Here is a 72,089-nt window from a genome sequence, read left to right as displayed (position 1 = left end):
CACAGAATTGATCCAGTAAAATATGGAATTGTAGTATCCCAATCATTGAGATAGTGAATGTACACTTGAAACACACACACAAAGTTATCAATAAAGAAATCAGAACAAATTTTGAGTATGGCAGCTACGCTATGCTTTGAGTATAATGGCTCCTTTCCTCTGTGTGTGTACATCAGATACTTCCATTGTTATTGTCAGTTTTTGTGTAAGGATGCGGATCCACAAAAATATGCACACAGCAAATGTGGTCATTAGCTATCTACTTTTGAAAAAATGACACAATAATTTAGTGACCTAGCAAGGAATTTCCTGATACCCACATTTGATTACCTATAACCCTCCGTGTCTATAATATACATAAAACTCTGCTAGCTACATTATTATTAATAGTATTATGCAACAGCTTTATAAGTTTTAAGTCAGTATTAGTATTAATTCATGGATATACAAGAAACAATAAAATAAATTATAGTGTTAGGCTAAAAGCCTTTGTTCATATCCATATCCTGTTTCCCAGTACTTATCTAATTTGACTTAGAGCATTCCAACAGTGTTTGACGAAAGTATCTCTTCTGGTAAGCTGTTCAAACTATTGATAAACTTACTGTGTAAAGAAATTAGAACAAACATTTAATCTAGCATATGGTTTAAACAGCTTCTGGCCTCTAGTGTTTGTAGTAGCAGCTGGTGTTAAAAAAGCTGTAGGATTAATATCATAGTAGCTATTAATTTTAAAATCTTAACAACCTCTATGAGATCACCATGTTGACTCACTAAGTTGCTAATTTAGTCACACAGTAAGTTATGATTTGTCGAATCTTGCTAATTGGGAAGGCTGGTTTTGTTAGACCGGGTCACATGTATAAGAAATTAAATACATACAACATTAACTTACCATAGTACAAACATGCACATCAAGTGACCAAGAGGATAGTTTATGCTAAAGCAGCGATCAAACCGGTCCATCAAAATAAAGCACCTTCAGTAAACAAAACAAAACATTACAAGGCTTCTATGCTAGCACTTTTGAAATCAAACAATCAAGGCATATTTTTGTCAATCAGTAATCTTGATCCGGTTCTATTGGAGTTATGATACTGTATGTGACTTCCTTCAGTGTGATACTGACAATTAAAATTAACTAGCAACAGCTATGTGCGTACAACTGCATTTTTAATTATATACAAAACTACTTCATATGAATCCTAATGTTAGCCTATATACACATACACAAGTGGTGCACTAGCTAGATGAGTCACTCTGAGCTGTACAAACATGTAGCTTCCAAGGACTATACAACCTCACGCAGGTATTGTATGTATCCAAACAATTGATTGTGGGTTAGATAGTAGTAAACTAAAGCTACACAGTCACTTGTCTCAAAACCATCTCACCCACTATTAGACATTACCGTGCAGGGCGCCAATTTATAATCTTATAATCCACCGCGGTGATGATGATGGCTATATTATGCAATAGCATAATCACACAGTAGCAAAATCAATGTGCTATACAGCACATTCATGGTGGGTCACATGACCAGGCCAGCAGGGGCGGATACAGGGGGGAGGGGGTCAAAGGGGGAGGGGGTCAAAGGGGGCTCTTGACCCCCCTCCAAAAATTTTTAGTATATATATACACCAAGATCGAGATACTCTAATAGAGCGGTCACTCTAATAAAGCATTCACAGTATTAAAGCAATGTGTAGCAAGCTATGTAAGGTCATCAGCAATAAATGCGTAGTTGGTGAGGTGGGCAGCTATTTTCGGCTGGCTGTGACATTTTTTTTTTTGGTCTCATCTTAATACCAAACCAGACAATGTAGTGTCTCAGAGTTCATTTTGACCCCCCCCCCTTTCCATAAGTCTGGATCTGCCCCTGCAGGCCAGTCTGATTAGCAGATGCATGCATAACCAATGAGCTATGTAATGTTGTGATTTCGCTATACTGCTTTAGGCTGTTTTATATGTTTAACAATCTACTACATTGATGTCATGCATGCACATCTAGATCTTGCAGAGAATGTACATTGTAGTGCAACGCACAATTCTGTGAAGTAGCGTAATAGTTAGTAGCTGCATGTTACAGGCTTGTAGTGTGTGTATCTGCTGCAGTACTTGGAATTTTGCTGTGTTCAGATACCATGGGATCATATTAAAATTACAATACATTGTTTTTATAGCATGAAATTGATGGATTTTGGAGCTCAAGTTCAGTATGTGGTGCAGCTTTCAATGACAGTCTCTCTCTTTTTGTTTTGAATCAAATTAATGCCAAGTCAAAAATTTATAACAATTGATATGTATATCAGCTATTAACTGCAGCCATTCGTTGTAATAATAGTACTGCAGGGTCCTCATAACCATCAGTTAACATGTGTATTGCGCACAGTAGAGACGCATGCAATACATTGCTTTAATTAGGATGTTGTATAATTATTATGTCATGAACGTACTTTGTCATCCAGTATCAAGACACAATTAAATCTAACTGTCTTATGTATTGTACTACGACTCTACTTCAATAGGTAGACTTTCTTTGGGGACTTTGACTTAAGAGATGTGATCCTGCCTGCACCTGTGACACCCACCCCAATACCCTTTCTTCAAAGGGCCAGAGATTTTTAATGTATCTGGACAATGAACACCCAGTGGGAGTTTTGTAACACCCTGATGAAGTGTAATGAAACACCCCCAAGGGAGCCCCACAAACATAGTGTCATGCATAAAGGTGTTTTTTTTTACAGTGCTTTCAGTTAACTTTCGAGTTAAAGCATGTAAAAAGTCAGTATCAATATTATATTGCAGCCAAGGCCATCTTCTTTATCCTAACTCAGTTGATAATATGTATATAGCTAATGTTGATGTGGTAACTCCATCATTACTTCAGGAAATTGATTTCTGTTTAGCCTATAGCTACTTGTAGCAACAGATGTGACTCGTGACCAATACAATTGCATGTCACACTACAGTGATTGTATATCACATTGAATGTATAGTTGTTACTACATTCAGGCATCATGCATTGACCATAAATAGTGAGTTAAATGTTCCAGTGATTGTAGTTTGTAGTGTAATTATAACGAAAGTGTGACTAATATAAGCTGCATGAAGCTTATTACACAGGCACGGTCATGCAGCCATGTTTGTACATGCCACTACATGCACACACTACATACCCACATGTATCATATTGAATGCAAACTGTAACTATAGATTATCTATGCTGTAACATGAGCTCAAGTGATTTTTGCCTGCTATGTTATATGCATGATGCTAGCTCATGATCAACAGCTGTGCATGAGCATACAAAATTTAATCATGCATCATTCAAAATTTATTTCTAAAATCCAGTAGATTAGATGAATATGGTATAAACTGCTTTAATCGTTGCCGAGTACAATGAAATATCTAATGTGTATGCAATTAAAGTTGTACAACGGAATGTACTTTTGTAGAACATATAGTAAACAGAAACTGAATAAATTTTTGAAATTGAAATACAATTATATTTATGTAATTATTGTAGACAAAAGTTGCACAATAGTTAATATATAATAATATAACTATTACAGAATGTATAGCTGTATGACAATTCTTGTAGTGATCAATATTAATGGACTCATAACCAGTGGGTCCATATGTTAGTGCATGAAGATTACCTTGTAATATACTGCAGTTATGATTGTGGATGGATGAAAAATTCAACCCAACCTCAGCTACCACATAATATGTACAGTGTATATGCATGTAATGCTAGTCTAATAATTTAATAATAAGTTCAGTAGTTTTGTGTTTGCCATCTCAGCTACATACGTAGGACAAGGCGTGTGTAGTATCCTAAAATGTACTAGTTGATATATCATTGTGTAGTTGCACATCATTACAATACCCGTCTTTGTCATCACTATGTCATCACCTGCGAAGTTAACTATAGGTCAATATTTGTAGCAGCTGTAATTTATTTGCATAACTGGTTGTCTATATACAAAATTTGTAATGTGATATAACTGATTCACTTTACATATTGTCCAATATAGTCTTCAGTGAATTTCACTGAAGACTATATTGGACAAGACGTTACATGTAGCTGTAATAGTATGTTGTTGAACACACTAATAAGTAATTACATGTATATATTGCAATGATTTTTTTTCTTTGTGTACACTATAAAGACTGGACTGTATTATAAACCTTGTACCAAGTGTAACTACATGATGTGACTTGATGCATAACAGCAACACTGAACAAACAAACAATGTGCAATTTGATATAAATCAGAAATTTCACATTGCACATACGAAGGTGTGACATAGCTAAAAATTTCAGATTGGCAAATAATTCTTTGCAAAACTTCTTTTAATGAACTAATATGGTTTTCCAAAAATAAAAAAATATTGGCAATAAGCCACATAAACATACTCATCCCTGTCCACATCACCGTATTCAGTACTACATCAATAATATTTGGGACTAGTAGTGGCTGAATGCAAGGTAGTAGCTATAGCTAGAGTAGACTAAGAAGGTTGCATTCTCAATCATGTATGCTATTTAGTGAATAAAAATAATCTGCCCTCCCGCACTACTATTTTCAGTATGAAATTAAGTAACAAAGAATACTCACAGCAAAATGTAATAATTATATTTTTCCCAATCAGCATCTCTTGTAATGAAGTAACCTGTTTAAATACAATTCTAAGTGTAAATATCACTGCTGTTTATGTACGCATACAAACTTAATCATAATATAGATTTGTGCCAAATACACATGCATCCATGGATAAATTTGTTTAACATTCAACAGATGTTGTGGTTTAAGTGGCTCCCATTGAGATCATTACAAGTAACTTATACATGTACTGCATATGAGGGAGAACAGGTCATATCTCAATGTCTACATCAATCTACAACTTGATTTACAAAGCCGAAACATTTCATAATGGCTGAATATTGCTTATACATACATACATACGTAGCCTAATGGCATAAGACATTATGAGTCACAAAATAGCCCAGGATGGTGACCTATAAACCTTTTGTTATAGTTGAATGTAGGCACTGATCATGAGTAAGACACTTGCCTGTGTAGTACATGAATGTTACAAGCGTGTTGTAAGGTTAGCTGCTTTAGTCAATTGCAAGAAATGTGTGTTGAATGTTGCAGTATAGTTTCTCATGAAATTCTTGATGTGATTACCATGGCTGATATGAATATAATGCCTTATTTGATCATTGTTTCAAAAACACCTGTTTGATGTATTTATAGTGTTTAAGCAGCTTGATAGATAGGAAAATGGATCATGGCCTAGCCTGTATGCAACTCATGACTAGGCATATGCACTGTATAAGGAATACAACTGTAACAGAACATTGGTCACTCGGTGTAGTTACTAAGGAAGGCCTTAGGAACACTCAGACATCATTTAAGTGTGTAGTGTAGAGTAAGTTAATTGCATAGTCTACTAACTATTATGGTATAGTCACTCCACCAATGCTCTTAACCAATCATTTACATAAACTGAGTTGATCACGTCGTACACTGACAGTGAATGTATGCATCCAATGAAAAGTTACGCTTTCCCTATCCCAATGAGTGTCAGATTATAGAGGTTTCACTCTATGTTTATGGTACACAAGTATGTTTAGTTGATGAGAATGTTACTTTTGAACAACGTTCTTGTGAACTGAATTATTCAACTTATTGATGCAACATGTTGAAGTTCCTGAATTTGAGTCAGATGTTTTGTTGACCTACATAACCAATCGTATGTGTAATACATAATAGACATCTGTTGTGAACTAGTGTATAGCTATCCTGTTTCACTACTATACACTCTGCCAATGGTTAATGGATGGCTATTCAGTATTCATATGTCAATATCCTGAAGCTGTTGCCGGTCCTTTGCAGTGTAACAGACAACCAATACAGAGTGAGGTAAAATACACAGTGTGAAGATTTATATAAGGAAATTGCATCAGATTAGCAAGGATGTCAAATTATCAAGGTAGTATTACATAGAAAAGTCTTTGTGGTATACAAAACTATGTCATATTTTAGAGGTATTCTGGATTGCAGAAGTGTCAGATTAGAGAGGTTTCAATGTATTAAACAAACACATGCTGCCATGTTTATTCATAAAAGTATCAACCCTTAGGCTAGCTATCCATTTAGTCTTAATACGTACATAATAACAGCACTTATGTACATACAAGCAGCACCAACAAAGCATATTGATCTTCCATAATTGTGATGCACATTTCAAAACTAGGCAGATGGACAGGGTACATAATTTAGTATAGCTACCTATTATGTGCGTTAAAAAGTATGCACTGCATGGGTTTAGCAATGTGGACTACAGCTGACACCAGCCTGTTTTGTGTTTACATCATAAGTATGGTTAATGATCCAACTTCTGAGCACAGGCTTCACTATAATGAAGTTCATTATAGTTAAATAATTAATTAAGTAATTAATTATACACATCCAAGCTACCTCTGGATCAGCCATTCACCTACTGTATAAGCTACTCATCACATACAGTAAAACCGTGCATGTAATTAACCCCTGCTATTTCAATGGACTCCTTCCATATGGTGGTGTACAATGTAACCTCACAATTATGCTGTAAAAGATTATTGGCCTGCACGATGTGAATAAGTCACACTTATATACCACACATTTGTGTATGGAATCATTTATTATGCATGCATGCAAAATGTTTTAGAATGGAGAAATTCACTGTAACCTTATCATCATCCATATTTTGCTGTTAAAGAAACACAGCATCTATGGTATGGAACAAAATTGTCAGCATGTATCATTTTCAGATGTTGCTTATTGCTGCTATACATGTATGTATGTATGTCACAATTCATGACCAAATCTGCAAGAATGGTCTTATATATTATAGCCTTTACTAATTTCCACATTTTACTAAATCATGGCTCCTCATGTTCTTAACCCGTCACCTTAAAGTTACTGATAGTGGACAGACAGGTACATATTAGGGTTATAATGTGACCATTCCACTGACTGATTTCAAGCTGGTATCTTATTTAGAAGTTACATTATGGGTTGCCAGGTACATGCAACTGGAGAGGTTACAAGACCCCTTTCCACAGAATGGATCCAGAAACATTTTTATATGAGATATTCATTGTACACACATGCAAGATTTATTTATTATTTATTAATGCTTTACAGCACAAGTGCTGAAGGTCTGTAGGACACCTGGTCCTACAGCCTGCTCAAAGACTTTAGCTACATAAGGTGTGTTTGAAAAGTTGGAGAAAAAATCCGTGATATTGGTTGTCAAAGTTTCCTCTGGCTTCACCATACTCATCACTGATTATTAATTTACTATCACACTTGGGACCAAGAAGAGAAGGCTGGAAAAAAAAAGAACTAGCTAGTGATCCCTAAAAGGCAATATGTAAATAACCTATGAGAATTCAAAGCCATTTTAGTCTCTATCGGATTTTAAAGACCTCATTATCTCCCAAAGATCAAAGGGTTTTATGCATACCATTTTATAAGTCATATTATTTTGGTTGAGAATATACTAAATCCCAGGGTCTGTTGCTCCTTAGGAACTTGCCTAAGATGCTTGGGGATTATGTTCAGTGCTTTCTGGTACGTATGGGATTTTTCTCAGTGACATTGCTTAGTGTATGGTCATTGATGAAGTAGGTATAATATGCATAATGAAAGATATATGGGGCATATTCAATTTACATTTAATAGTGTACATAGGTTAGCCACTTTTTAATGGAAATACATACATGAATATAATCTATACATTTTAAACCTTCTAGGAAAACAATTAGCCACTTTTAGGGGAAAGTATATTAGAGTTCTTTTATGACTAATTGAAACATATTACACACTACACTGTTTACATTCCAAACTTAATAGCCATGAAACAGGTTAGTGCACAGAAATTATTGATTAGTATTATACAAGAGATTAACACCACTTTTCAAAGTTAACCATTTGTGGAATTTTCACTGTAAACTGGAGAGTGATGTTTACTTATTGGAAACCAAACTACTTGCTTGAACTTGTAAAGATAATTAGAAATAAGAATAGCTCCTGTATGTTCACTGTGTTTACATCAGTGATGAGGTCACCTGTCTGAAGTATCAGCGTAGCCAACTTGAAAATCTAATATTATTATCATTTGTTTGTTTTCATTTATTATGACTTTACAGCACAAGTGCTGAGGACACCTGGTCCTACAGCCTGTTTAAAGATGTTATGTTTGAAAAGGTGTAGAAAGGAGAAAAACTCCATGACTGGACCTGGGCAGCCTCAAACCTGCATGCAGCCATCCGATTTACACTCAGATACTTACAGGAGTCTGCCAGGCAGTCAGGATATTGTCAATGATTCAATACGCTTCTTGTAGATTACTATTCACAGGTAACACCAAGCTACGTAGTATGCACAGCACTCCTAATTTTACCAGCCATGTACAGACACATCCTTTCAGCAGTTAGACCCTGGAGGTGAGCACAGACAACAAAACCTTCAGCAGGTGCTTACCATGAACTTAAATAAGTGCATGTCCTAAAGTAAGAGGGAGAAGAGCTGCATACGTATGTTCACACATACATACAGCAGAAAATCCAATGTATTATTATTATATCAACAATCAAAACAGAATTAACTCGAGGATGTATGCATATAGGCTGAAAGTCACTTAGCAAATGTTGAGGTTATAACAAACTAAGGAATTTAGTCAAAAGTTAAAGATAATTATAACTAATCACATAGCCAATTGTAACACAAATAAATGATTTAATGTTTTGTGTATCTTATACGGTATTACTATTGAGTAACATTAACTACACACATCCCAGTTTGAGACAGACAAGCTTTGTATTCTCATACATACACCTGTAGCGATGAATTGATCACATGAAATGAAGCCTAGTGGACTGTGGCCAATTGCGCACTGTATACAAACAGTATGAAATATTTTTGAATTCATTCAACGTTAACAATCCCATTTCTGAATTTTAACTAATGAACGTGAACACCATAGTATAACTAGCTATTAACTCTTGGTGGTTTATACAGCATCGGTGGTACTAGGTAAGCACTTTGCAGGTTGCTACAAGTTGACACTTCTCTGGTTTATGGTTTACACACACACACACACACACACACACACACACACACACACACACACACACACACACACACACACACACACGCACATGCACGCACGCACACACACACACGCACGCACACACACACGCACGCACACACACACACACACACACACTACATGTTCTGTAATGACCACTATCATTATAACAAACTGACACAATATTTTGTGCTGCAAAATTATCCTTTGTAGCATGTGTAAATATTAGAGTAGAAAAAGGTGATCAGCAACTTCATTCATGATAATAAAATAATTAGCCTCAACTCCTTGTGCTATAAGATGTAACCATGTAACCACCATGTCACTAAGTTACTTGGAACGATACAGCAACTATCAGTGGTTACTACACTACAAATTATTCTAAATCAATTACCATGTAATAAATGTACTTCTTGCATATTAACAGAAAAGTAAACAATAGATAAATGTGATGACCAATTCAAAAAACGCTAAGAGCAATTTCCTTCTGATGTGTTTAATTGGAGTAATGAAATGGGACAAAAGTGAAGACAAACAGCCAATAATTAAATGATTACTGGTCCATGTAGCACACAGCTAGGATAGTGGTAGACTTGTTACTGATAGCTTGTGGTATGCATAAACTGCAAATTTGCAGCAGCTGTGTTATAAGTGCACTTAGGCATTCTAAGGGAGTGGGTGATGGTAGGGGTGGGGTGTAGCAGTGTTTATACAATTGGATATTGTATTTATTAAGTAGCTAGTTGTTATGTAACAATAATTGAAACCTTTGATATTGAACATGTTACCATGGTGTTGCCATGTTACGTGTTACCAACATTTTGTGTATAATTGTACATATGTTATTATTTGTTTTGAAGACACACACATACTCCAGACACTTAGGTAAAGGTCCCAAAGTATCTGTTAGACTAAAGTATTTACTAATAATCTGGATATACATCTAATCAGGACACCTTGACTATATAATATATATATATATATCTGCCACTGACAGAAAGTGTCCTGATTATCAAGTTAGCAGTGAAGTGCTTACAGTGAGGTGAAATTTGTTGAATTTTATCCCCTAGAAGCAGTCAGGCTTTTGCAATATTAAAGTCTTCAAATGGCTTAAAAATAATGATATAAAAAATTCTAAAACTGATTAATAGTGATGTCATAATGTTTCAATGAAAGTACAACATTGTCCTTAGCAAATTTACAGCCTAGAATGTTACTTTATATATGTTGTCTTAAATATACGATATACGTATCTTGGCAACTTTAATTTTATCCTGTTAAAATGAATGTAATACTAACCAGAAAAGTCTACGTTTTTTTTGTCTGCAACCATGTGATTTGTGTTTCTCAAGAATTCACATCATCACAATAATGTAATAAAGTCAGGAAATGATGATAATTTTCCAGTGAACTTTGGTAACAAGCTTCCTTGCTGAAAAAGATCAGGTTTTAAAAGCTCTTGGGAAACATTGTGTGTAGTGTCATATGTTAATATGTGATCCAAGAAATCTGAAATGTAACCTCAGTTTGATTGAATGTAAATGTGTTGTAAGGGTCAGCATCAAAACTTCAAATAATAAAATACACTGTTAGTACGTAGGCTATTGCTAGACTTAAAGCTACGTACATAAAAATATGAACCAGACAAGTGTTAGTGTAACATCCTTTACGCTATGAAACATTTCTTATCCTCGTACAATTCATGCATAGCTCTTGTGTCATGGTTCATAGCATAATATTTATACAGTATGTTACTTGAACACTAAGTTATGATCTTCCAAGTTCATAGAATTGGATGTGTGTGGAGGACCTGGCCCTTTTCGCAAATCGGTCACATTTTTTTCATGACTCATAACTTCTTAAGTCACTGCTTGATCTGCTAAAAATATTTCAAAATCTTTTCGTCCAAATGTCTGACATAATTTAAGGCCAATCAAAATTTTCACCATACATTTCTTATGGGGAAGCAGTATCTATCACAACCCTTTCCTCAACTTGTAATGGAGACAAACTGTATAATATTATGTCTGTTGTTCAATCATCTGGTTGGCTGAAATGTTTACTCTTTTGAGAAAAAATCAACTTTTAATTTTTAGCTGTTTTTCAGGATCCAGCTCAACTTGTACATACTAATAGCAGTTACACTGAAACACACAGTCACTTGTCTCCCAACCACTATTAGACATTACCATACAGAGCGCCAGTTACTACACTTGAAGACTGAGTGTGCTTAATAAAATATTCTGGACAATTCAAGGATAAGTGTGTCTAAAGGGCTATTCTTGTGCACTCTAATAATAAAATACTCAACTATATTATACTGAAAGATTATGAATTATAACATGCAGTATACTCTGTATGTTGCAAATTGGTAGAATCACATGATGATCGCACAATATAATATATTAATTACGATAGTCAAATCTCCACGCTATACTTTCCCTCTATAGAACTATATTGTTGTCTTGTACTGACTGTACTTACTTATAGTCATTTTAAAGCTACCTAGGGTGTTAATTATTATAACATGAAGTGTGTGCACTCCATTTAGACTAGCTATATCAGGAGAATAGGTGCAATAATTATTTGTTTATTTATAATAACAGAAATAACAAGAATCTATTCAACTCAATAATAATCATTTTTGTTGACATCTAATTTCTTATAATCCTATAATCTACTGGTGATGATGATCAGATGGCTATATTATGCAACAAGACCAATAGCATAATCACACAATAACAAACTCAATGTGCTATACAATACATTCAGTGTGGGTCACATGGCCAGGCCAGTCTGATTAACTGGCCATTGAGCCATGTGATGCAGTGATGTAGCTTCATTATGTGCTATATTGCTTTAGGCTGTTTTATATACATGTTATTATTATAAGTACAGTGATGTCATTGTTGGCCATACACATCTTTCAGTGAATGTACATTGTAGTGTAAGACACAATTCTGTGTAGTAACTTAATAGTTAGTAGTTGCATGTTACAGGCTTGTAGTGTGTACATCTGCTGCAGTTACTGTACTTGGAATTTTGCAGTATTCTGAATGTTGCAGATACGTACCATGAGATCATGTTAGACTATACATTGTTTAGTTATAACATAAAATCGATGGATTTTGGAGCTTGAGATCAGTATAGGGGTACAGCTTTCAACTGCTTGCTTTGAGTGCTAAAACATTTGAGTCCAAAAGTTATGATGGCTAGCTACATATGCATTCATTACATAGTCCTGTAGGGACTTCTCCTTATAACAATTAGTTCATAACATGAACATTGTGCTCAATAGGGACACACACAATAATTAGGATGTTGTATAATTATTATGTCATGAATGTACTTTGTCATTCAGTTGTAATGCACATGGTGAGATTATGAGATTGTCATGTCCACCATCTTGCAGTGTTACATTGTAAGTGTAGGTACATAGATCCCTCTACGACCTACATATGAGAAGGATAAACCCTGTTAATCGATCAAGATAGTCAGAATTTTAAACACAAAACTCTGTGAATTATAGTGTACTAAGTGTATAAGACACTAGTCTGTGTAGTAAATTGATAGTATAACATGTTACAGGTTTCACAACATGCTTCAGACATGTATTGTGTGTACTATTGTACTAAGTACAAACACTTCCCGTGATTAAGAGCTTGGTTTGACCACCATATATGGTCAGTGAACAATTTTACAGAGTTGAGATGTATACCAAGGTTATAGCAAAATCATAGATTTGAGTATGGCTTTACGTATAGATCCTTTATGGTGTGCATGGCCTTCATTTATTTTGCTTGGTTTGAATTGATGCTAACTTTTGAGCCGAAACCTGCAAAAAACGTTTACACCTCCAATGGTTATAATCTAGCTGCACATATAACAGCCAAAGCTATTTTCTTTTAATCCTCAGTTGACAATATGATGTTGGTGTGGTAACTCCATCAGAACTATAATTCTGTTTGGACTAATATAAGCTTATTACACAGGTACGGTCATGCAGCCATGTTTGTACATGCCACTACACACACTACATACCCACATGTATCATATTGAATACAAACTGTGACCATATATAGATTATTAATGTAACTTTTATGGTGTAACATGTTACTATATGCATGATGTTAGCCCAACGGCCATGCATCAGAATGCAAAATAATACCGGTAATTAGGCACCAGCCTATTATGCTTTTAATTTTGCCTATTACGCTATGCTGCAGTGCTCAAAATTGTTACTTATTATGCTCATAATTACGCTCAAATTTTTCTGCATTTCCTGTTTGGTTACTTTCTAATGAGTAATGATAAACTTTTACTTATGAACAACTGGTTAAGTGTAAAAGTTAACGCTCATTGTGCATTAAGAATTTGGCTGCATTGTAACTATAATAATAGTCATGTCAAATAGCTATACTCCACTGCGGCATCAACTGTTCTGTCCACCTTTTTCAGTGGCATGCATTGTTGCTTACAGTATGACGTAACTATTCTGCCTATTATGCTAGCATTATGCTTGATGCTTTCAAGCACCTACTGTATTATGCTCAAAATTATGCCAGCATAATAGGTTGGTGCCTACCGGTAATAAATCAAAAATGTATTTTTTAAATTCTGTAAATTAGACATATAGTATTGTCCAATACAATGAAATAATCATCTAATGTAATTTTACATTTTAATTTAAAACAAGCTATAGCAACAGAATATGAATGATTTATTAACAAATAAAGTTTCTGCAATGGAATTTTTGAAAATAAAATGCAATTAGTTAAAAAAGCTAAGTAACTATTGCAGCCAAAATTGCATGTTAGCTTTTTGGTTGTCGCTTAGCACTTATGTTGCAAACATTCCGCAAACCTCTATATCAGCTATGGCAAGACAGTTACCTGTCACCAATTAATTTAGCTGACATGATGACTATATATAACTTGTATGCATGGTTACTACAACACTATATACACATGTACTGTATGGTTTGTACTTCATGATAAGATGAATGGTAGTCATACAATGGAGTTTATGCCAAGAGAGAGTTGTTAAGCAAATTGCCAAAATCTTATTAAGATGAACAGGCACAAGACAGGTACATTCAATGTAGCAATAGTTATGTACAACTAGTTACCTGCTAAAAAGAAAAAAAAAAGACACGAGTCCACTAATTGTATACAACCATCAAAATAAATGTTTTAAAGTAATCACAGTTTTTCACATCAAACAGGTGTTCTACAGCTATGTAGACATTCACTTTTAGATCCCATTGAGGAAGTGTATTACATGCAGTTTTATGTGGTAGTGCCTGCATGTATATTATAACAACTGCATGTTGCAATTATTATTTTTTTTTGGGGGGGGGGACTTTGCTTATTTGGTGGATAAAAGTAAAAGTGGTCCCAAAAAATTCGTGGTAGAGCGGGTCATACAATCATATGTCAATAACAATGTATAAATTATACTGTATTATCTGCATCATTCTGCAACTCGAATTAGAGCTGAGACATTTAAGAGGGGCTGAAAATTGCTTCTACATATGGCCTAATGTGATTGTCATAAGATGTTAGGGGACAAAAATTAGCAGGTAGCTGTATTGTATGTGCCCATGACTGGTCATGATAACCTGTACCTTTATCACTGTCATGAATGCTGTTATAGTTACATCAAGAGTAAATAATGGAAGAGAGAGTATCCAACTGCCATATACTGCATCAAAAATGAGCCTGTCAAGTAGAGAAGCCATCCTGTAGTGCTTTCAAAGGCAGTGTTGAATGAAGTAATAAACACCTGCTAGCTCAGACTGTTTGACTTCAAATCATGCCTGGACACTTCAAACAGTCGGAGTTAGCAGGTGTTTATTACTTCATTCAACACTGCCTTTGAAAGCACTACAGGATGACTTCTCTACTTGATGGGCTCATTTTTGATGCAGTATATGGCAGTTGGATACTCTCTCTTCCATTATTTACTCTTGGTTACATGTATGTCAGTAGATCATAAACAAGACACCTAACTGTGTAGCTAGTATGTACATGTTACAGGCTTTGTAGTGCGTTGTAAGGTTAGCTGCTTTAAATGTGTGTAGAATGTTGCAGTAATTACAAATGTTTTTCATGAAATTCTTTGATGTGGTTACCATGGCTGCATGATGTGATGCGTTATTTAATCATTGTTTGAGCATTGGTGTACAACACCTGTTTGATGCATTTTTGGTGTTTAAGCAGCTTGATAGATAGGAAAATGGATCATGGTCTATAGCTTGTGTATATAACTCATGATTAGGCATAGTAGTGCTACCATTCTGTATAAGGAATACAACAATAATAGAACATTAATCACACGGTGTAGTTACTAAGGAAGGTCTTAGGAACATTCAGACATCATTAAGCATATAAATAGTGACTAGAAGTGTAGTGTGGAGTGAGTCAATCGCATAGTCTACTAACCATTATGGTATAGTCACTCCACCAATGTTCTTAACCAATCATTACCTACATGTATATATGTACAATGACAGTGCTATAATTATATGAATCTAATAAAAGGTTACGCTTTTCCTATAAATCTAGTTCATTGTGTGTTTTACTTCAATCTGTATTAGTTGTCTATTACACTGTAAAAGACTGGCAACAGATTCAGGATGTTGACATATAAACACTGAATGGCCATCCATTAACCATTGGCAGTGTGAAACAGGATAGCTATACACTAGCTTATACAATTAATGTACTGTATTACATAAAAATAGATTGGCTATGTGGGTAAACTAACATTTGACTCAATTCCAGGAATTTCAACATGTTGTATCAACAAATTGAATAATTCAGTTCACAGGAAAGTCATTCAAAAGTAAGAATGTCATCAACTAAACACACTTGTGCACCATATATTCATTGTTTACTCATATTACGTCAACGCTACCCAGTAGCTATCAGTATAGAAACAGGCAATACACATGTAGCACACAGCACCAACAAAGCATAATAACTGTATAATATAATTGTGTAGATATAATTGTAAAATGCTAAACAAACACACAAATAATTACAACTGGGAATAGACTAATTATAGCTAAATTTTCCAAATCAATATGCGTAATTACTCCACGCCATACAGATATTTCAGTGGCTTCTTTTATTATCTGTGCGGTGGCATCAATTATAATTATGCAATCACTTGTTTGAGTCAACTAATGTAAGTGTAACGTTTATGGAAGTAAATCCTGTTGACTTGCACAACGTGAATTAACCACCTTTATTATACATAATTTTTCTATGGAATCATTGCCACAATTTGCATACATACTCACATCCATGTTTTATTGAGTAGTTCACACTTGATCATCATAATAGAGGAAACACAGCATGATAGGGTTTTGACTATAATCATAACTCCTCTTACTTGTGACCCATCACCTTAAAATTACACAAGCAATAGTGTTATGTTAGAGGTATAATGTTACCAAATTTCAGGATGGTACCTCATTCACAAGTCAAGTTATGGGTTGCCCAGGTACATGCAATTGGGAAGGCCATAAGATCCTTTTCACAGATTCAGTTTTTTTGTATGGAATTGTAGTATCCCAGTTATTGTGCTGTTGAATGCACACTTGATACAAAGTCTTCATAAAGTATCAACATAGAAACCAAAAAACAAAACAAAACAAAAAAAAACACAACAAAATAGAGTATGGCATCTATTAGCAACACTATACACTACGTACATAATTATGCTTTGAGTGTATATGGCCCCTTTCCTCTGTGTGTACGTATATACTTCCACCCTTATTGTAAGCATATGTAGTAGTTGTGTAAGTATATGCAGGTCTACATACAGCAACCATGGCCATTATACTTTTGAAAAAAAATATAACTCTTGCTATTATCAATTACAACATTACAGTTTCACATACAATACAGACACATTGGTTGCTAGCTCTATCATAGTTTCCTCTGGCTTCACCATACTCGGGCAGTTTTATCATCATTCGGATTGATTATTAATGTATTGTCCCATTTGGGACCAATGCTGACTAAATCCAGGGAGTCAGAAATTCAAAACTCTGCTAAAGACAATGCGAAAACTCCCATACCAGGAGGTTAATATCCACAGCATCTTAGGAAAGTGTCTAAAAGAGCCAAATATCCTGGACTTCCAACTAAAACACTGGTTGCTTATTACCCTCTAGGGATCCACAGACACATCTCACTGCACTACACACCATATCAAGAGGTCATACAGTGGAATAGAATCTCTCTTGTAACAAACTCTCCACATTAAGGACACAATAGGAAAGACCTCCATAACAAGGACAAAGATTTTGAGGAAAACCTCTATATTGCATCAAAGTCCCAAACTGTCCATAATAATTATTCTACCGCATTTTAATACTACGTGACAATGTGGTTGGGGGTGGTTTTAAAGGTCAAATTAGATCAAATATCCTAGTATTCAGTAGGACTATCAGTGTATTACAAGCTCATCTTGATTATACCACATGTATACGTAAAGAATTAGTATAAATTATAACTTACTGTGTGACTTAACTTATATAATTTTTCTGGCAGCTAGCTATACACAAACTGTCTAAACATTGTTGCATGACATTACATAGATATGAGCACTGCAGCCAGATGGGGGCATATGCAATCAATACACTTGTTTACAGTGTACACGCAGCTGGCCACCTTGTAATGGTGATGCATGCACACATAATTAAACTTCTGGGAAAAAAGCTAGCTATGTATCAGACATGCAGAGTCAGCTTTTGACCAATTGGAACATATTACATGCCACATTGTTTGCATTGCAACTTAATAGCCATGAAACAGGTAAGTTATAGAAAATTAATTATTGTAATATTATACACAACACTACTTTTCAAAGTTAACCATTTACGGAAATTCAACTGTAAACTTGAGAGTGATGTTTACTTATTGGATGCCAAACTATACTTGCTTGGAGTTGTGATGGCAATTTGAAATAATAGCTGCTATGTTCATCGTGTTTACATGAGTGATAAGATTAGTAACAAACTGCACGGAAGTATATTTGTTAACTTACATGTCCAAAGTAGCCAACTTGAAAATGCACAAGTGAAGAAATACTATTGCAGGTTGTGTTGCCTTGTGTAATTACTACATATTTAATATATATTAATGTGAAGTTTTGAAATTACAGCTAAATAGCAGGTAACACCAAGCTAGTACTTCTGATAAACACACGCATGTAATTTAATTTAGACGATTCACCAGCCATGCAGATACATCTATTCCCTATACCAACTGTACTAGGTAGATACTGGAGGGTGAATACAGATAGGAGAACCTGTATGAAGTGTTTACCCTGAAAATTGTCCTTTATTAAAAAGAGGCCTTACACAAGGGGCTGCAATATGTGCACACATACAAGCTAGAGTAGCGGCAAGCAGAATGTGATATATCAACAGTCAATATAGAAGTAACTTGAGGATGTTGCATATGACAGGCTGAAACACACAGGTTGTCAAATGTTGAGGTTACAACAAAGGCATAGTCAAAAGGTAACGACAATATTTTCAAACCCTACAGCCAATTACAAAACAAATACATAATTTAATATTATCTTATATGGTATCACTATTGAGTAACATTAACTACTTACATCCCAGTTAGGGCTGACTGGAGAGAGACAAGCTTTGTCTTCTCATAATATTATACATACATACATACATACATACACCTGTATAGTGATGAATCAATCACATGAAATGAAGCCTATATACTGTACCTGATTGTGCATGGCCACATGCTGTTGTCTCAGCTTAAGCTAGCTAGTTGTGCTAACATCAATAGTCATCACAAGATAGCTAGGAAGCTGTACAAGTAGTATATTCACTTCTAGGAACTGTTTTGAATTCACTCTATTCAACACTAACAATCCCATTTCTGAATTTTAACTTATGTCCATCATAGTGTATTAACTAGCTATTAACTCCTGGTGGCTTATACAGCATCAGGTAAGCACTTTACAGGTTGCTACAAGTTGACACTACTCTGGTTTATGGTTTATACACACACACTACATGTCATAACAAATTGATATTTTTGCTGCAAAATTATTCTTTGTACCATGTAGCTAATGGTCTGCCTGTAACTGTTTACAGATGTGTTCGGTTACAAAACTTGTCATCTCAATTAGAGTTTAAAAGGTGGTCAGCAACTTCTTGCACGATAAAAACAATCAGCCTCAACTCTTTGTACTCTTCTAACATCATGAATTCCTCCCAGATGTATATAAACACTGTGCCACTAAGTAACTTGGCACTGATATGGCAACAGTAATATCAGTAGTTGTTACACTGCAGTACCAATTATTGAAAATTAAATCATAGACCATCTGATAAATGTGTTTCTTGCATATTAACAGTGAAGCAAACAATAGATAAACGTGCCTAATTAGAGTAACAGAATGGACCAAAGTGAAATCAAACAGCCAACGATTAAATGATCACTGGAACATCACATGTAGTATTACAACACAACTGGGATAGTGGTAGACTCAATACTGATAGCTTGTGGTATACAGTAAAATTGCACCAGGTGTGGGATGATAGACATACATGTAGGAGATTCTGAGGAATGGAAGGAAGGGGGTGGGGGTGGGGGCACTGGACCTTCTATTGAAAAGATAAGTCAGGTTGTGAAAACTCTAGGGGGAAAGTTACACCATAGAGTGGCATTGTTAGTTTCATGTCATAAACCCAACAGCTTCTGAGGCCAGGTTGCACCTCCCTGAAGTTCAACTTATTATTGCAACATTCATGCTGTTTCACTCTCCCACTGTATCTCAACACTGAAATCACCACTAACATGATAAACAGGACACTACCCATACAGCGGCAGTATCCTAATTAGTTTATAAACGTACTTACAGATAGCTACTTTGGGAAATTTCTGTGTTTCACAAAGCGTGCAATTACCATACAATACAAACAACTGAAACAGAGAACAGGTTAAACAGGTTATTATCCAGTTAAACTGCATGGGCAATACCTTGATCATTGTTACGTAACAACCACTTAATAAACACAATATCCAATTGTTGCTACAAGGACTGCTGGACAATCACATTATTGTTAACAGTGTGTAACTGCTACAAGTGCAGTTTATCACACATCAACAAGTTCATGACATACAAATTAGTATACAAACTAACAGGGTGTTCACTATTGTGCTAATTTCTGAGTAGCCATTTGTGAGTGATGTTTATGAGAAACCGATAGTTACTGAAACAAATTACTGGACATCAGGGGTAAAGGTGTTGCCCCAGCATGTATGCATGGATACACAAGGCCTGAGGCTAAAGTACCCAGATTAGTTGGTCTCTCTAACTTGTTTAGGCTTTGTAACAAATGGCCACACACTGAAATAATCGTATCTACATAATTATTCTTGTCAAGAAATGGATTACATTTCATTCTGTCCTAGAATGTACTTTCTACTGGGTCATATAGCTAGTGGAAGAAGGGAGCTAGTAAGTTTCTTGTAATAATATTTTCCATACAAAAACAGCCTAACTGTGAAAAAAGATGCGGCCTTAAAAAGCCTGGGTGAAAAAAGTTGTGAAATCAAAGATGGCAGCCAACAAATGGCTGCAATGATGTTAATGCTAATAAATTTTAACAATGGCTTTCTGGCTTTTTAAGGCCGCACCTTTATAATAAACAGACTGCTTCACTAAACAATACAGAGTGTACTATTATATCAAAGAGGTTTTGTTCTCTCTGATACACATGGGACCATAGACAAATCGTTCTGTTTATCAATGCATTAACGACCAATGTAACATTTTGATGAAATAGGATGATGAAAAGTCACATATCAGGACATTATTAGGAGGTTCTGCTACATGATGAAATATTTCAACGTACACGTTAATGTGAAAGTTCATGCAGAATTATCGTTGTTGTCAGACTTTATTATATTGTTGTGACGAAGTAAATCCTACAAATCACATGGTTGTAGACAAAAATAAATACATAAGCTTTATGCTTTAACACCTGTTCATTTAAAAATTCCAATGTATGTAAACATTGATGTTAACAGGTTCAAAAGAAACAAAATTAAGTTGCCAAGGCACTTTAAATTTATAGATACTAGGCAGTGAATGTACTATCTCAAGCCTTCATTGAAATGTGATGACATACCACTTCCTGTTCCACTTCCTGTATTCTTTTCATTGATCCTACAAAACTTTGGAAAGACATTGATATGTGGTCCGAGCATTTCAAAATGTAATCTCAGAGTGCAAACATGTTACAAGGGGTCAGTATCAATACTTTATAAAAATAAAATACACTTTAATTAGGCCCCTATTTGATAATTAAACCAATGTTAATTTGTGGGAGGAAAGATGGAGAATTTGGACTGTACATCAGTGTATTAATATTATAATGGCCTAATGGTAATGCCCTCCCACCTGTATCGTAATAATTAGAAAGACCGGATGAGAAACTAATAATCACCAAAAAGGGGCCTTAGTATATTGCTGGGCTTGTAGTTACATGTGTGACTAACCACAAAATATGCTATGACTTAAACAAGAAATATTAATACCCTTTATGTCATGGAACATGGTAGTCATGAACATGTTACCATGATGTTCCTGCCAAACCTGTACAGATGTCCAATACCAAAAATTTTCAATAAACACACCTACACTACCAAGTATTATGTTGGTTTAGGTTGTCCCAGAAAAAAAATTAAAGACTAGCTCATCAAGCCATTGATAAATGAATGAATAATATTACCTAATTTAACATGAACTGTATACATGTCAATGACCAGACAAATGAAACAACATAATTTGCATAATTTTCAAACTTTCATGACTAATAATGTCTAATAACTTCATCTCAAGCCGTTATTATAATAAGCTATGGCCACCCATGTTAGTAAAGATTTATAATACATGTTACATAACGCAGATTTCCATTGCAGCACTCAGATATGATCTGTTATATAGTATGTGCCCACAAGCAGACCAGGTCACAATCTGTAAGATACAGAACAAGGCATATACAGACATTTGCATCACATCCATTTGAGCCAAATTTATCACCTAATATGGTAGTGTTGTTAAAAGTAATTTTAAGACCTATACCTGACATGGCTCCACAAGGAGATACAAGTGATAACCACAAATATTTTGGAATTAGTAGTTATACAGAGATGAGATACATGTAAGTTTATGCAAATGGAAAATGCAACATCACTGGTTGGCAAATGCAACATCACTGGTTGGCAAATGCAACATCACTGGTTGGCAAATGCAACATCACTGGTTGGCAAATGCAACATCACTGGTTGGCAAATGCAACATCACTGGTTGGCAAATGCAACATCACTGGTTGGCAAACTGTACTTGAAATTGTTGAGTGACAATTATTTTTACCCTATAGAAAACTACAAGGAAAAATTATAAGAACTACGCAAATCAAATCATGAAAAAACTTCTATACTAATGACTTTCCAGCCTTGCAATCAAGTGCTGCTTTGCACTACTAGCAGCTTTTACTGCTGTCGCATACCCATATGGTTGTCTTGGGTCAGTTATCTATAGCAAATTATAGCACACATTACTGCTAAGAGTCTTAACAAGACCATATCATGGTATGCTGGCATAATTTTTGGTGTGTGACTTATTTGTACTAATACACACCATTAACCGTGTGTACATCTGCAGTCACACCAATTTGTTCATTCTCATAGCCAGTATGGAAGTGTTAACCGATTCGTATTAAGTACAGTTGCCTCAAAATAAGTACATGGCTCTGCAAACATGCCAGTATAGCTTTTGGAGGGACCAATCCTACCACAGTTTAAACCTTGTCCCAGCCATATTAACAAACATCCATTGAAAATGTATGGTGGTTTCAAATATAAACATTATCTTTGGTCTAGTTTTGCTTGTGGTGATTAAATCATGATCATTATTGAAGTAGAGTACCTTGGCAGGAAAATTAATGAGAATGACTCCTTGGCTTAAAGGTTATTAAAAATTACTGTATGTCATTCTGCATAGTGTGATAATACGTGAACACGCTACTCTGTAAACACAGTGATGGTTCACACTGTTAAAACAAAACAAAAGTGTTATGGTAACACCTAGAAGTGTTAATTTTTGACTGGAGCAGTCAAAATTTAGCACTGTAAGGTGCTACCATAGCACACCAGTTTTAACAGTGCAATTCTGGTGTTAATAGCAAAATCACACAATAGTCCAACTGAACCGACTCTGCAGTGTAGTGAATTCCCCCATACATCGTGTTCTGGAGCATTTAATAACTCATAATTATGTGACAGAGGCATTTCTTTGTAAGGACCAAACCACTTTAAGCTTGAGATGTGTCATGAACATTACAAGTGCAAACTCTGTAATGACATGCCTACCTCTCAACACTTGTAAGCCCTCGCTCAGGGGTGGTCACTACCAATAGACCTGTAGAACTATTTGTAACCTGACCTCACAAAAATGGGCAATCAAGCATCTTAGAAGCCAACTTGTAAGCAAAATGAAAATTTATGGAACTTCTATGCTAAACTATCATCTGATCAAAGCACCTTTTTAGTGATCAAGGTGTATTTTTGTTGATCAAAAATCTTGATCTCGGTTGCAAATGGTTCTACAGGAGTTATTAGTTGTAAGATGTGGCTTCCTTAGCATTGTGTGGCCAGACCACTTTTTTTCTCTTTGTGATTAGGTAGGGAGAAAAAAGGATATGGTCCTGTATAAATGACACATCTACAATTGTATTTTTTAGTATGACATTTCTTAATGCAAATCCTAACATGTTGTTAGCTACCCTACACAAGTGATGCAGCTGGAGAAACTTCAGGAATAGAACGTTTCAATGTGGCTGATCAATGAGTCTATCATATAGCGTACTTTTTACACTCACTTTTTGCTCTTGCACAGTATTTAAGTTATAACATGAGATTAAGCGCTCAGACTAAAGTATTCTGAGGATAAGCGCGTCTAAATTGGAATTATTGGATTAGAAGATTTGTCAATTTTAATGTACATCAATCAACCAAGATGATGCAAATTTCAGGTACAATAAATCGTTCAATATTACATGTAATATAACATTGTTTATACAGAATTACCTCCTCGCTGGGAAATGAAAATGGATCCGTGTACTGGGTGGCCCTTTTTCGTGGACCACGGTACGCGCAGAACGACATGGGAAGATCCAAGATACTCCGAACGCCATGAGTCAAGGCCTGGCTTAACGCTGGGGCAAGGCTTCAATGACAGCGGTTACCCAGGAGGCGTGTTTACACCAGCCCGGTATCCGGAAATGTACAATAATCCGTTACACCGACCAAACAAACATTTAGATCTTAACGACAATGTTTATCCTGGATACTTGCATCCCAGAAGTGCAGGACAAATTTCTAAACAAAAAAATGTTGTAAACACTGCCAAAGTTGCTATGGAGAAAGACTCACCAATTACACACACTGTACAAATGGACTACAATACTACTAGTTCAGGGCAGCTGGAAAGTTTGACTAAAAATAGCAATGTTGTTATACATCCTGAGATCACATTGAGACAAAATAATGGAACTCTTCAAGGTGCTATTGGGTATAAGATGATAGATGCACAAGGACTAACCCATGTACATAACCCGACAATAGCGCCAGTTGTGAACAAGCCAGAAAATGTTAGTGCAGTGGCTGGAACTTTGCCAGCAGCCAATGTTGAAAACTTTAGTCAACCAGATTTCTCTAACACAGATATAAAACCAAACCCCGAAATTCTGAGAATCAATGAGGTTATACAGAAATCATTAGATCTGGAACAAAAAGTGTTGTCTTTTAAAGGAGGGCGTGGAACCAAGGAGTATTTTATTATAGAAGAATTACTGGTGTCTTTACTGCTATTACTTGATAAGATAGAAACTCATGGTGATGCGGACATTAGAAAAGCAAGGAAGTCGGCAGTGTGTCGTGTTCAGCAACTTCTTTCAAACCTTGAGGAAAAAGCCAAACAATATTGATGGAACTTCTAAGACAAATTGGCAAGTTTAGAAGACACAGGAAATTGTAAATAGCTAATGTGTTAACAATACTTGTTGTATCAAGAGTTCATAATAGAAAAATACCCTCACTATTTTTATTATGAACTCTTGTAACAGCTGTATGTTTTGTTTTGTAATGTGATAATGTGTAGTTTGTACAATTTGCATGCTAAGAGAAACAATATTATGAAAATAATAGCGGTAAAATGGGGGTAATTCTAATTTAGTCTATGGCTAGACAAATTGTTACGTTGATCTCAAGTGTTTGTTGGTCCACGCAAGGTGTGCGCTATGTAAACACAATTGTACAATTAGAGCGTTAGCGCTGAATGATTAAGAAGCCGTATAAACTTTTACTTTTGACACGATATGGGTTCTTTCTTAATAAAAGCGTGCTTGCTTGGTGTCGTGTTACTGTGAAGTGATCGCTTTGAAGCTAAGTGATCTGAAGAGAGTTTAAAGACTTGGAGAATCGAACTGTCTCCCTTAGCTGAGCTTTTGATTTGTGTGCAGGCACTACGGCACCGGCCGAGCTAATTTCAGAGCTGTGGAAGACCACTCAGGAGAAACCTGTTAACCGATAGATAAGCGATCTACAATGACGAGCTACCAAACATTTAATATGATGACGATCCTTCTGCTGGTGATACTAGGCGTGCAGTGCACCCTAGCCTTCCTGGTCTCCGGTAGAGATAGTATCAACTCGAGAGATGTCAAACAAGAGGTATGTTATAGCTATATTATAGTTGTAGCTTTTGTTGAAGCATCTTCTGTTCGTTGAATTAAATTCATGTACCTTTGTTACCTGCTAGTTTTAATAATCCATAATAATTGCTGTATGAGTGGGTCTATCAAAACATTTGGTTTTCGTGGAATGCTTTACTGATCGCAGCCACTTTATCGCTCACATTTCACCATTGGCCACAGCCATCCCAGGTGTCTTGTTATTATAGCCTTGAAGGCTATCTGGTGTACCTCAAGCACGCGAAATGTGTAAACTATCAACTAGTTATGTGTCAACTTGAAGAAATCTGTCAGCTTTATTAGTAGACAAATTAGCTATGCATTTGCAGAGAATCCCATAGCTCTGTTGAGCTATAGGTGGTCCAGTGGTAGTACATCAATCGGCCTGGTGATTTGGATGTTACAGGACGTTTCCTTGAGCAAGATACTTCATTCCCATTGCTCCACCCTACTCGGTGGCAATATCGTGACATGCACAGCTGTTGCTTGTGCAGGGTGCAGGTGAAGGACAGTCACTTGGGTTTGATATCTTCTACCCTTGTTTGGTAAAAGGATAGGCATTTTATGCACCAATGTATAGGAGGTGTTTACTGGTGGTTTGTGATATGTAAGTAGTTGTAAATTTGGGGGCTGGACCACACAAAGAGTGTAGAGTGGTCTGATGTGTGGAATTGTTCCTCCTCCCATTGTACATATAAGGTTTTGATACAGTAAACAAAGGAAGTGATGCAGTGGCTCTGTGGGTAGAGCATTCACCTGGTAGTTGTTAGGTATCAGGTTCAATGCCCATGCAGGCAATAGAATTTGTTGTGATGCAGTAAGTTGGTCTTAAAGTGTTATAGCAGGCTAATAAAATTATAGTGTTTTCCCTATAAAATGACATTAATTCCAATATTTGTAAACTTTACAATGAAAAGCTATGGTCATCATCAATAGATTTTGCAATGAATAAAATTATTGATGCATTGCGAAACCTCTTATCATCTCATAGTAATCAGAAGTTATCATAGTGTTCAAGTAGTTTAGTCTATAAGCTCAATGACCACTAGTAATATGACAATGATTTTAGTATTGTAACCAGTTGTGAATTAGGTGTGTAAACTGACGAAATGTTTAGTGGCTGCGGCTGCATTCCCAGCTTATCTAAATAATTAGTAGCTATGTCCAAAGAGTTATCATTATGTCATGGAATTCTGTAAGTTAATAGGTATATGGTCCCTTAATTGGTTTTGATCATTGTTACAATAACAATATGAATGGCTTCTTAACCCAACCAGCTGTAACATTTAATTTTCACATTGCACATGTAACACTAACTGTTGATGGTTACACTTCCTAGTTACTGTTTAGTTGAGTGTACCAGTAGGGCTTCATAATGGTAAGCTTTCTGCTTTGCGGCTAGTTCTGTACTTGGTAGTATCTTGTAACAGTATTGAGTGAACTTGTAGTGTTGTGGTTGTCAGTAGATGATTACAACATGATATGTGTCTTGTGTGTGTAGTATGTCTGTGTGTGCGTCCACATCCCTCTCTGTAGTGTAGTGCATATGATACTGTGCCGTGTTAGTAAACTCTGGGAAGGCAGTTTGGGTGACAACAAAAGGGCACTATTTACTCATCATACTAAGATAGACATGAATTTTAGGTAGTCACATGTCACTAATTGTATGGAATGATTGCTAACTGATCACCAACTATTAGACACTTTACAGAGTTTCCGTTTAGTTACAGTCAGTAACAATTTCAATAGTAGATAGAACATTACCTATCCTTATTTAAACTAGCCATTTAATAGATGTCCAGTGTTAATACCAATGAACTATGTTGAACTCTGCTGCTTTAATGTTCACCAGTTAGTTTGTTTTTCAGTTATGTCTCTTCCTAATGTGGGGGCCAGAGGTAATACCTACAGGTGTTGTGTACAATCCATGCTAGATATGCATTCCATTTCATCCAATCAAAATTGGTTCATTGTAATAGTTACAAACCAAAACTATTTACCCCATCTAGGTATTTCAGTACACAACAATCCAAGTAGGCCATGAATTCCATTGATTGAGTGATTCATGAGAAAGCAGATGTGCTGGGTGTGAAAGGATTGAATTTTTCATTTAGCCACAATCATGATCATGAAATAGAACCTGTAACATTAAGGGCACAATAAAAAAACCTCAGTAATATCCGAGGTCAAATATTTTAATCTCTAATAGGGCTGGAGTGGATGTACAAAATACACCCTCCAAAGCTTCTTTTGGAAGTGTTACCGAAGCTTTGTTACTAATGTTGTGTGAACGTAGTTGATGGCAATTAGGTGCACACTGTACTTACAGCTCCAGGTTTTAACTTTAACTATACACAAAATATGTGCTGGCAGCTGTCACAAGGAGTAACAATACTTCTACATCCATGGTGACGTAACTTTGGAGGGGTAAAACAGCATCTGAAAGTAGTGGAACTGAACAAAGCTTCAAACTATTTATCTCTGTCCTAATAATCTCTAAAATAGATTTGATCCATACATTTTTACATCTGAAAGGAAAATTGCGTATAGCAACAAAATGGATCAAAATTTCTTGGTTCTAAACTGTCCATTACACAGAGAAGTCCACTTTAGTAGGTGATCTCTATCAACTATATGGATGTTCTGGTTATTGTGGAGGGTAAATTTGTGTCCACTACTCAGTTCAATTGCCATCTATAAAATCCATTTCATTAAATTACTGATGACATGTGTACAGACTGAAAAAATTGTTCAGTGATATACAGCAAGACATTATATGCTGGTCTAGCTACAGTTTCTTTGAAAATGTTATAGCAGTTTTAACAGACCACCAATTCTGTGCCTCTCTGTATGTAAGTGTGTAAACCTCATATGCCTTAAAAGATGTTTCTGATACCAGCTTAGTTACACCCTTACCTCACCTGCAGTGTGTGTGACCAGTGTATGGGTGGTTAAATGTCTAGCAGTAATTGTCGGACCTGTTGCCTTATTAGGATTACCAGTAGTCTAGTTGTTATTACCTATTATGCTGTGTTACTATATATAGACTACTGCGTAGTTGTAGTTGCTAAGGAAGGTGTTAGTAACATACAGACATCATTTAACCAATGATACTTACACGCTCCAATGACAGTGTTGTAGAGATGTATTAAACTTATTGATACCATATACACGTTTGGCATGTTATAAAGCTTCAGTAATTTGAGGTCTAAGAAGGACTAAATAGGTTGATACTGCCGATGGATCAGCCACAAATTGTAAAAAATATGCCATGAAAGAAAATCTTAAATCTCAAAATCAGTGCAAATTTCTGCTTATCTGTATAATATTAATGAGATTATTTTGCTTTTTGACAACAGTTTTGCAGCATAAATTCTTACGCTTAAATCTTGTAGGCAATTTTTTTGCTCGTTTGGACCCTTTGGATGCTGCCTTGAATATTCTAACTAAAATGGTAGATTGAGAGTTGGTATTTTTAGTCATGCTAAGTTGCTTAATTTCTCATTTATTGCTTCTTTTTATTTATTGTGTGTTGTGATTTTGTTTGTGATTGTGAATTAAATTGTCAGATATGTTCTTTGTTATTTTATTGTGGCTGACAAAATTTCTCTGTTACCCTACCTACTGGCCAGGTTTAACTGGTAAATTACAGGTGTGTTAAATTTGTTACATTCCCTCATCAGGTGCATGACAATAGCAGTTTGTCAGTGTTGGGTGGTGGCTAATTTGTGTACTATCCCATGACATGACCACCTGCACTCACCAGCTGCTTTTTAACTGTTTGTGTGCTATTGGATGTTGTGAAATGCTTTGTGTGTGTTTACATTGTAAAACTGTATAGTGTAAAATTTAATGAAATTCCTTGTAAGCATTGCATCCAGAGTTACCTAAAGACTCCATGTAAAAATCGGTGGGGGGTTCATTCTAAATTAATTATGCCTGGTGTTGTGCAGTTAAAAAAAAAAAAAATTACTGGCTGGTTTTAAGTTACCAATGGTTAACTGTATAGTTAGTCTCATAGGTTATTCCCAAAGGGAGTTGGATTGTTCGCATTGAAACTCACTTTCACTTCAGATGGAGCAGTACAATTGTGCATTTATTGTGTAGTGGTTTTGTCTTTACAAAGTTATTATGCTTTTCCGGGAATCCTATCTGTTAGACCACACCATGTGCAGTGTACAATGGCCAGCTATCCTATCGCACCATACAGCTGTGTTTGACAGTAAAATAGCAAATGTTATCACCTTGTATTGTTGGTAAACTTATCATGTGCTATCAGTAAAGTCTAGGACACTTAGTATACACCTGTGTTGTGTATGTACTTGTTATTTATAGCACGCATTAATATTTTATTGTGTCTAAGTTATCTATTAAGTCCTGGTACCTTGTAGTGTTTTCCAACATGATTTGTTATCAATTAATTGCTCTTTGTGATTTATATGGAAAGCAATTTGTAGGACAAAGTTAAATCATAGCTTGGTTATTGATCTTCAGTTTGTTATACCCCAAGGGTGTATAATTTGCTGACCACTTAGTTACTGATTGATGTTTAAGTGATATTGATAATGCCTTAGGTGTTGAACAAATCTGGTATAGCCCAGAGGTGTTAGTAACATGAATTAATTCTGAACATTATGGAATGGGGCTATTAGTTTGTAGTTTAGCACAATCCAGCGATTTGCTTGTAGCCTATGGTCAATCTCTTTTTGTATTGTGGGATAGCGATACCATGTACGTGCCTGGTAGTAATGCACGTGTGTGTTTAGTTTGTGTGTATTCATGTGTGTATAAGTATGCGCTAGACAGTTAGTAGTATAGTCTTAAGTTTGAAGCATTTACGTAGCTAAACCAGTCCTTGGTAATCGTAGCCAAAGTACTAGTAATTTATAATTGTGCTAGTCACAGTGTTCACAAGGCTGTGGTTCATAGTAACGCTGGCCAGTGTGTGTATGATTGCATTTTTTGAGTATATTGTTAAGGCAAGTGATACATTGATTATACCAATAACAGTCGATGGTAGTGTACACAAAACAGTATTGTTGTGATCATCACTGATGACTATGAAACATTACAACTGCAATAACAGCTGCCTGGTCATGCACAACAGCCATTCTCTCTAATACTTAACTTGGAAATTGTCTTACCACAAATTCAGGAAAATTTATTAAAAATTCAGGCTGTTTGCTTTATGCTGAGCGCCATCTGGCTTGAAATCCTTGTTGGTTATTGTTGTGATATCCAAGATATGGCCAATCCAAAACTGTTTTCATTGGAGACATGTTTGTGTGTAGGACTATTTGGTCAGCTGGGCTGTTGGCTGCTGTAATTGGCTAAAATTTCTTGTGTTAAAATCAAAACAGGTTAATATATTTACATGACAGCATCTGCAATAACACATGTTTTGTGTAGCACAGAAACCTTAACTAACAATAATAAGTAACCAAAGTTAGTTTAAATAACATGCTTTTGTTAATTACGAATCCTACTAAGAATTTGTATGATTCATACTAAGAATTTGTATGATTCATACTAAGAATTTGTATGATTCATACTAAGAATTTGTAATTCTTGTTATAAAATGATTTTGTTTCTTTCTGATAGTTACTAGGGTATAGAAAATGTACTGACTAACAGCTGGTGTACTTGGCTTCCTTACAACACCAGTGTTGACCACCATCCTCTTTTGTAAGGACCAAGTCACCACTTAATCTGGCCATTGTATTCATGGTAACCAGTGAAGCCTGTGCAAGTCCGCTAGTTATGTACACTAAGTTGTATGTCTTCTTTTAATGGTTACCACTGTATTAAGTTTCTGACTGGGTTGCTATTCCTTTTGTGTGTAGAAGGAAAAAAAATGGCCTGCTCTAAAGGGAAAAAGTTGGCTTTGAGCACAAGACTACCTGTACTGTGCAAGACACTATATTATAGTAATTTTGTTCCTTATATGTAGTGTTGCAGACAGAAGTGGACATATTGTTGTAAGGGGTATCACCGCAATATCTCTGAGGAAGATGCTGCTACACCACCACCAATACCAAGATCACTGAAAAATCCAGAATGTACTTTAGCCAAAGCTCGAAGGGTAAGCATTTTTGTGCGTATGTGTGTGTAGTGCATGTGTGTTATCATCCTTAGTATTAGTGTAATAATCTTAGCCCTTTATTTGTTTTTAAGTCTGTCCTTGCGGTATGCTTAAAAGAGTTTGTTTGAAACTGAAAAGCAAGCATCCAAACAGCTTCCTAGTCTAGGGATGGGTGAGAACTCAATTGAGATCAATTGTGATAGTTCTAGAATTACCGTCAATTGTTTAGTGACGGACAACACACAATAAATCTCTACAACTGTTAATATTGTAATGATGGAAGGCACATGTCCAGGGTGAAGCTTATCTTCCCAAGTCATCACTTACACATTAGACACTTCTGGTACCGATGGAATTTATTTACAATAATTGTCTTGAGAATCCATTGAAATATGTGACCAGCTAGTTTGTATGGTCCATTATGATAACAAGATGAATAACAACCTCAATTCAGCTAATAAATTGATTGGATAAAATACTAAGTGTTGTAGTCCTACAAGTGCCCAGTAGTATGTGCCCTGTAGTTTGAACTATACTCCACCTTACACTTTAAATTTTTTTTGCTGCTTTTCACAAGTGGCTTGTGTATTCTCTCTCCTTAGTAATCGTAATCCTCTTTCATTGTCTGAACACTTTTGACATGCTCAATATTCATATCTTGTATCATCACCTTGGTGATGTGAAATGTCTTACCAATCTCAGACAATATCCTTACACCTAAACAATATCATTACTGGAACTTGTAGTTATCTGACTACAACCAGTGTGACAAGTGATGTAGCTAGAGGTGTTAGATTTGACTGCCGGAGGGTAATAAATGTAGATCCAATGTGATGTCTTTGGTCAAGATCATTTCAATTGGCTGTATGTATGAGAGTTCACAAGACACAGTGTGTGTAGGATAGTAGCTGGTGTCTGCATAGCTGAACTCCTTAAATCTGTATAGTATGTGAGTTATTCACAAAGTAAACACAACTCAATTAGTAGTTGTGAATTATATTATAACAAAGTCTAGTCCATTAACTGCATCCTCTAGGGGTAGGATCAGTTAATATGTGTTAAACCATGGAATGCTTTGATATGACAAGTGCTGAGATTGTAAAGGGGAAGTCATCTCTGCTGCAATCCATTTTATAAATTATTAGATGTCCCCCTTGTGTTACATATAGCAAGTATATTGTGTGGTGGATTTTTGTGTGTTGTAGATAATTTATTGAAGATGAAAGCTTGTAGGATATTATAGCAAAACAAATAATGAAACTAGACCACAACTTTCCCCTGTTCTATTGATAAACAATAAACATGTTTACATCCTTGTTGTTATCATGTAGTGAATAGCCTGTGGGTGAAATTGACAATAACAACCATACTCTAATATTTAAATATCCCTAAAGCAGAGACAAATAATGTTCAGCAGTAGACCCACCATAATGTCCTGTCATGTGCAGGCTTGATCAGTTGTGGTAGGACAAGGTAGGACATTTCAATCAATTAGAATCATAATTTACTAGTTAAAACAATGTCATTAACACTTGTATCAATTGGATTGGTGTTGTTGTTGTGAGCTAAGAACTGTCGCTAATTCAATGGGATTAGGCCTAGTGTATTTGTGGCCACCCCCTTTGGTTGTAAGAATGTATTGCCTCTAAGCAACCAGGCAGTAGTTGGTTATATATTAGCAGTACAAGCCATAAGATGTAGTTATTCCTTAGGCTCCATCCCCTTTCTTTTAATAGCTAGGACATTATGTCTAAGCTGAGGGGTAGCCAATGTCTTGGGACTCTCAGAGAAATCCAATTATAAATACAGAAATATTTATAATACAGAAATACGTTTTAAAAATATATAAGTAATAGGTCGTTAGCTAACATGTACACACTGTACTGGGGTTGGGTCATATGTTAGCTCTCTGTATATTTCATGACCTACCAAAAACATGACAGGAAAAACTAGTAATACAATCCCGTTATACGAGTCAGTTCTGTTAACAACTTAGTGAATATCATTTTGTACTTTTAATTTTATGGCTACAAAATTAGTGTTCACATGTATATTAAGTATCTACTCCATTAAGGTACTAGTGTATCATGTTCGTAATGTCTATGGAATGTATTAATGTTAAAGTAATAGTGTTCCTAGCTAATAATTGTCTGAGCCAATTACAAACCTATTATACTGCTAACAACATGTTATAATAGACTGCTATTGGCTATTATTAGCTTGTTATAGTTCAGAGTATAGTGACCTGGTAACTGACCACGTTGGGTACTAAAGGGATAAGGACAACTCAGAAACAGTTTTCTCTGTAGGCTAACAAAATTAATCAAAACAGCTCTTCTATGCAGTACCAGCATGTTTATACTACAAATCACTCGGAATAAGATCGATTCAGTGCGATCCAGATTGATTTTTGAGCACCATCTATACTACAAAGGCCAAACCTGCTCCAATCAGCAAAAAACTTAACCCACAATCATAAGTTTCATCAAAGTGGAGATTGTTGATGGAGTTAAAAGGATTTGTGCTCTCCATTCACACCAGGTTAGTATGCATGATAAAGTCTTAAATGTTGACGACAACCTCTCAATTCTGTGGAGCTAGTTAACTATTTATTCACAGGTGTACCTATTTGTTTTTGAGTCCTTGTGTTATTCTTGTGGCTATCCTTCCGTATCGTCACCTAAAACTTGGCTGTTGCTTCATTTCATCATTACAGTTTCCATTTTAGCTGTACTTCTCCGTATCTTTATAGAGCCAAACAAAACTGCAGGGCCGCATCTGTTCATACTGGGAAAGAGGATCAAACCAGACCCCCACACTAACAGGTCCACTCCAGAATGGTTTGACATGGTTCGGTTCGATATGGTATGTGTATATACTAACTTGGAAATCGCTCTGATCCATGATAGTTCGAACTAGGTGGCTAGTGTAAACAGGCTATAAGTTAGTTATCACCCAACTTATCACATGTAGTTCATTACATAGTGGAAAATATGGTGTATGATACTCATGAACCATTAAGGAACATTTTGACTAAAATATCTTACAAAGGTTGTATAGAAAAAATTAATTGCATGCAAAGTGTTTATTCTGCAGACAATGTAAATGTAACACTTGCAATAAAGTTTATCTCTAGTCTAAAACCAGCATGTGGCTTTAGATTTGTACGTAGGATTTATAAATCTATGCAGAAGTCTGGGGGTTGACAGGAAGTATTAACATTTTTGTGGTATCTGTAAATACAGTGAAATAATTGCCTCTGTTATGCTATAATTCTGTCTCATGCACTGTGTAGACACTTAGTGCAGTTTACATAATACCTGAACATCCGTTTCATGGGCACATACATATTTAGACCACTACAATAAAAGCATGCTAGCGTGGAAAGTAGGTAAAGACAGTAGTCATTGTAATTAATGGCTTATACCAGCTGTAAGTAACCCTGCTCAACATAGTGGTGACCAAGCTGACTTGGCAGATTTTTAAGGGCTGGCATGGTTCTTTACAGCTCAGTTTGGTGGACACCTGACACAAGTTGTGCTAAACTAAGCCAGCATGTGATATTAAGCAAGTATAAACACAGTATTAAGAGGAAAATTATCATTAGTAGCTTGATGTAAGGTGTTAATCTGCCTCCTTAAGGCCAAAAAATCTAGTCTGTGTAATTGATGGTATAACTTTACTATGCAAAGAGATTCTGTGATCACACCTTCACATTGAAGGTAACGTCAGACAATGATCACAATATTCCACAAATTCTTTTCCACATTATTTCAGCTTATCACATTTCTGTCCAGCCATTGTTTATCTAATATTGGTCTAACTATCTACCACATCAGACAATTATTGTTTGAATCTCCATGGAAATTCATTGTCATAACCCACTCAGACACTTCACACATTATCATGTTTCAGTGACATCATAGCACCAAGTATTTCACTATATAACAATCTAGTGGTTTCCTCACTTCAGTGGTATTAATGTATGGACTGACCTGTTGTGACCTAGTACTTGTAAACAATACAATAATCATAAATTGTAACATGTTACAGGAAGAATCACAGGCAACATCATGTATTGCAATGCTTGACATATTGATCAATTCATATTCTCAATATCACTCAATATGGGAGTTAAAGTCTTGTGTACCAACTGAAAATAAGGAGACTAAAACTGAAATGTTGAGAAGAATAAGATTATGGATGAAAGAATTGGTAAGTATGTGTGGTGTGTGTGTGAGTGTGATGTGTGTAGTGTACATGTGTGTTATGAGATTAGGAAACTTCCAATTCACTTGTTTTTAACTAATTATTATTTCACATTTATTTCAATTACACAGGAGTCAAACACAATTAATTGTTGTGCAGCACACATGAGTGATAAGGATGCTCTACAAGCTGATGTCGTTGTCAGGAAGGTAATTCATTGAAATCTTGTTTGGTCTGAATTATATAAATAGTGAAATGGCTGCTTAATTGTACCAATACATTACAGACCTGCTAGTAATGCCGGCATAAGTTTGGGTTATCTATGTGGTTGAATAAGTTAGAAACAATTTTCATTTTAGTTTAAGATACTCTAATAAAGCAATCACTTACCTTAATAACAAAGTGTTTGTGACTAAGCTATTAGAATATTTCATGCAAATCTTGCAACCTCAGCACAAAATTATGTAGTATTACTTTGTGTTATCCATTACTCTAGTTACATCAGTACACTTTACTCAAACAAGACCTCGGCAAAATTAACTCCTTCTGTCCTGATCATGGACACACGGGCACAATCATGTCGAAAATTTCACGAGCAATTCATCGGTTTGGTCAGCAGATGAGAGGACTAGAATGTCTACAGGGAACAAGTGCTTTCAGAAGATCATTTTGTTTAGACAAATGTGTCCGCAAGAAGTCCATCGATAGTTGTATCTACCAGTGGCTAAATTTTGATGTGTCCGCAAGAAGTCCATTGATAGTTGTATCTACCAGTGGCTAAATTTTGATGTGTAACAACCAAACCATACATGTAACCATGACTACACCTGGCAAATGTATAACACTTAATCCCTTATATTTATAATGTAAGTAGACAAGAATATCCTAACTTAGTATACTACCTTAGTATACCAGTTTTATTATAGTAATCTTCTTTGTACTCAGTTATTATGTGAAGATTTTCATCTTGTAAATTAGTCAGTGAACATGTTTTAATTTTCATTAAAATGAACAATGTGTACAATTAACATGTGCTCAAGGGTGGAATTAGGGGAGAGGGTGGGTGTGTGAATGAGGTGCTGAGCACCTCTCCAAAATGTTTACAGTGTGCTAGCTAGAGAGTTAGTAGAAGGTACATTACAGGTACAATTGCATCTTAAGCATACATGGGAAATGAAAAAAAGCTAATCTAGGATTCAACAAAAAAATAAAATTACTAAATACTGTGTATTAAAGGCCATATAAACTTAATTATTAGTTTCTCATTGCTGTTTTCTTACCTCATCAAGGAGAGATTTTTTGTACCGCTGGTGGCGAAGAGAAGCCAATTAGCACCATTTATGGTTGGTACCACTTTGTGTCAATTCAGCTATCTATAGTTAGTTTCCCTCCCACACTGCTATTTTGAGTACAGGAGGAAAGTGTATATATGTGGTCTTATACAGAACAGTAAACTACTCTAATAGAACATTCATCATTAAAACTATAAGGAACAAAGGCCAGTATGTATGCTGAAATTAAACACTTCTTGACCTGTGCACTATCTCAATCAAGCACTGCTACTCATAAGAACTTCTTTTTTAACAACATAATATAGTGGATAATATCAGTTTTAGCTACACACATTATACTTGGGTTGAATGTGATCAATGTCCACACATTTTCCTATTTCAGATTAAACTATGTGACAGACCATTCACTATTAATCTAATATACCTTGTGATATTAATAAGTTTCTTTGTCAATTGCTGAAACTACACCTTAAATTCCAACTTTCCAAAGGACTGAGATGCCATATACAATATCCTACAGTACGGTATATGAAACAGAAATTTCCATGCAACCTTAAGTTTCCCTCCCTGGTGAAAGTAATAGAAAATTATTTGAAAGTAAGTTCAACATAGATTCAGTAATATCGAATTGGTTGTGGTTTCATCTTGTATAATCTTATTAACATCAGTTTAGTGCTATTGAAAAAATATCCCACAACTGCTGGAAGGTTTCTCCTCTAGAAATTCAACTTTGAACTCAAAGTATAGTACTATACTGTGGAGGACTGGAGACTTTGCCCTGGGCCTTCAGGCTGTTCCTTCCCAATGCCTGTTTAACTATTATTTGACCTTCAGGTCACTCTTTTGAAGGTATGTAAATTGCAATAATAATCCTAGGGGTTGCACCCTCAGACCCTACAGCTACTGTATATTATGTCACTGTTAAGCTGTACGCCTTCTTACCTGTATGTATGTCAGCTTTAGAATTAGCATTGCTATAATTATATCCTGAATTGTTGCTTACCAGCTATTTACTTTTCGTCATGTATAAGATATTTCATTAACAGCATGTGATCCTACAGGGGTATGAAGGCATGCTCCACCAGGAAAATAAACACTAATGTAAATCGAGATTCAATCTAAAGATTTGCCTATTACATTTCTTAGAGTGTACATCACGTCAACTGGATACTAATTAAGTGTGCTCTGTAAAGGTTAAATTTGCAAAAGTTTTTCTGTGTGTGTGTGTGTGTGTGTGTGTGTGTGTGTGTGTGTGTGTGTGTGTGTGTGTGTGTGTGTGTGTGTGTGTGTGTGTGTGTGTGTGTGTGTGTGTGTGTGTGTGTGTGTGTGCGCGCGCGTATGTGTGTGTGTGGGGGGGGGATGCTCCCAGACACTCCTAGCTGCATGCTGAGTGTGCTTCACACAATGTACTACTCTATAGCTCTAGCTACTAGAGTTTTCTTAGCCCCAGCTATAGACATGCCCCTAGCTTAGCAGTTAGCACCCATCCTTTTGGAGAAGTACTAGAACTGTGCATGCCCTTTCTCCTACTGAAGAATGATGGATAAGATTTAGTGAAATCTTAGTAGTACATACACTTCACCTGATGAACTGCTACATAAGGTATATACAATAGGCAATTTTATCTATCTATTAGAATAGTTACTCAGCAGCAGCGTAACGTACTGTCTGAGTTGCTTACCCTGTAAGTGTTGATAATGTGTGACTTGGCCTGTGAAAACAGCTAGGACATATGGGTGTGTAAACTTTGCCAAACATCATGCACTTTAGGGCACATAAAATTAAATTGTCTATTTTTCACACTTTGATGTGTTATAACTTTGTAATCCATTACTGCTTGGCCATGAACTTTCCAGTACTTGTTAAAAATTTGGTTGGCTTTAAAATACAAGTTACAGAACAAGTATTCTACTCCAGTACTGAGATATGACTTGTTGAGTGATACAGTGTAGTTTGTGCCCACATGCCCTGCTTTTGTAGGCCCATGCAATCACATTTCATTTATTTCCCTGCAACAAACTACGTATGATATGGGACATTGGAAATGGAAAACTGAAAAACTGGAATGATTCAAAACTTGTGAAATAGTAAGTGCTCACCTCTTTACAAAGACCACCACTGTGATAAGACCTTTATGATAAGACCACCTCATTATGGTGGCCGCATTAAATAATGTCAAATATACTTCATGACCACTTCAAGTGTCTAACTCCATATTCTCATTATTCAGTGACAATTTCAAAGTGATTTCAAAAAACTTGTGGTGTATTATACAAGGTCAACTATTGAGATCATATTTTTACTTTAGTGTTGTAAAATGTAACCTGATTAATCAAGATACCTAGGAGACTATATAACAAAATGATTTATATGTAGCATTAATGTTAACTACACCGTATATAGCTACAGGTGTATAGAGCTAGCTTTTTGGGGCTGTACAATGAAGTGGCCTTGTTAACAAAGCTATAAAGCTGCCATTATTTTATTTTATGGTTTTGTATAGCCAGACTGGTTTTCTTATCATTGGGCAGAGGAATGCACAAGATGTCTACTGAGAATCCACCAGACCCTTCCCCACCATTACATACATATCATAATCTACAGTATACTTATTAGTTAGCTAAACTTATTATTAATTTTATTGTGCACGAGCCTCAAAATGAGGGGGTTCGTGCATACAAAGTACATCTATAAAATACCTATAGTCTAATAGTAATTTATGAGCAATAAAGCCATTAGAATGTACTTCATTGTCTTGTAAATTGAGACTGTATACATGCATTTCGTGCATCTGCACAACTGGACTTATTTTTGAGGGACTTATTTATATTATGAGAACTGATTATTGAGGCTTGGTCCTAAAGCTATTTTTGGACCTACTTCATGTGTCCACTGTAATGAAATGGTATTATTATAGACGTGGTCTTTGTAAAGAAATACATTTTTAATGAAGGTTTGACCAATTTCAGTTTTTGAGTTTCCATTCTTGAGTTTCAATTTTGAGTTTTCAGTTTCAATTTTCACTGTTTTCAATATTTCTTATATATACAATATGCACTCCAATCTAGCTAGTTTGGTAGGAGGCTGGGGATGGGTATACATGTCTGTGACTGCTTGGGACCACCCATATAAAACTAGTTTCATTAGCTATTATTCTCAAGTTACAATAGATTGATTAATTTAATTTTCCTGGTATTGCTAGCTATACAAGATATAACTGACTAAAATAACATTTTGTAACTCTAGAAATTTCATTTAATGCATTTAATGTACTAAGTCAGTACAGACAGGAAATGTTTATGATAGAAAATGTTGAACTATTTTTACAAATCAGTTGATTTTAATTTGTCAAACATTCATAGTGCAACCTAAAATACAACCCGAAATAAATAAGTTGTTCATTGACACGTAGCTAATATTGATAATCGTGATGTCTTTTAACTCTATCATCACCAGTAATAATATTGTACTGTTGTTGCTAGTAGCATAACTGTTATTGTTCAGGGACAGGTCTAGAAGGAATACTGTGCATGATTGAGTCATTCTACAAAAACATACGGTAGCATAAAAATGGTTGTTTTGTGTTTATTCTACTGTTTTGAACTATTGATTGTTAACTCATAGTAGAGTGTGTATGACTGGATTGATAACTACATCGGGGTAAAGGTTACTGGTTCATCTATAGTTTCCCTGTGCTGTGCTATTGCAATAGTAAATTTAATATAGTTGGACTATATACATATGGATCTGCGAAAAGGGGTCTTATCGCCATTCCAAATTCCTACATTTGACTACTCATAACTCCTTGAGTTTTTATCTTGTCACCTTCATATTACACTACGAAATAGTACTATGCAATGTGACCAAATTTCAGCATGTACCATAATTACAATTCAAGTTATGGGTTGCCAAATATGCACAATTGGAAAGGCTATAAGACCCTTTTTCACAGATCCAGTCACATAATATGTACATGCACAAAAGCTGGTTGTTTTATCCATGTTTCAAAACGGGGGCAGCATGCATGCCATGTATACTATAGCGATTCCGGAATTCCGTAAATTTTGCATAAAATTTTCTCCGTGAATCTTCCATTGGAGAGTTGGCACAATTAATTCGCTACCATACAAGTGATTGATCAAACAATTGGATCTTTTCTAGGATTTCTGGGGACAAGGAATACGATGGCGCAGTTAGTTTTCTGCTATAAATATGTTTGTGTAGAGTTTTATGCCAATTATAAGATTATTTTGCAATATAGCCACCACAATGTTATGTTCTCTTTGCAAGAAACAACCCAGCACATGTTTGTTACACCAAGGTGAGCATTTCTGTCCATGTAGTTTTCAATATTACTATGCTAAAAGTCAGCAAATCTGCATCACAGATAGCTCATCTCTTTGATGCACCATTTTGGTAGCTGTCAAGGAGCTGTACATTAAGAGAAAAAATAATCATATAGCTAAGCAACTATAAATCAACAGTACAACTCCTTGCTTTACATGCACATTGTATTTTTGAGTGGAGGTGACTGCTACAGAGTGGTTGCACTTCACCATGTGTATGTTGCTTTGCCATCCGCAAGATCCTAAATGCATATATGCAACTATTTAGTGGCTTTCTATGGAGGTGACCTTTATTCAGAGGGTCTTACAAGTAAGGTTACATTGTGGTCCATATATTAAGGTATTGATAACAGAAAACAGAGGTTCAAAATGTTATTGCAAAGTTCAGTTATAAGCATTCATTCAATTGTGAAATTTTGGGACTATTTTCAATGGAAAGATATGGAGAAAATTTTGCCTATTTTCCAGGACAAAATTGCTTATAACTCCACCATCCTATGACGGATTTTTAAAAACTAAGTGTTTATGAGATCCCTAGGGAGTACTACACAAGGCTATGCTAAATAAAAACTATTTCCATTAATTTTAAAATTCTCCCGGAATCGCTACCAGTATAGTGAGCAACATTTGAACTCATGCTATAGTCAACAATGAATAGCCATGGCCATTCAAGCTAGGGACTTTAAACTCATGCAACATGTAAGTTAATACGTCATTCTGGTGTAGGTATGACTAAGCCAACTATGCTGACCCATATCGCATATGTATAGCCTGTTATTTGAGATTTAGCTACTGAAAAGCAGTTGTCTGATAGTGTAAATATTTTTGAAATTTCACGAATAAAAAAAGCGACTGCTCCATTAGAGTAATTCACAGCTGGCCCGCTCGGCAACGAGTTGTTAGCTATGCAATCAGTGATGCAATCACTTTGGGCAAACACCTGTATTGCTTGTTGATGAATACAAACACTACTTCATCATTACTAGAATAGTACGTAGGAATCTTGTAAAGGCTTTTGACACGCTCTATGGCACGCCCGAGTTCTTAGCGAAGTTCGCCATATTTGAACACGTGCTAAGGTGTTAACTTCGTTAGAAACCAGTTGCTAAGCGTTGATAAGTGATTATAATGTAACCAGCGGTGACGTTGTTGAGTGTTGAAAGACTTGTTAATTGTCATGTCCGGGCGGGTGAATCACCAAGACGTGAGTTTTGTGAAGTCATCAATTGTCCATAGTTCATGACTGAGAAGTCAAGGTGTCAGGGCTGGCCCTAGTGATACTGGGGCCTTGTTGCTTTAGATGAGGAATCTTTCATTTTGAACTTGGCACAGTGACTGGCTATTTTCATATCAAAACTTGGGAATTGTAAACCAAAGTGGTCAAAATAAAATTTTACATAACATCAAATTTTGCTATTAGTTCTTATGAATTATGTATTATAACAGCTAAAATGAACTCCATGTGATTTTGGTAGTCTTAGCTTAGTCAAACCAGCAGGTTAAAAACCTTGTTGACAGCCATCATTTCTTGCCCTATGTAAAATACATACATTTTGTATGTAATACAAAAATACAAAAAAGCAATCATTAGCATCCATAATCTCTACAGGACATTATACAAAAACTTAAAGCCCTTGAATTGCTCTACTCGATTCCGCCTGAAGTAATGCTGTAGCGTTACCATAGTGACACTGATTTATTTACTATTGATTACAACATAGTATGTGCCCCCATGCAATTTATATTGGAGAATTTAATTACTCGGGTGGGAAAACTCCCAAAAAGCAACCTGCAACCAAATTCGCTAAACTTTGTATCATTCTATGTGTCAACACTGGCTGATTAAGAATCCGCCCGAAGTAAGTGCCTAACCAATTATTATACCGAGTTACAAGTTACATACGAAAAAAACAGGGTTTTCCTGCTGTTTTATTATGTATCTGAATGCGTAATTTGGCAATACAAGGCACTATCCTGCCTTTTCTCTTTGTAACTTCACAAATTCCTATATATCACTCGATTCACCATTGATCAAGGGCTCTGATGAGCCATACCATATCTCCGTAAATTAAGGTATGCGGAAGTTATGGCTCCGTATTTAATAGATGGTGTCATTTTTGCATATATTTTATGTTACGAATTTTTATAATGTATGGTAAAAGTTGACAAATGTTTTGATATGTTCCCATCCACGGGGCTGCCAAAGGAGACGATCCTGTTGGTCAGGCCAGAGCTGGACCAATAATCTGAAGCTGGACCAACTGCATAGCTAACTAGCTTGAACTATATTACTTCCATGTGATCACGTGGTAATCATATCTACATGCACCTTTTACAGAAATGCATGCATGGCATGAGTAATTACCTATTGTTTCTCAGCCTAACTAGATCAAAGCACAGAACTACATGTACAGTACTTACATGTAGTGTTCGCATCGCTTTGTGCAGACTGTGGGATCTATGTATCACATGTGCTAACAGGAAGGATTTTGTTAAGGGGGCACAAAGGTAGAAGTCACTCCTCATGCAGTGTACTTTGGCACATTCCGTGAAATGCGAAACATGAGTTTTCTAGGGGGTCTGTGTGCATCTCCCCCCTAAGGAAATTTTGAAATTTTAATATAATTTGTTAGCAATTTTGACTGAAATTTATTCATAGTTTGACATTGGCCATAGATTAGCTATTGAGTTAAAAACCAGAAATAGTGTAGTGTATAAAGGCCTAGGCTGCTCCCTAAGGAAATTTTCAATGAATAACATTCTGAGATTGAATTTGGTGACAATTATGACTGACTGGAAGTATGAATGCTAATAGTAGCTATATACTGAACTAGAAAGAATTAGCTAATATCATGAACCACAATAGTGGGTTCATAAATAGGGATCACAGAGAATTTTTGAAAATCCTAATAGAGTAGTCACCTTAGAAAGCAGACTCGAGCATAAAACAACACTCAGATGGCTTATTATCAAACACTGAACTCAGAAAAACGGTGATATAGCAGTAAAAATGGTCTAGACGAAATTTGGAAGAATTCAAAAATTGCAAATTTTACTCAAATTGTTCATATTATTATTCATAATATTATTATTATTATTTTGTTTCACTCGTGTATAGCCCAAGGCTTCCACTTTTTCGCGATAAAAGCTACACAGCCTTATTCACTGAGCCCTTCCGTGTGTCCATGACCCATTTATTAATAACCGTACTCCACAAATCGCTGACTGGCCTCCACCTTGATAAATTTCTAAGTTCTTCTTCGCCATTTCCAGCTGTTCCGTATATGGAAGAAGCCATAGAAGATCAAAATTATGGTATCTTGTGTGCTCAGGGATGTGTATTGTTCGACTATAGTCTTTATAACGTTAGTAGATGGCAGATTGAAGTTGTGCAGCACTCTTTTACCTTACAAGATTGCCATAATAGGGTCTATGGTGAGCTGCCCGTCTTCGCTACGAGAAACTGTTCAAGCACGCACGCAAGGTATCCAGTTTATTCTTCTTCCCATCCATCATAGTGAGTGCTTTGTTTGTCCATTATAGGGGGAAGATAAATGGTAGCGCTGACATCAAGGTTGCTTTTCACACAAAAAAAGGTTGGGTGGGGTGTTTATTACAACCCTGCCATTTAAAAATATTAATTTTTGTTGTCTAACCACATATCATCAACAACCCTCCCATATGGTATCCATGTCATAAACAACTTACAGTTGTGAAGCCTGACAGTCTTATATGGGAGGATTGTGTGCTACTGTGCTTATATCACTGTAACTGGCTACTGTGTACTTACTCTAGCATATTCTCCAATCAGCTAGTGACATTGACAGTTGCAAGCATTTATGACCACATGCTAACCAGACTTTGCTGACTATACTTATGGTGTTCCACTTTATGATGCACTGCTGCTAGCAGGCTATACCGATCCACCGAGCTCAGTCTAAGTCCTGGTAATTGGAACTCAATATGCCAGTTTAAAGCACTCCTGCATGGGTAATGACTGCCAAATTCGTGGTAGTCATGTAAGACTGGCTACGCCACTGGCCACTAGTAGTGACATTGTGATTTGTACATGCAGACACCGGCATAGGAAGACTTTTCGGCCAGGCTTAGCCACCTCCTCCTATTTAGCTTGAGTAACACCAACTCAGTGAACTCACATGGTTGCTGCTGCATGCAGCCTTGTTCATACGTACATCTATATAAAGGTGTTGTAAAGTGTCATCGCTACAATAATAGCACTACAGCTACAATGTATAGCTATCTCTTCACTACCTATTCTGCTAGACAACCCTACACCTATAGTGCACATGCTTGATGTATGCATTGTTATATCACTTATCTTCTCTTTTGAAAAAAAAAAATTGAACTCTAAAGGAATTATGACACTAACAGTTACCATTCTTATAACTTGTATGAGTTGTATCATAGAGTATCATTCTTGTCCTTCTGTTAGAATAAACACCTAAGACATCTTGTTCTTGTTCAAGTCTCCTGTGCTGTCATCAACACCGTCTCCTATACATATACCGATGATAGGTGCATAATCAGCAATTCTTCTGACAGGTAGCTAGCTCATATAGCAGTGTGTTTTCAGCAATGACACCAAGTGTGGCGATGATGGCTGAGACACTGAATAGACTAGGAATTAATGTATCCTGCCTTATATTTTGTGTGTGTGTACAAATCAGGATGAGAATACAGTCTTTATCATAGATTACAAAATTAATAATTCATTAAGATATCTAGTTAATGAGTTAACCTTTTAAACTGAGGAATCTCTGTTAGCTTACTACACTAATGTGTCAATTAACTTATAATCCACAAATGGATTTGGAAAAAAGTACACAAACTAGACATATTAAATAAGAAATAGGGATTTTAGAGAGTCAAAATAAGGATTTGTGGTTTACATTACCACCCCAGCGATCCCTTCTTGTTTCGTGGCTTTTTTCAGCGATTCCTATTTCTTATTTTAAATATTTTTATTGCTTCCAGTAGTGTTAGGATTCCTCAAGTAAATTATTTTTCTGATATTGAATTTGGTGGCAATTTTACCTAAAATATACGAAAATTCAATGCTGGAAGCATGAATGCTGCTGAGCTGGTAGTAACTATAAAGTCTATAAGGAAGTTTTGAAAAAATGATCTTTGGAGAATGATTTTTGGTGCTAATTTTGGCTGAAATTAAGTTGAAAGTTTGTTATTGAATGTTCAAGCTGCAAAACAGAATTATAGCATATAAGGTCCACTGTACAAGCATCACCAATAATCCTGAAATGTGGTGTGTAGCTGCATGACTTTTCATCTCCAGAGAATTTCCATACTCACTACTGTGTGGATAGAGTCAGTAACTCAGTTTAGAACAGGTGTTTCAGTTGTTTAATCTCTTGACTGTTTTAATGACTGTTCTATTAGAGTATCTTGATTTCTAAATGTAGAGGGTGCTCTAACCTACTATTTCTAGAGTTCAGTGACATTTCAGTGGTTTATAAGATATAAAAACCTATGTACGTACTATACAGGGTTGCACCCACCACACCCCAAGTCCGCATATGGGGGTTAGTAAGTTCCTTAAATTTACTTACTTAAATACTGAAGTAGCTATAAAGTAATAGTACTTTGTGTAATCAATTGTTTCTTAAAGTAGGTTAACCAATAGAATTTGGAAAGTCTTTCATAACACGAAACAATGTTGAGCTCGTTGACAATACGGCAACATGTAGTTTTTGATTGATGAATCTAAGTTCTTTATTGATGAATCTAAGTTCTTTAATACTTTGCTGCAAAGTTGGCAATATGATCTTCTACTTCTCAGCAGTCTCCTCAGATAGCAGCATAACATTTGCCTTTTTATATTAAACAAGGTTCTGTAGAACGAGTATAGTGACATGTTACCTTTAACACCTTTCAGTTCTTGTGGTACATGCTGTTTGGATGGGGGCTTTTGAAACATGTCACACATGTTTTTATGATCTTCATAGGCTTGTATTGAGACTTGAATAAATACAAGCCAATTATTCTTTTCTGTGTTTTGTAATCTACCCACACTGTCAACAATTGGGTGGTGACTCCTAAGTTCATATAAATGGCTGGGATGCACAATTGTGAAGGTGGTGAGTTCAGGGAGATCTCTGATTCAAGGCACAATTCTTTTGTTGTTAACTTGCCTGGAGACGTCTCGCACTCAACAAATAATGGTGATGGTGATTTATTGTAATGTTGATAAAACATTGACTCGAACCAGTAGCCTGCAAAACTGTGCTCCTTTTTACAAAGTGTTTGAAGAGTATCTGCAGTGGACTCTCGCACAAAATTCTCAAGTATGCCTAAAAACACTTTCCCATTGTTGGGAAGTTCCATCTGAGTACTGATTTTGATGATGATTCTTGTCCTGTACTCTGATCTTTACCCTCTTCTGTATTGAGTCCCATATCCTGATCTTCTATTACTTTGGCTACAACTATTTTTCCAGCACAGTAAGGTAATGCTTATGCAGCCATGTTGTTTTATACTGTTTCAGCTCATCCTCATCCAGTGTTTCATCACTACTTGCACAGTATGCAAACTGCCAACATTTCAGCACATGGTTCTTTAGAAAATACTGTACGAGGAACTTGAGATCAGACTTCAGACCATCAAGGTTAGTGCTTATAAATTCCATCACCAATCCATCTACTCTACTTGAATATTCCTCTGTACCATCAACATGACAAGCATGGGATAACAAATATGGATTGCTTCCACTAAGGTTTTTGATCTCAGAAAATGATAATTTACTATTAATTTGTATATACTTATCTGCCTCACTTTCTGTGAAGTTTCTAACTGTTACAGGCTCACAATTTTTCAGAATATTATGCAAACAGGATATCATAATTTTATCTGGATTCTTCTCATCGATGATGAAATGGTCTGCACCACTGGATACTGATATAATTAAACAGTGTGTGTCAATACAACTCGCAACAAATTGTAACAAATACGGCTTCACTGTGGAACACACCTAGTTGCTCTTGTGCTATGCCTATATGGGTAAAAATTTCCTAGAGGCAGATTTATTATATTGTACAGTCATAAACTGCATCAAAAATGTTTGAATTATGTCTAAGGTTCCTAGCTATGTTCAATGAGCAACACTATAAAAAGTTCTGAAGGGGGCACGGCCCCCCTGGATCTGCTCGCATTGTGGGAATTATCACGTGTACAAAAGGTGCCATCCCAGCACCCTTAAATAACAATTCAATCTTCATGACCAGTATTTTCTTGGCTTGTCACTCTAGCTTCTTTTTACTGAGCGAAGACATTTTATGCGTTCATGCTGTGGCAGAAAGCTGTCATCTGGCAGCTGTGCGGATGAGTAGAAATCACTCCTTTTAACTGCCCACTTGTCTAGTCTAGATACTGAACAAAGTTTAAATATCTTATCCCACGTCACGCTGTGTTCAAATAGTGATTGACCTTGCAATTGTCCACAAGTATGATAAAATCACAACCCTCCTCCAGACAAACCAGTATAGTATACTGCATTTTTGTGGTTGTGTTAGTCCTGTGTAGCTACATAAGGCTTTTATTGTAGTTGTGCAGTAAATTTACTGTGTACTGGGAGCTGCTTAAATTAATCGTAGGCTAGGGCCCCCTGTGAAATGTGAAAAAAAGTTTTGAGAAACAAGTTGATGTGCTACTTCTAAAAACTAGGTGCCATGCAGCTAGCTAACTCAACGGAATTAACCATAGATAGTATATGCTACTATGAATTAACCAACTATGTATTACTATTTTACAATAGGGTAGTTTTGGGTTGTGCAATAATATTTTAAGCTAATTCTCGTATTTCATAATTCATGAAATTTTCGTAATTTGTTTAATTATATTGCTATGCACTGCTAGGGAAGTGCTTGTTAAACAAACCGCTTTTACCAACATATTACGCACAGAAGTATCTTCAACTGTTTTATAGTTTGACTATCGTGTTTTTTCCCACAAATATTCTCGACAAAGCCTCAAAGCTGCTCTTCATTTTTGTTCGTGTATGTAAGGGATACGCCCCCTTTTAACTCGAAGTGATAGGCTATTCTGGTAGTATACGAGGCCTGCACCATTGTTTTTCAATTGTTAAATGCCTGAAAACCTCAAAGGGAAGGTAGTTTACAAAGTCTGAGGAAAGTCGCCACATCCATATTTCAGTCTGCCAAAAAGAAACCACCTCAGAGCAAAGTTCACCTGTGCAGAAGTTTAATACAGACTTCATTTCGCTTTTTCTTCTTACGTAAAAGCTGCTTTTACGATTATTTAACGATTTTGGTCACATGGGAGCGTACGGACAAGCATAGGTAGATAGGTACACACACACGCACACACACACACACGCACACGCACACGCACACACACACACACACACACACACACATACACACACACTTTTACGAAAACAATTCAGTAAACCAGGCGCAGCCGGCCTTTGACCGGCTGTGGGCGATTGCCTGGTTTAAAATGATGTAAGTCATTGCTGGTTATACACTAGGTCATGCATATTTTCACCATAATGTCAAATAATTGTAATGAAATAACTTTCTTTACACAAGGTAGGAAGGTTTGACCAATAGGAGGGGACAGTTTCATACCGAATATTTAATATGTATATACTCTAATAAAACAGTCTGGTGCATGTAAGGTTTTACATCAATTGTCAAAACACATCATTTAGCGGTATCATAATTATATTTCTAACCTGTCATTACCATCTGTAGTGACACGATAACTGAGTAACAAAATGATTATTGCATCATAGTAGTATTTCATACAATATCTCCATTTCTTGTCATGTGGTATCTTTAACAGCTAAAAGATGATCAAATCCATAATAGTCCTGTGGAGAATGGATTATTCAATGAAGCTGAGATGGAAGGATCCATTGTGAAGGAGACCCAACAGGATCAGATCAAACCATTAGAGCACAAGAAAAGTTTAGAAGCTGCAGAGCACTTGGAAGATAAAGATGAACAGAATCATGGGAGATCTCAGATAACAAGGAAATATGCATGTAACATGAATTATAAACACTTAGAAAGGTATGATATAATATGTAACAGCTAATCTGCTATTAATGATGTTTGTAGAGATTCATCTCCATCCATAAGTGTTATAACTGAGTTGACTAGAATTAGAGAAAAAATGGGAGCAGTTTATGATGAGGTGTTGTTGTTGTTATGCTGTAGATATGTAATGCGTTTAAAATGTTGTTTAGGAATGTTACACACAACAGGAGATAATGGAGAACCCACAATTAGTGTCTGAGCTTGTGACAATGATAAATAAGATGTGGAAGTGCTATCAGGTTAGTAGTTCAGTTGATCCTTAATTTTGTTTCTGTAAATTAAAGGCATTAATTATGCACTGTTTGGTCAGTGGTGAATACTGTTAATATTATGTGGTTTGTGCCAATTCTTCTAGTGCATAATAGGCTAGCTAGAACACCAAGCATTAAGCCTTGCCAGTGATTTCAAGATGAAATGCATACTGGTGTGGCTAACAGAAAGCAAGGAATAAATACAGTACACATTAAGACTGATGTTCATAATATTTATACTGTATGCTGTAGTACTTAAAAAATTTATACGGATACTCTAATAAAGCAGTCATCTATTCTAATGCAGCAGTTATGAAATTTTGAATGAAACAGTCATCTCTCTATAGCATATTTATGAAAGCACAATTTTGAGCATAATGGGCTTGAGTTTTCAACATTTCTTAATTTCCAAAGCATAATTGTCTCTATATATATCATAGTCTATAGCTAATTATTGTGATAATGTTGTTTTGGTCAGTTGATTGACATGCATTTCTGTCATTCCTTTGTTCACCAGATGCAAGAGCAACAAATTTGTATACTCAGAGAGGAGAATGAGCGACTCCATCTTCATCATCTACAAGTATGAACCACATTTGTGTGATTGTCTTACAGTTGAAAAGCTGAAACAAGAATTATTATACTTGTGTTATTGTGAACTCTTGACTGAACTATGTATAAGTATAGGCTATAGGTTTCCTCTAGCTAGGATTAAATTTGTAATTTTACTAATTAAATTCATTCTTTAACCAAAATTAATATATAGTACATGTATATATTATAGTAATAATGCTTGCATCTTTTCTTGCATGAGATATTATTTCTTGTCACAGAATGAAAAGATATTGTTGAAAACACTTGATATTTTTGACCAACACCTTGAAGATCAGAAAAACAACAGGTTTAATATTTACAATGTTGTACAATGAAACGTTTTGTAAAAATATTCCTAAAAATGATATGACAAACTGTAATAAAATATCAGGGTTTTTTTGCTAGTTGTCTTTCTTGTAAGGTTTTGGCGTAGTCAGGGGCAACAATTCAAAATTTTGAACACCTATTGAAGATTTTGAGAGGACCACAAAACCAGTGTAGCTGGGTGAAAAGCTTAAAGTAAATGTGAAGCTCTTCATATTTAATGTTTTGTGTAACTACGGTACTGCTCAAACATAACGTCGCACTCTCACTGCTCGATTGCGAGTGATTAAAAACTTGCTAATTAAAGGGTGTGGCACCCGTTTCCTTTGCGAGTATTCGTTCCATACGAAATGGGATGAATACTCGCGAAGGAAACGGGTGCCACACCCTTTAATTAGCAAGTTTTTTAATCACTACCAATCGAGTGGTGCGAGCGAGTGCGACATTACGTTTGAGCAGCACCGTGTACACTACCAAGTTGCTGTAGACACAAGTAAGCCAAGCATTGCTTACACTTCAGCTGTCACTGCCGTGCTTTGTCTGCTGCGCAATACAGCAGAAGCTTTTGGCTCTATGGGCTGTGCATTAATTTATTAGGCCTATGGAAGCAGTTTTGGCATGTCTCTTCCAAATGACAGCCTTGATAAAACTTGTCTCACTCTCAGAAAGTACTACAAGGTCAACAAAATGTCTTTACAAACAATAACTTTAAAAACTGCTTCCAGAAGCCTAAGATATTTTTGTTGTGTAGTTCCTTGTGTTGAAATTACAAAGGATTCAGTAATTGGTTAGTTTGGTTTTTGGCTGTGTTTTTAGTAAAAGATCACTAGATCATGTACCACACACCTAGAACAGTTGTTTTTCTGCAGTAAAAGCAACCAAATACAAATAGTTGCATTACTACTACAACACATTGAAATTATCCATTTTGAAAGTTTGTATAATTTGTCATAGCTTTTAAAAATTAGGCCTGTACCCAGAGGGGGTTCGACCTGAACTGGAAATTTTATTTTTACTGTAAAACGATCTTTTCAACTATAATCTGTGTTCTAGCATTCATTACACGCCTTTCATGGCTTCTACCAGCTGAACCGCGGGTATTAACAATAGCGCTTTAATGATGCATGAATACAGACAGTGGTTTTCTCTCTATCGCTAAGGCTTCTATTATACTACTTACAGTTAATAAGGCTATCCATCAAGCCATCCTTGACCATACTGCGCTGAGAGCTATTATTAATATTATTTCGATTAATTTCAATCGTAATTTGTTAAATGTTTTCTAATAAGAGCCTGGAATAGCAATGATGAGCACCAGACTTGATGGACACTGTGACTGATAGACTGTTAACTATAACAACAACTATAACACAAGTAAGCCTGGCTTGTTGCATCCAATGATATGAATTCTAAAGTGTCAAGTGTGTGAGTCTGTCAGTTGTTTTCATAGTAACCTTATTGTGGTTATCATCCATGTTTGGACAATGGTGAAATGTAAGGTTTAGCTTATAGCTGAAATTAATGACCCTGAGCAGTCTTAGAAATGATGGAGTGTACATGCACTACAACCATATTTTAATCTCTTGTTTGTATTAGTGTGTGATGGGCCCATGTTGAGTGGAATTTGTATCAACACAATGATGTGTGAGAAGTTTGTTTAATCAGTGCACATGATGCATTTCTGCATTTAAGCAATTTGAGGTATATATTAAACCTTTCTCAGTGTCTGGGATCGCCTACCACTTCAATGTAGAACCCCCCATTTGAAATTCCTGCATACGGGCCTGAAATATACTGTATTCTTTGGGGCATGCAAACTATGTCCTATGGCTTCCATTAATAAAATTGTGTTTTATTTAGTGATGGGCGATATTGACATTTTGCCATATGATTATTGTCATGAACAAATCATGATTATCACCGTTATTGTCCTCTTGTATTACACAATACTAAACACATCATGAATTGTTAATAAAATGATAAAATTATGCTGAAAATTAACAAATATTTCTCTATCACGATTATTGTGTGATAATTGCGGATTTCGATTTTCACTAGTCAATGAAAAGTACACGATGTCGATTATTGGCAATAAAATAATCATGATTATCACGATAATTGAATAATTGCCCATCTCTAGTTTTATTATTGAAGTTGTAAAGCCAACACAGGTACTGTTCCCCACCTGATGAATAACTCATGTTTTAGCCGAGTCATTAAACTTCTGTTTAGTGCAAATCTGAGTGAAATCCTCTAAAGCATGTACATTTTATGGCGTGTTTACAAAATACTGTAGTTTTTGTGCTAAAATTGATTCTTCTCCTACGGTTAATTGTGAAACTCCCCAAAAATGCTTGTAGTGGTTTGAAATAGTATTATCTTTAAAAGTATGGGAACAGATTTTAAAATATGACTACTAAGGCTTCAAAAAAGGAGATCACTGTTTTTCATAGACAATTTAGAGAATTCAATAACGAATATTTCAAAAAATTACTTCCATAGTTTTGGTACAAATATACTTAGGTAGAAGAGGACAAAATATAAGAAATATAGTGTTAAAACTGAGAGACTAGATCCAAAATTGGTAGAATTCCCATACTTTTGGTCAAGAACACTAAACCGAGTCTTAATGTCAATATTTCTAAATGGAGTTGGTGACTTTTAAGTACCACAAACACATCTGATACACAGTGTTGGGAGTAACGCGTTATTTATGTAACACGTTACGTAATATTATTACTTTTGTGGTAACTAAGTAATATAACGAATACGCTATAAAAACAGGTAATATAACTCAAGTTACTTTACTTACAAATGTAACACGCTACCTATGTAATATAGTTACTGTAACGAGTCTAATATTACGTAATATTATTACTACAAGTAACGAAGTTACTGATCTCGTTAGTAATCCACTGAGTAATGCCTAGCCACAACGAAGTAATGAAGCCTACTGAATGAAGCTTATTCACCAGCTTCTCACTTATAACCAAGATTTGAACATATGTCACGTGAAAAGGTGGTAGTTTCGCACGTGACAGCTTAAGGCTGTGGACACAAAGTAATATAATATGTAATATTATTATAGTTACTTTATTTTATGGGTAATATGTAACTGTAACTAAATAGTTCAGTTGCAAGTAATATGTAATATGTAACTAGTTACTTTTACAAAGTAACTTGCCCAACACTGCTGATACAAAAGGGAGTGGAAAGAGAGTAAAGATTAATGAAAACCATCATTTCACATGTGAAGTCAGTGGCATTAGTAGCGTGTCCCCTTAATATGAAATGTATTAGTCTTCTGACCTAATTTGTAGGTGTGACAAATGTTAATTGAGAGCTGGTATATTATGTGTCAAATGCATGAGATTTACTGGCTCAAATTTTGCCCAACTTTGTATGTAGAAAATGGCAAGGATATTTATGAATATCATCCTGATTAAATTTAAAGCTAGAGCACAGGTAAAAGACCATTTAATACCAGGTCCATTGGTCACATGACATACTACCATACAGTGTATCTCTTGATATGATATGACAATACAGTATATATATATATATTACTCAGCTAACAATACCTCTATTTTTTACAGTGACAGTGATAAACAGTGTAAAAGTGGACAAAGCAATTCAGCAGTGATTGAACAGGTGCAGCATCAGCAGAAAGAGATACTAACTGTAAAAGATGACTGTGAAAAGCTCATGCCAAATCAGTTATGTTACAATAGTATGATGTGTGCTTTACATTTTGTGGTTTAGAAAGAAGAAAGGTATGGTAAAAAGAGGCTTACGAAAGATAAAAGACAGATTTAAAGTCAGCAAGTGTACTATTTAATGTATTACAAATACTATCTATATATGCTATAGAGTGGTACTATGGTACTAGAAAACCCTGAGAATGAAGTTGTTACATCTGCTACTAGTAACTCACATTGTACCAATGCTCACTTGTCATCACTACAAGATGATGATATTGTACACTCAAAGATTCCTGAGGTTGACTTGACACGTGGAGTAAAGAATAGTAGAAATGGAAGACAGAGTGAGTGTTCACGAAATGGAGATTATTCTATGCCACATTCTGAATCAATAATTACACTGGAAGACTTCTTAGCTGAGAGTAACAAATCACCTGAATCAAGAGTAAGTTTTCAAGTCAGTTAGGTAGCATGCTACCGTTGTGGACTACATAATAATTATAATGTGTTTGTCCCTTACCGACTCCCTACACTGCATGATATTTTGTAGCTAAATTACTGCCAGGGTTTTGTACTAGCTATAAACATTTAACCATATTCATAGCACCCACTGGGCAAGTTACCAAATCAGGAAACACTAACCATGTAATGCACAGAACTGTTTAGTAATCATGTATCTAAATACTCACTTAAAGCTAAGGAGCTCAATTGTGTTGTTTTTCTAATGAAGTTTTAAGCATGCATGAAAATTTTAAGAATCAACAAGCCTTAAATCGAGGGGTCAGCAACAAGCTTAAAATTTCATAGGTCAGTTTAGAAAATATTTACTAAAGTGTTGAAATCTGAAATCTTTTATTGCAGATTTTCCGGAATCTATTGGATATGTCAGGAAATTACATGCAGTTTTCTCTGAAACCTTTCCAAAAATCCATGGAAATCTCTGCAACAATTTTCAGATATCTTGAAATCTTTGCTAACATCTGAAATCTCGTAGGCGATTTTTGGTGCTAATTGGTTGGTTGCTGACCCCTCACCTTAAATCCACCCAAACCTTTAAGAAATATGTGTTTACATAATTAGTTATATGGAGAGGTGACTCTATTAGCCTAAAATTACACATCAAAGGAAAAGTTATACATTGGTCTACTTGGGGAATGTTAAATAATGACTGGAGCAACAGAAGCTTACTTGTTATGAAGCAATGAACATTGACTGACTTGTAAACTTCCGATGACTGAGGAAGAGGGGTGTACTGTATATAAGTGCAATACACCTTGTAGCCTTGGTTTATACATGTACTTACATGTTTGTGTTGATATCATAAAAAAATGATTATGGTTGGCCTCAGCAATACCTTGTTGTTGTTCTTAAATATGTTATCCACAATCGAAATTCACATGGTCCCATATAACCCTTAAACATGCATGAACTTTTAAGGAAGTAAGCCTTAAATGCACACGGAACTTTTAAAGATGTGTGTTTACACAAAACAAACTTATGTGATGAGGTAAGATAGCCTTTCCTAACTCTATTAGCCTATAATCATACTTCAATAGAAAGCTTTTTCATTGGCCTACTTGTGAAGGCTAAATAACCACCATAACAACAAAGCTTACTTGTTATAAAGCGAAGAAGAATGGTGTCTCCCTTTATTGCAACTGGGCATTCTTCATCTCAATAGTCCTATTGATTGTGGGTTTAATCACGTGACCTGCATATAGCCTTATTTGTATATGTAATAGGACGGATGGCTGTGGTATTCGGGATTAATAGTTCTCACATTGTAAACAGGAAGGAAATAGTGCTCAGCTTCACCTCGCACTATTTTACTCCTTCCTGTTTACAATGCTCGCACTATTAATCCTGAATACCACAGCCATCCGTCCTATTGCAAATTAATCCGACAACCATGGCAACTGTTACTAGGCAACAGAAATTCAAAAATAACTACTAAAAGACCAATCACACTTAGCAACCGTTGCCTAGCAACCATTACTATGGTATCAAAATGACGTTTACTTTAGCAATGGTTACTTAGCAACCATATTGTTGCTATGCCATGGGGCATCTATCACTATGGTAACACTAGTTGTCAAATTGGACATTTACTTCTAATAGAAACACACCACACTATTTTAGCCAATCAAATTAGTGTTACAGGTTTTATCAAGGTACCTTGACAAACAAGTGAACTAATTCTATTGGCTAATCGCTTGACATATTTCAAAATAATACATCAAGGTGTTATTGAGAGTATTATATTGTAACACATTCAGTTGTTGGATTAGCTATTGAATGGCGATTTGACTAATACTTGTTTGCAGTGATTTGGACCAACTGGCAACAAATTATGGATTATTTTCTAAGTGGTTCTTTGTGAAGAATTATTTTCACAACAAGCTTTGATTCCTATATTTTGGCCATAGGGTAAACCCCTAGGTATCATTTTAATGTTTATTACATCATGAGTAGAATGGCACAAATTACAAAGCCATATGATGAATGCTTCAAAAGTTACAGCAATTTGTTTACGGCCATGAGTAAAAGCCTATAAATAGGCTTATGCGTTTTCAAGGGGCATGCGTAATTTGCCTATATATAGGCCTATGCGCGTTTAATAGATAAATGCATTCTTGATGCATTCCTGCAGTGTTCCACACTTGTAGGTGAATCACCCAAGTGGAATTATTAGTTGTGCATTGACATTTGTGATTTGCCTGAAATATAGTATGCACTCACACTAGGGATGCGCCGATTTTGCTTGCAAAATTTTTGGAAAAATACGTTGGTAAAAGCAAAGAGCAAAATGCTGGAAAAATGTGGAAAATTGGAAAAATGGGCACCAAGGAATGGCAACTTGGCACATTTTGTATGATAAAAATCGAGATACTCTAATAGAACAGTCACCCATAGTATTAGGACAACATATGCTCATAGGAAATGGTGACTAAAGATCGAGATACTCTAATAGAGCAGTCACTAGGTACGAAATATTCTAATAGAGCAGTCACACATGCTTGTAAGCTAGATATACTACAATTAATTTTTAGCAAAATAGAAAAATTTTGAGCAAAATATTGAGCAAAATAGGTGAAAAATAAAAGAATTGCTGGAAAGAAAAATAGGTAGAAAAAAAAGCAAAATAGGCTCATCCCTAACTCACACTTGGGCCTAGTGGCACTTGTGCTCACGCATATATTTCAGGTAATTCACTCATACCCTTAGTTACAGCTATTACATGTATTATAAATAGTTTGTAATAATTTACATTTTCAAACTTTAAATTGATGTTTTGTAGCGCAAGTATGTGGATATGCACTCTACGAAGGCTACCTGTTCCAGTAGTGGAGAACAGTCAATATCTAGCAAAGAAGCCAGTGAAAACCTGCAGCCACGATCAGACATAATTGAAATACCCAAGTTTCTATGTCGTTCTTCACCCATATCATCGTTGGGGTCATATGGAAGTGTTGAATTGGGAATATCATCTCAGTCATCACAGACAGGGTCTGAAGTGTTTCATTCAATGGATTCTAACTGTAGCTTGAGTAGTGATGAACTCAATAATAGAAGCAGTTACATGAGCAGTTCACCCAGTATAAGTGATGACGGTGGCCCAGCTCATGCCACAATTAGTGCTAATCAATCTCTTTTAAGCCAACAAACTGGACCTATTATAAAACAGCAGTTTAGTACCTCGTCAGCTCCTATAGTGAAGCATTACGTACCAGTGAAAACAACTGATGGACCAAGTTCTTCTGTCCAGAAAAGTATGTCTCTATCCAAATGTTATAGCTCTGAGAAATTACCTAATGAACCAGAAGAAATATTGTTACAGAGTGATAGTTCCCACAAGGATATTGATTATGATTCTTCACTACCAGATACTGCAGGGTTTACAGCATGTAGTCAGATCACTGGAAAACTGTCATTACAGAAAATAATACCCACAAGTCATCAATCAAGCTCCTCTCCTTTGGGAATCACTTCAAAGTCTCGGATATCATTCAGTTATGATGTATAGAACATGTGGATTGCTATTAGTAAAAGAGAATTGTATGATTTCTTCTAATTTTGTTTTGTGTTTTTTGATATAATCTTCATAATCATGCTGACCACTCCTTGTCATTTACGGCCACTTATTATTGTGTTTCAGGTAACCTCCTGCATTGATATGTCACTCCCTTAATTTGGTCATTATTACAAAATCATGCAATATTATATTTTTATTCCATTATCTCAATATTAATGGGTGTATGGAAGTAGCTAGTAATTACTAATTAAAAAACTCTTATAGAGCATTCGGCTAATAGGCTATTAGGTGCATACAAGGCAGTAATGAATAATGAGCTGCCAACCTTCTTGTATTGGTTTAGATTAACTGTTTTCCTGATCTGAAACTTAATAATTATAATGATAGATGCATATATAAATAATTATGTATACACAATACTAGTGTCTTGAATAAAACTTAAGCATTGATATTTGGTTATCCTTGCTCAACTGTTTTTTTTGTTCAATAAATTTATGCGATGGAAAATACGACAAGCAATTTATATTTGTGGAGATATTACTGTACGTTAGCTATATCAGTGTATTATACAAATATACAGATAAATTTGGAATTTTCATCTATAGAGTAGCGACTATAGCACATCAATAAAAAGTACTGAAACAAGCTGGAGTAGTGCAAGATATTAAATCACAGTAATGCAATAAGAAGTGTTATATCCCTACTGTGCATTTCCATTATGGTATCTTGAGCACAGTAGGGATACTACAGTTCTTATTGTTTTACTGTGTTTTAATATCGTGCACTACCCCAGCTTGTTTCAGTATTTTTTATTGATGTGCTATGGTCCCTACTCTAGTTGATAATTACAAATTTTTCTGTGTACTTGTTTGTTAACTTTTTTTGTAAATAATTATTATGACTGGTGAACCCATGCATACCGCATCTGAAATGGCACCACACGCCCCAATTATCACCTGAAAAGTGAATTAAGTATCTATTATGCTTCATTGTCAGCTATTTTCAACCTGTTATGCAGCATTTCTAATCAAGAACTGTTTGAAAAGGACCTCCGTAATCTACGCATATGGAAAGAAATGGTGCTACACACCCCAGTTATATCAATTATCGTCTGAAAAGTAAAGTATCCATTACACTTCGTTGTCGGCTATATTACATAGCAGTACAAATCAAGAACTGTTTGAAAAGCACTTCTGCTATCAAAATAGCCACTATGACAAATATGGACAATTTCCATTACAAATTACATGCTATTGCCAAATCGACACTTATCACTGTCAGCAAAGATGAATGGGACACAAAGGAGGACACTGGTAAGTCCATGAAGAATGTATTGTACGTACTGTGGTATGCCAAATGGCACCTGTCAGACCGAAGCAATGTCGAACAGTGAAAAAATCAAGCCCATAGCCTTAGCCATTATTGAGTTACACTTGTCTGAAGGCATCAGTCAGTTACTCAGTCACTATAAAATTCCATTAATTTTTTTTTGAAAATTCCGTAGCAATTTTTTGAAGCATTTCGAGTTGATCTGAAAGTTTGTTTGGCTTAGCTTAACCTAACCAATACTGCTTCATCGTCATCAGGGGAAATTGACACTGTTTTTTGGGTGATATTATTTTGTGAGCCATGCCTACTCCTTTGTGGTCTCTACTATACAGTACTATTGTACTATATGATATTGGAGGAAATGTAGTACTTGATCCATAGAATCATACTATAGTGTATAGTGAGGCTGTATTCAGCAAGGTATATATTGCCAGTATTATCATGTGTAAAATGTATCATAATAATTATAATAAAGTTGTTAAGTTCATTGTACATAATTTTAACAACAGTGTTGCTGAAGGAGTGAAGGTTGAAATAAAGCCAATAATCAATTCCTTCACCCTCCCGAATTCCACTAGTTATACTAGGGTTGTAATACTGATACTTTATTGGTATTGGTACTGATATCACAAGTATCGGTATCAGTCAATTACGAGGTATTTATTACCAATGTACTTTATGCTGTATAAGTACTATTGTAAGCCAAGTAATTGTGTAAGTGACTTCGTGGTGCAGTGGTAACTGCTGAAATCCTGTGTGTGGGATTCTGGTATGTCACATTGGTAAACTATAAACACAGTATTGAATTGCTGGAAATATCTGTATCAGTACTTGGTAATAAATATCAGATATCAAATTGGATGTATAAATGTGGTATTGGTACAGCCATACTACATGTATTAATTTTGGTTAAAAATCTATTTTTGGTGGTAAAGGTCTAGGTACTCTAATAGAGCAGTCAGCTACTCTACCACAGTTTAATCCTGTTATATCAATCAAAACCATTAGCGATACTAAAATTAATGAGTTAATTTATTGGAAAGTATTTTGTTGTCACCTGTACACTTGTAAAAATTGTTTGAAGCATCCATTGTAGCTAGTCAGTTGTTTTGAAACCAGTTAGCTCGTGGACAGTGTATTGTCCTTTGAAGGGTCGCCAAATAATGAAATTTATAACTGCCCACCCTCACTACCTGAGGTGCATGATTGGAAACAAGGAGTCTTATTGTATTGGAATGACCATTATATAGATGTCAGTTAAATGTATTTACATGTATGCTAGTGTAATGTGTAGGCTTTTTGCTCAAGAAAGCAATAATAAAACTTGCTATGGATGGTGGTATGGACTGAACTACAAGATTAGTTTAAATGCATGTTTAACCCTTCATAGTGTTGAGAGATCATAGTTGTAGATGTTTGCCATAGGTGTTGCATAAACTAGTAGAGCAATCAGTGCTACAATTTAGGGCTATGTTGTCCATACAGTCATTTAATTTTATTTTGAAAGTTTAAAATATTGGAGTAATGTGAATTCCAATCTCAAGGAGGCACATCTCCAAGACCCTTGATTTTATTCCTTAGCTATAATACTTTTTATAACTTCAAAAATCAACAGGGTCTGCTACTTAACTGTCAACCAATCTAGGATCTGATGAAGTGCTGGTCTGACTTACAGAATGCTAAGTACATAATCAAATCAAAATCTAGTACAGCAATAACTATAATAGTTCTATTTCTACAAGCTCAGTGTAATATACAATACAAGATAACATAGTTTAAAGTGGCTACTAAGTGTGTATGTATGATTATTAGCGTCATTGTTATTGATCACACTGTATTCAGTCTTGTATCTGATCCATCACCTCCAGGAAAGAATCTTGGTAGTGAGTAGCATCATCACTTGTGTTTGAAGGACTGTTATAAACAACAACATAATACACACTGGAAACTGACTACTATTGTTTATAGTACAATTGTAACATATAGGTAAGCCATATAGTAGCATTATAAACAATAAACACATACTACCTCATGTGTGATGTAGTACTTGATAAAAATAATATCTAATCCAAAACAGCCAAGCTGTAAAAAAAGTGTGCGGCCCTCAAAAAGGCTATGGTGAAAAAAGATGTGAAATCCAAGGTGGCGGCCAAGAAATGGCTGTGATGGTAGGTTAATGGTAAAAATTTTAATAACGACAATTCAGGTGAATTTTTGTGCCATTTTAATAATGACAATTCAGGTGAATTGTCGTTATTAAAATTTTTACCATTAACCTACCATCACAGCCATTTCTTGGCCGCCACCTTGGATTTCACATCTTTTTTCACCATAGCCTTTTTGAGGGCTGCACACTTTTTTTACAGCTTGGTTGTTTTTGATTAGATATTTCTTATTCTGAGTTACAAACAGTTCATTTCAAAGGAAATGCATATGATTTCACTAATAAAAGTTCAAATATTAGACAACAATTGATGAGTTTGCATAACTGATTATAGTTGACTTCAGGCCCTGTAGTACATAGCTAACTTGAATCTGTGTAAATGGAGTACAACACAAGGCATTGAGGTTATTTTGATGTATTGCCATACAATGTTTCAAATTAATAGATCTCCACATTAAAAGGGATGGTTGTTGCTACCAAGAACACAGTAAACATAAACAAGTAGTTACACTTACTTGTAAATCTTGTATTAACAGGGAACAGGTAGTCATGGAAACTAAATATACATGATGGTTTGTCACTATAAGTTTTCTCTGTCAGATCATGAGAATTATTGGTGATGTAACTGTGTGAAGCTAATGAAGAAACAAGAAAAAATACTATCAGAATATTTATTATGCTGACCAAGACTAGAACTACAATTTGATATTATAAAATGTGCAGGTTTGATTTTATGTCTTATGCAACAGTAGCGGTTTTGACCATTGGTTAACCTAACAATGATTTGGATCTATTCACATGTTCATCATAATTAAAGAAACATCATAAGAAAATGTATATAATTATCAAAAAGAACTTATCAAACAAATTTACTGACATGTAAACGTGTATAGTATGCCACAAATGATAGTATTCAAATGCTAAGCTAAAGAGCATTAGAGAGAGAAAAAAAAATGTGATGTGACCATTAGAGTGGTTGATTGCTCTCTGAGAGTATCTTGATTTGTTACACAAGTTTTGGCCAGTAAAGGAGGTGGGTACATGCCCCTTCTCTGGATCCTCCATTAATTATTATTATTTATTACAGGTAATTTATAAGGCTAAACAGCCTGTTACACCTGATCAACAGGTAAAAAAAGTACAAGTAGACTAATTACATACATTTATACATAGTGTTAGATGAATATTGGTCAATCAATTTCTTAAAATCATCAACTGATGCTGCACATGCTACTTCTTGGGGTAAATTATTCCATGGTTCAACAACTCTTCTTGTAAAAAAATATTTCCTGGCATCTGTTCTTGAAAAATATTTAAATAGCTTAAATTTATGACCTCTGGTATGGGTAATGGGTGAAAAAGTAAAAAAATCAGAATGGTCTATATCATACTTATCATGTAGCATATTGTAGACAGCAATCATGTCACCTCTATAATGTCTATAATGTAATGATGGCAAGTTAAGTACTTTCAATCGTTCCTCGTAGTCAAGATTTCTTATAGATTTGATCATTCTAGTTGCTTTCCGTTGGATTTTTTCTAATTTTTGGATGTCTGTTTTATAGTAAGGTCCCCAAACCAAGTTACCATATTCTAAAATAGGACGTACTATTGATTTGTATAAACATGTAAATGAATCTACAGAAATATCCGAAAAGGTCTGTTTAATAAGGCCAAGAAGTCTATTAGCCTTATTAACCACTGCCGAACACTGACTATGAAACTTGAGATTGCAATCAATCAACACCCCCAAATCCTTTTCCTCATTTACTTTAACAATGTCCATCCCATCCATCTTATAACAATATCTTGGATTAAACTGACCTATATGTAGTATTTTACATTTAGAAATGTTGAAAGGCAACTGCCACATTACTGACCATTCAATGCAAGCATTAATATCATCTTGCAGGGAGGATATTGGGTTAGCACGACTAATGCTGGAATATATTTTTGTGTCATCTGCAAATAAAAGAACTTTATTCCTTAATAATGATGGCAGATCATTGATGAAAATTGCAAAGAAGAGAGGACCCAAGACTGATCCTTGAGGTATTTCACTTATTACATCACTCCAACCAGACATTGAACCATTCACAGAAACTCTTTGTCTGTGTCCTTTCAAAAAGTCTTGTATCCAATTAAACAGATCACCTCTCAAACCATATGCATAAATCTTTTTGAGCAACCTTTCATGAGGAACAGAGTCAAAAGCCTTCTTAAAGTCAAGGTACAAAACATCTACTGAATTACCACTGTCCAAAGTCTCTGTCCAATCATCAAGTGCACACAGTAACTGTGTCATACAAGACTTGCGAGGGAGGAATTCGTGTTGACATGGTGACATCAAATTGTTGTTAAACAAATGCTCTAACATTCCCTCACGAATAATAGATTCGAAAACTTTGGAAACAACAGATGTTAAACTTACAGGACGGTAATTACAGGGTGAAGATTTGTTTCCTTTCTTGAAAATTGGGATAATAGTTGCTACTTTCCAGTCTGGGGGTAGTCTACCCTCGCTTAATGACTTCTTAAAAATTATAGACAGAGGTATGCTTATTTCAGCAGCAGCTTCCTTCAACACTCTGGGGGGGAGCTCATCAGGTCCAGTAGCTTTGCTAGAATTTAAATCACACAACTTTTCTTTTACAATGCCTACATCAATTGCTATGCCATCGAGACTAGTTACAAAGTCACGGTCTTGAAACTCAGGGATGTTATCCATGGATTCTCTGGTAAATGTGCTGGTAAAAAACTTGTTCAACATTTCCGCTTTACCTTCATCAGTTGCTGCTTCAGTATCATTAAGTGACTCATCAACCAGGGTAGGAATGGAGGGTTTAACTCTGACCTTAGAATTTACATATCGCCAAAAAGCTTTAGGGTTAGTCTTCACTTCCTTAGCAATTCTCATCTCGAACTTAGATCTCAAGTCACGTGTAAGGCGTCTAAGCGAATTTCTTACTTCAGTAAACCTAAGATGATCCAAATGATTGCCAGTTCTACGGAACCTTTTCCATAATGTTTCCTTCTTATGTTTAAGATCAATTACTTTATGATTAGTATATGGTAATTTTCTACTTTGGGGTTTATGGTACCTTGGGATAGAGCATTCCATAGCAGACTTAAAACGTTGCATAAAAAAATTCCAAGACTGGCATACATTTAGATCCTGTAATTCCGTCAACCAGGCAGTTTCGTTAAGGAGGCTTTTAAGCTTCATATAATCCCCTTTGTTAAAATTGTAAGATAGTACATCACTGGACTGGTTGATAGTTATTGGAGAACATGAAAGAGAAATATTCAAACACAAATGATCACTCAACCCCAGCCCAGAAGAATATTTGATGGATTTTACTATGTTCTCTTCATTGGTAAGTACTAGGTCTAGTACATGGGGGGATGAACCTGGTCTGAAACGTGTTGGCTCATTAACATGCTGAAATAAAACACATTCTTGTACTGTATCATAGAATTCCTGCTCATACGAATTGCCAGAAAAAGTATCATCACTCCAATCAATGCCAGGCAAATTAAAGTCACCAGCTATCAATAAATATGGTGGTCTTGACTCTAAAACCTCCTTAAATACACAACACAATTTGGATATGCTAACATTGGGATCAGTAGATGGTGAACGATAAATAGTACCAATTAGTAAATAGCTGTAGTTTAATAACTCTATTTTAACCCACACCTGCTCTTGAAATTCAGTAGTAAATGATACCTCCTTAGAATTGAGTGAATCAGTAATATAAATGATTATTCCTCTAGGGCTGTTTTGTAAAGGTGCATCAGGATCAAAATTAGTATAGGAAGTATAGTTGGGAATTTGAAGTCTAGGAGATAGGATTGGGGCCTTTAATGCTTTAGGTATGACTTCAACTAACAGTATGATATCAGGTTTATCTAAATCAATAGTTGAATTTAGCTCATCAAATTTATTTAATAATTGATCACAATTAGTATAGAGTACTTTTAAGTTTCTTGACGCATTGAAGGAACTATCATGAAGTCATTTTTGAGTGCCACCCACCAAACGTGGTGGACGTGGCACTATCCTTCCAAACTTAATGTACAAGTCTTTTTCTCCTGATGCTTTCCTGGCTCTCAACTCTTCACGCAGTTGTTTGCTTTGCTCACGTTCTTTTAGTGTTAAGTCAGGTGAAACATACACATTACTCCACTTAGAGCTAGCACGAAGCTTGGTAGCATTTCTAAGTATTTCTCTTTTAGCAGCTAGGTCCCCAATTTCTACTCTCAATAGGCGGGGCTTGTTGGCTTTAGGTGCCCCCAGCCTAGTTGGCTTTGATGCAACATTCTCAGGCACTCCAAATTCAGAAGTTAACAAGCTGGAAACTTGTTGAAGATCATTAGTTAAGCGTTGAGTATCAGGACAATCTGAAGGCTCAGGGAGATTATGGATAATGAGATTCTTTTTGCGCCTTTCCCTGTCCACATACTCATCAACTGCTGCAACAACACTTCGGTGAGCTGGAATCGGAGCCGGAGCTGAGCCGGATGGAACATCAGAAGCATCCATAGCTTCCACAGTAGGTATAGACGTCTGAATAACTTGTTGAAATTGTTTTGTTTTCTCTGTTAGGACTTCGATAAACTGGCCCATGGCTTTGTCCAGTGATTTATGAATGGCAGAATCAATAACCTCGCCAATGGAGCCACTGCCAGTGGACTTACTAATAATACCCATTACAGAGCCATCACAGCCAGTACAAAACCAGTGGAGGCTCTTGATACCAGAGATACCATTAAAGAGGTCCTCAGGGATATCACAACATACATTGCAGAACCACGAACAACAACATTCACACTGTAGAACATACTCACTAGAACCCTTGCACTTATCACATGTATATAAATCATCCTGATCAGCGTCCTTCTGAGAGACGGAAGGCCTTGGTGTAGGAACCTCGTAGGGCTTACCCGGGGCCTTCTTGTTCTTCTCTCTGGCCTTCGCGCCGTTTCCCTTCGTCTTGGGCATTCCAAATAGTGCTTCCCGTTGGTGATATCCTTAAATCCAACTGTCTTCAACGAGTAGATTCTACTGTGTGATGTTAGATAATTCACTGCTTATGATAATATGACTTCTCACAACAGTTGTTATTACTACCCTATAAGGGGTATGTTTATAGTACTACATGACTATAATGATTTTATTATTTGAAAAGAAATTGTCATTAAATGGTTCAATGCTCAAATCAGCAGGAGGTTTCTAGATCTATCAGAGCCTTGTATGACTCTCATCCCCCCTGTGTGGTGATACTTGACAAGCCCCCTGTAGTAACACCTGATAAGCAATGTGAAGGGACACAACACAGCTGTAAATCTTGTTTATATCCAACATAGATATCAAATTTTATGCATAATAATAGATGGCACGCAAGTTAAAGGGATTTTTTGTTTCTACAAACTATTAGAATGGTTACACAGACAGTTACAGTTGTACATCTTCTAATGTCTTTAAAATGTGGTAGTCATAGCAACTACATGATGATAATGGTTTGTCAGCTTACATTATCACTGTCAACAAAATAAATGAGGAAAAACCAAATTCAACTCTGTGACTAAAATGCTGCAAAATCAATGCAAGAAATCAATGACTAGCCCTATAATGCTATACTACACATACTGTGAAACCTCTGAGTCAGTTATCCAAACCCCTTGGGTCCAGGGGTGGTCCATAAGTATGAAAAGTCCATATATCTGAACTGCGTATAAATAACCTTAAAATAGCATAAGAACATTGGTAAAAGTATCAAGATTATTCAGTTATTATAATAGAAAAGTCACTACTCAAATAGAGCAGCTATATATTCTGTAGTTCAGTTAACTGAGAATCTGGATAGATGGAGGGGTTGTTCAATGACATCATGACATGTAATTACACTTGTGTAATTTAATGTATTACTTTCTAACTAAGTGGTCAGGTAGTCAAGACAACTAAATGATAGTTTGTCTGATTGGATCAGTATAATTTTTCACTGCTGTCAAAACATAAATGCTTTAAACCAAAGACAAAACAAGCAGAAGAAATGTTCATTTTCTTCACTAAAACACAAAGAACTCAATGTGGATGTGTTGAGTATGATACGTATGTTCAAAAACGTTTTCTAAATGTCTTTAGGGCAAATTTGGTACATTTGGTGCAACATTTGCTACATGAGCACAGAAAAGTATAATGTATAATTCATAACAAGCTAAATATAAAATCCTGCTCAAGGCAATCACACATAAGATCTGTTGTCTCAGGTTGATTTTTGTGCTTTCTACTACACTTACAGTTTCAGCAATGGATATCATAACAATAATAAGTTATTAAGTGAACAGTGTTACAATGTATGTTGATCAGGAGTCACTAGGAAGCAGATACTTTATAAGTGAGTTATTTGTTTTCACACTCGTGTTGGACCAACAAACTAGCACAATGTAATGGCTTTGTAAACTAGAAGAATAAGAACATGTTTTGTAGAGGTTTCTAATGAACCTCAAAGTGGTTGTACTTGAGGAAGTGCTTCACAATGTTGGAAGCTGTATGGATCTACTGACAGAGGAGTAGGGAGGAGGGTTCCAAGGGGTTCAGGAACCCCCTGTAAAATTTAGACTTCTGAGTTTACAGCAGGACCCTAACACACCATTTAGTGTGGCAGGACAAAATGAGTGAGTAATATAGTGTATGACACAGCACAATAATTGATAAAGCTTGCATTCATCTCTCAGGGAAGGATTTACAGAGGTAAAGTGAGCCCTTTACAAAACTTGTTAAAAAGATTGATATACTCTAATAGAGCAGTTAGGTATACTCTAATAGAACATGCATTTAAATATCCGTATCCATGTTAAGGAACTTCATTAGTGAAGTTTCTAACATTAAATGCAAGACCTTATACTGCTATAGCTTTGGTGTGCAGTGTTTAAAGGTATAGAACTGCAGTAATTTATTACTTGTGTTATGCAAAATGAATCCATGCTATGCATATCAATGTTTTGATTTTAAGTCATTCCATTTGCAGTGGCGGATCCAGGATGGGGCATTTGGGGCAAATGCCACCCCCCCCCCCCCTTCAAGAAATTGCATACAAGATCGAGATACTCTAATAGAGCAGTCAATTGCTCTAATAAAGCAGTCACAATGTTCATGAGGCAGTGTAGCTTACCTATGAAGCTACAAATAGGATTTTATTTTACATAACAGACGTGATATAGTTGGTAAGGATAACTAGCTATTATTGTTGTGACCTTTTTTTTGGTCTTCAACTGGTTTTCAGCAAGTTTTTTTGGTCTTCAACTGTTTTTCAGAAAGGTGCCCCCCCTCTTTCGAAACTCTGGATCCGCCCCTGATTTGTATCAGTGGATTCGTGGTTCCTATACCGGTGGGATAACTATCAGTTACAGATTACAATAAATATGTGTCTCTATATGTTATGCTGTCTGTTTCCACTAGGTAGCTTTATTAGTTTCATCCCAGGGGCACTTATGTGCATTATAATTAATGTAATTTTTGAATATAATATAGCAATTTGCTGAGTTCTGATTCATTAAAATATTAAAAGTCTCTCAAAGGCTCAGGGCTGTGCTCCCAGACCCTTGCTTCTGATAACTCAATACTGCTGTTGGAACCCCTCTTCAAAAAAGCCTGGCTACGCGCCTGACTGAAGTTGCCAATCATCCAATCTATTGTGAGATTTATACACCTCAAATAATCATTGTGTAATTTATGGCTATAAGTAACAGATCAGAGAGAACTTGCCATCAAAAAGTAGCAAAGAACAGTTAGAGAAATGTGTACTGATAGTTGGTATTAGCTTTCAAATAAAATTATTCTTTACTGTGTTTTGGCTGACTGAGATTGAAAATTACGAGCGATTCCAATAAGTCTAGTAAGGCTCTTTACAAATAGACCACAATCTGTGGTTATTAGTAGTTCACTGTAAAACATTGTTGTAATTCATGTAGCAGGTGTTTACCATACAATTACTAACTGCATTTGTTATTATGAGTTAAAAGCAGTGAGCATGAGCAGTTTCACTACTTTTAACATGTAATGCCCACGACATTGCTTAGCACTATTCTTATCAAACGTCACTACTGCGTGTTGTCTTATTGTAAAGTTACAATGGTCATAAGAATATAATGCTCCACCACCACTATCTCTCCTTACATGTATTGCTTGTGAAAATAACAGAACAAGTATAGCTCCACCATGTTGCCTGGCTAGGTTCTTGTTAAAATATATTGTGGCTTCTCCTGTAAACCAGATATTAGAGTTTTCAAGTGACGAAATGGCACCTACACCCAGTAAAGCAAAATTTAACAATAGCAATTCCTGTAAATATGATACAAGAGAAAGGAGATATAAAGCTCCTCCTTCAATGGCTTTGTTATAAATGGATGTCACATTGGTATTTTTTTGAAATATAACTTTTTGCCTGTCACCTTCAAAATACACTGCTCCACCATGTTCTGCAGTGTTATTGGAAAATGTCACTGCTGAGTCCCCATGAAAATTGTTGAACTGGCGTAATAATGATTATTCATAAACAATAATGCTCCACCTTTAAGCATGGCACTATTGTTTATAAATTGTACTACACAGTGTTCACTGAGTGATAAATGAGTTCGAGATATCCAAAAATTAAAATCTTCAAAGTATTGGATTCCTATAGCTCCAACATTCATTGCATGA

General features: G+C 35.7%; 2 protein-coding genes across 4 annotated transcripts; both read left to right on the top strand.

The window, feature by feature from the left end:
- Positions 1 to 24,150: 24,150 nt before the first annotated feature.
- On the top strand, positions 24,151 to 37,281 carry LOC136247567 (uncharacterized). Of its 3 annotated transcripts, XM_066039330.1 has the most exons (6): positions 25,483 to 25,942; positions 31,913 to 32,044; positions 36,098 to 36,259; positions 36,385 to 36,462; positions 36,750 to 36,993; positions 37,047 to 37,281. In XM_066039330.1, coding segments are annotated over exons 1-6 (744 nt in total). In that variant the 5' UTR covers positions 25,483 to 25,816; the 3' UTR covers positions 37,049 to 37,281. The 3 variants fall into 3 exon arrangements, 2 of the variants coding, with proteins under 2 accessions (XP_065895402.1, XP_065895401.1); XM_066039329.1 differs by having other exon boundaries at positions 25,484 to 25,942; positions 36,750 to 37,281; XR_010697642.1 differs by lacking the exons at positions 36,098 to 36,259; positions 36,385 to 36,462; positions 36,750 to 36,993; positions 37,047 to 37,281 and adding an exon at positions 24,151 to 24,243 and having other exon boundaries at positions 24,293 to 25,942.
- A 5,678-nt stretch (positions 37,282 to 42,959) lies between these two features.
- On the top strand, positions 42,960 to 60,061 carry LOC136247560 (uncharacterized). The gene is made up of 10 exons (XM_066039312.1): positions 42,960 to 43,095; positions 50,730 to 50,959; positions 51,008 to 51,083; positions 51,136 to 51,225; positions 51,755 to 51,820; positions 52,071 to 52,138; positions 55,758 to 55,871; positions 55,918 to 55,972; positions 56,026 to 56,301; positions 59,155 to 60,061. Exons 1-10 carry the CDS (start codon positions 43,069 to 43,071, stop codon positions 59,878 to 59,880), a joined length of 1,728 nt encoding a protein of 575 aa, XP_065895384.1. The 5' UTR covers positions 42,960 to 43,068; the 3' UTR covers positions 59,881 to 60,061.
- Positions 60,062 to 72,089: the final 12,028 nt, after the last annotated feature.

Source organism: Dysidea avara, chromosome 2, assembly GCF_963678975.1.
Source record: "Dysidea avara chromosome 2, odDysAvar1.4, whole genome shotgun sequence".
NCBI classification, from domain to species: domain Eukaryota; kingdom Metazoa; phylum Porifera; class Demospongiae; order Dictyoceratida; family Dysideidae; genus Dysidea; species Dysidea avara.
This window is presented reverse-complemented; position numbering and strand designations above follow the sequence as displayed.

Excerpts from the sequence above, each read along its gene's own strand:
- LOC136247567 (XM_066039329.1), top strand. The coding sequence starts at position 25,817 with ATGACGAGCTACCAAACATTTAATATGATGACGATCCTTCTGCTGGTG. Across the intron at positions 32,045-36,097 it reads CTTTAGCCAAAGCTCGAAGG|GAAGAATCACAGGCAACATC; the intron begins GTAAGCATTTTT and ends AACATGTTACAG. Across the intron at positions 36,260-36,384 it reads GATTATGGATGAAAGAATTG|GAGTCAAACACAATTAATTG; the intron begins GTAAGTATGTGT and ends TCAATTACACAG.
- LOC136247560 (XM_066039312.1), top strand. The coding sequence starts at position 43,069 with ATGTCCGGGCGGGTGAATCACCAAGAC. Across the intron at positions 51,226-51,754 it reads AGATGTGGAAGTGCTATCAG|ATGCAAGAGCAACAAATTTG; the intron begins GTTAGTAGTTCA and ends TTTGTTCACCAG. Across the intron at positions 56,302-59,154 it reads ACAAATCACCTGAATCAAGA|CGCAAGTATGTGGATATGCA; the intron begins GTAAGTTTTCAA and ends GATGTTTTGTAG.